Source organism: Apium graveolens, chromosome 8 (genome assembly GCF_009905375.1).
Source record: "Apium graveolens cultivar Ventura chromosome 8, ASM990537v1, whole genome shotgun sequence".
In the NCBI taxonomy this organism is placed as follows: domain Eukaryota; kingdom Viridiplantae; phylum Streptophyta; class Magnoliopsida; order Apiales; family Apiaceae; genus Apium; species Apium graveolens.
Window position 1 is genome coordinate 45526577 of NC_133654.1, and position 72089 is coordinate 45598665.

The following is a 72089-nucleotide window of genomic DNA, read 5'->3' on the forward strand; positions in this document are numbered from 1 at the left end:
AAGAGGAGAGAGCCACGCAACGCTGCTTCTGGGAGACCCAAGCAATCAGTCCTTCATTAAGATAAAAAGCCATCCCTCTTGTGCTTTTTCTATCCTCAACATTACCACCTAAGTCGCTATCTGAATAGCCTGATAGGATATTGTTCTTACTGTCTTTAGTGTACGTCAGACCAAAATCAATAGTGCCCTTTACATATCTCAGCACACGTTTTGCTGCATTCTGATGTAGAGTAGTTGGTTTTTTCATGAAACGACTAATGATCCCAACTGAGTAATCCAAATCAGGTCGTGTATGCACAAGATACCGCAAACTACCTATCAGACTTTTGTATTCAGTTGCATCAACTGGAATACCCCCTTCATCTTTATGTATTATTTCTTTTGGATCCATAGGATATTTAGTACACTCAAGCATACCAAATTTTTCGAGTAGCTTTCTGGCGTATCCTGCTTGCTTTAACTTAAAACCATCACCTTGCATCACTTCAATTCCCAAATAATAAGTCAATTTTCCCAAATCACTCATGTCAAATATTTTCCCCATTTGCTCCTTGAATTCCTTAATAATTTTCTAGACTCGAGCGAGTAACCAATAAGTCATCCACGTATACAGCCACAATAAGCACATCATCACCGATCACCCTTGTGTAAACAACCTGTTCGTACGGGCATCTGCTGAAACCAATATCTTCCAGTACTTTATTCAACTTCGAATACCACGCTCGTGGTGCCTGCCTAAGTCCGTATAATGCCTTCAAAACTTTGTAAATCTCATGTTGTATAAAAGTTGTAATTCTATCAAGCTTTATGTATTTTTTCACTTTCCATATTTTTTTTAACTTGGGGTTAGTCTTATTAACAGGCATGAATTTGTGTTTAGCAATCTTCTCACAAATTGGGGGAGATTGTTGTGCAAGACATGCCTGTATTTTAACAAGACTAAGTCAAATTGACAACCTTAAGTAAGTTGTATTATAATCTTAGTTTGCATTTATACTTGTAACATTTAAAGTCTGTAAAAATATAAAAGTGCAGACTGAAGCACGGTTCTTGTAAACTAGCTCAAAAACAGTTGCAAAATCTAACAGCTCTGTGTTAAGCTCTTTCTGGAAAATGTATTAAAAGCTTTTCTTCATGTGGGACCAAGAGATCATTGTTCCTTGTAATATAGATTCCTCGGATGGCAGGATCTTGATGGCACACTTCCACCATCCTTAGCCAAGCTGCGTTACATTAAAAATATTTTTAATGTAAAAGTTTTTGTGCTTGTATGTTTTAATTAGCCATTTTCGTGCTGTTATCTCAAAGTTAATACTATCTTCACAGTGATTTTACTCGCAACTACCTTTCTGGAACAATACCTCATGAATGGGCTTCAACGAAGTTGGAGTACATGTGAGTATTTCATCGACCGTCGTACTATTTTTTTAACAAGATGAATAATAATCATATCACTAAATATGCTAACTGAAATTAATATTGTGAAGATATATTTTATTTCAGATCTCTCGCAGTGAATCGTTTATCAGGAACAATTCCAGATTATTTGGGAAACATTTCTGCTCTCAGATTTCTGTATGCTTTCTTCTATCTCAAATATACATGCATACACACATTCATGTTCATCTGAATTATAATTTGAAAAGAACGCTTTCAGGAGCCTTGAACACAACATGTTTAATGGGATTGTGCCAGCTGCGCTTGGAAAACTAGTAAATTTGCAAAACCTGTCGGGCCATCTCCATACCTCTTTCAATTATTGATAATTGTTATTTTAACATTCACAATCATTAATAATTGATTGTTAATTCGTTAACATACCAACACTCAGACTTTCTTCTAATTGTGGTTCGTTGAAGCTTTGTTCGTTGAGACATTGTAAGTTTTTTTTCTGTTGACAATATAAACTTTTGTAATTTCTTAATCAAAGTTTTGTGATGATCAATTATGTGGCTCATGGGGTGAAAATCTATACCTATGTAACAGAGAGATTCAAGCTAGTGGTTTTGAGGGACCTATACCTCCTAGCATTTGTAGCTTGATCAATTTAACCAAATTGTAAGTAACTACTTCTAGAGTATTCTTTAGGTCTGTCTGAGACATCCTTGGGATTTCCAGTCAATCTATAGTACTCTTGCGTCTATGCAGATACATCAGCAATTTAAATGGTGGGGCATCAGAATTTCCACGGCTAGGAAACGTGACAAAGTTAAAGAGTTTGTGAGTCTGTTATTCAAAGATGTGATACATTTATATAACATTCGCATTTCCATACTTCATAAAAATTATTATTACTTTTTGACGTCTTACAAAATGTTGAGGAGTTGCAACATATCCGGAGAAATACCTATATTTCTTTCACAACTGTCAAAACTGCAGAAATTGTAATATTACAAACTCCCATGCAGTATTTCCATTATTTAAGTCATAAATTTCATTTATAAGCATGTTTAAGCCCTTTAATCATCAGTACTGTTTTATTTACTGCAGAGACCTATGCTTCAACAATTTGGCAGGAGATATACAAAGCGATCTTAGTGGCCTAAAATCTCTCAGACACTGTAAGCAATCAAATTTCACGAAAAAGTTTATTTTTTTTGATCAATAACATGCAGTGGCAATCAATATGTATCAAGCTATGAATATCCGACGAACACTCATATGTATACTTAGTAGAGTCCGAGTTGAACATAGTGAATGTTTTTATTACACGAGTGCATGGATTTATCTCTGTACAGTATTTTTTTGACATAACGTTACATATCCATGTTTGTGTTCTAACCATTAAGTTTGCTATCATGCCTCTCAGGTTATTTACTAACAACTATCTCACTAGAAAGATTCCAGAGTGGATTATAGACAGGGATGCCAAAGAGTACGCTTTCATACACTTTCAACCATTCTTTGATTTCTTTCCTATTTTCAGTTTAGTGGTTTGTGTCATGTTCATCAATACTTATGTTCTAGTATTAGTATATATGTTACATATCTAAATGACAATTCTTTTTAAGATTTAGCTGAAGAGGGTTTCGAAAGAAAATATATGATAATTGACCCCTGTAACGATAAGTTTTTATGTGTTGATCTGTTTACAAAGTGACCACAAGAAAAATAGTGTAAGCTTACATAAAGTGTAAGCACACATCTGAAATTTCTAAATGACTGCTGTAAGGTTTAAAGCAGATCAGGATAAATGATAATTTTCTGACGGAACTCTTTTCTTTTAAGTAATTTTTTCTAATTCTATGTTAAAGTAGCACAGTAATTTTTAGGATGAATAATGAGAAAAGTGCACATTGCGTTTTCTTAGCAAATTTTACTTGGAGAATAATAAATTTGCAGACTCAGAATCAGGCGATGTACGTCAAAATGGATGTCTCATAGGAGGTTTACTTAAGTATGCTTTAAGGTTTAAGCTGGAGTGTTGATTAACATCATTGAAATTGCTAGAAAATTCTTGTGAACTGTAATAAAACATCTAATGGAATCCATGCTTCTGTGCAGTCAGATAGATCTATCGTACAATAATTTTTCTCTCGAGCCGCAAACTTGTAGGGATTCATTGTAAGCTTCAAAGTCCACATGTTATCTTTTCTTCATTACATTCACGATTGGATCAAATACTAAGACTTCATCTCTTTCCTCTAACAGAAACTTGTTTAGAAGCTATGGGAATAACTTGTAAGCTCGATTTGTTTTTGCTACACGTGAGATGACTAGATCTTGGTTTAAGTTTTCATTTGAAATGTTTAGTTACCTACTCCAAAAATTTAAATCAAGACGCACGGAAACTGTCTCAATCCTTGTTCAGAGGGTATGCCACTTATAATTTTGTGCTTTCAGCCATCTTTACATCAACTAAAGGCACATTTGACCTTGCACATTTGATTATCATATTTGAATTTATGCTGGTTTTTTATAGATCGGTACTTGCTGCACATTAATTGCTGGGGGGGAAAAGTTACAGGCGGAAACATAATTTATGAAGAGGACGAAGCTTCAGTAGGTCCAGCAAAATACAATTTTCAAAATGGACACTGGGGAACAAGTAATACAGGATTCTTCTATGGGCCGGGATTAATACAACGGCCAATGAGGCTACAGCAAAAAATGTATCTTTTCTTAAAATCAATAATTCTGAATCGTACACGAGAGCTCGCCTATCTCCCCTGTCACTCACTTATTATGGCCGCTGTTTAGTAATGGAAACTATATGGTTATTATAGTGATGTGGATCGCACCACAAAGAAACAAAAACAAGAATAAAAAGATATTTCAATGAACACGATCAATCCAGAAACGTGAACTTTGAATCTCAAATTCCTTAGATCAATCCAGAAACTAAGTAATTTGAATCTAACCTTCAAAACAATCCAGTAATTGAAGTTTAGAAGAAAGAAAACTAATCATAGTTTATCTCAAAACATAATCATCACATATATCTTAAAAGATTACATGAGAGGGGTATTTATAGGCTTAACCAATAACCTAAACCCAACAGAATTCCAAGAGAAATTCAATATCAACTTGAATTAGCCAATATCTGAATCCTTTCAGGAAACAAATTTAAAATCCAAATCCAAATAGAAAACATATAAAAACAGAATCCAAATAGGAAAATAAAATCCTAAGTGCTTAAAGCAAGAAAAACCCTTTCAACTGAAAGGTAAAAACTTGCAAGCCAAAAGTCGAATTATTAATTATATAAGCCAAAATAGGTCAGCCCATGCTGGTTGTTGAGCTGAGTGGCAAAGCTTCATCCGTTCCTTCATCATGCTTTGTTGTCCAAGTAAGCTTTGTGACCCATATTTGTCTCTTGTCATTGTCAAACCCCATTGTAGTGAGCAACAGATTAATAGGTTGATCCTCAACCAACTTATATGGTTTCTCATGAACACGAGTTGGAAGATTTAGCTTATTGACCATGTCAATGGATGCAACGTTCGTGCATGATCCACTATCAATAATCATATTGCAAGTCCGATCCTTAACTTTACACCTTGTGTGAAATAAGTTTTCTCGTTGATCAGTATTTGGTGTAGTCTCTGTGTGTAAAATCCTACGAACAACAAGCAAATTAGCATCATTCTCTGCATATGCAAGTTCATCTCCGTCATTATTGACTAATTTCTCTTGAGTCACTTCTGGGAGAAATTGTAAGAACTGTTCCTCTGCATCCCACTCCATGTATTGCTTCATAGTAAGAGTTCTTCTAGAAGGACACTCACTTGCAATATGTCCTTTACCTTGACACTTAAAACACTTTCGTCGACTATCGAACTCTTCTTTAGACACATACACTTTCTGCCTTTCAGCCTTCTTCTCGGCCGATGAAGAAGTCTCTGGTTGTGCAGTAAAGCCAGTCGATTGACTTTTCAGCGAAGCTTGTGTAGAGTCATCGGAAAATTTAGATTTAAACTGTCCAGTCCCTTTGGAAGTACCAGACCCAAACCCTTTAAAAGTAGATTTCAGTTTCTCCTCTTCTTGATGAGATTCTATTTTCATAGCTAGCTTGCAAACATCATTAAACGAGCTATATGAATGTAATTCTACCTTTTTAGCAATAGGTCGTTTTAATCCACGAATAAACCTTGCAATTTTCATTGTTTCTTTTTCCGCCAAGTCACAAATTAAGCATAATCTATCAAATTCAGCAACATACTCTGAAACACTCATTGTATCTTGGGAAAGGGAGGTGAGCTTCAAGTATTGTACCTGTTCGTAATCATCCGGAAGATACCTTGCACAAAGTTTTTTCTTTAAAGTTGTCCAAGTCATGATCTTTTCTTTTCCAGATCTAGCTCTTCTTGCCTTCAGCTTCTCAAACCATAATCCTGCATTCTTTGTAAGTCTGATCGTAGCAATTTGAAATCGTGTCTTATCATCAAACCGCTTATAATCAGAAATCTTCTCAACTTGTCGAACCCATTCAAGAAAATCGTCTGGGCTGCCTAATCCTGTAAAATCATCAAGTTTAATCCCACGGTCATCAATTTTAAAGCTTTTCTCTTTAGGTGAAACAGAATCACCCGAATCAACAAGTTCATCATTTGTCTTGTCGTTTTGCACCTTAAGTAAAAGTTTACCAACCGCTTCCAATCTAGACTCTGTTGAATCAGCAAGCTTTTCCGTTCGTACATCTATATCCTCCAATTTTTTAATTAATTTCATGAGTAATTCATCGGTAGCCATATGAAAAATACGAAGGGGAAAAAAAATTTCTGATGAACAGTGCACGTGAACAGTAACCCCGTGAACAGTAACCCGTGAACAGTAACCTGTGAACAGTACCCCCGTGAACAGTACCCGTGAATAGTAATTTTTTTTTTTTCAGAACCTAGATCTCCCAACTATTAGGAAATTGGAGAAAAAAAAACCTTGGCTCTTGATATCAAATTGATGTGGATCGCACCACAAAGAAACAAAAACAAGAAGAAAAGGATATTTCAATGAACACGATTAATCCAGAAACGTGAACTTTGAATCTCAAATTCCTTAGATCAATCCAGAAACTAAGTAATTTGAATCTAACCTTCAAAACAATCCAGTAATTGAAGTTTAGAAGAAAGAAAACTAATCATAGTTTATCTCAAAACATAATCATCACATATATCTTAAAAGATTACATGAGAGGGGTATTTATAGGCTTAACCAATAACCTAAACCCAACAGAATTCCAAGAGAAATTCAATATCAGCTTGAATTAGCCAATATCTGAATCCTTTCAGGAAACAAATTTAAAATCCAAATCCAAATAGAAAACATATAAAAACAGAATCCAAATAGGAAAATAAAATCCTAAGTGCTTAAAGCAAGAAAAACCCTTTCAACTGAAAGGTAAAAACTTGCAAGCCAAAAGTCGAATTATTAATTATATAAGCCAAAATAGGTCAGCCCATGCTGGTTGTTGAGCTGAGTGGCAAAGCTTCATCCGTTCCTTCATCATGCTTTGTTGTCCAAGTAAGCTTTGTGACCCATATTTGTCTCTTGTCATTGTCAAACCCCATTGTAGTGAGCAACAGATTAATAAGCTGATCCTCAACCAAATTTCCTTTCATATTCACATCATATAGAATTCAATTTGAGTAGATATTATGTGAAATGCAAAGGACTCAAGACTAGTAGATTACTAACAAACAAAAGCAGGACTTACCATGTTCTATTTATGCAAGGGGCAAATACAAGTAACAAAATATGAGTTGAAATTGAACATGTCTAAGTGAAGATTAATGTTGAAATACACATGGGAATATCAATATAAAGTCAAATTGTTCCTTTGTGGTGTAATAGTATGCAGGGGTGATATTTGACATGAAATTATCAAATGGGTAATACTATATTTCATAAAAATCGAAAGTAATTAATTTACACCTCAAAACCACTAAGAAAACAATAACACTAACTACATAGTTGCCTTAAACACAAAAAATCAATACCAATTTTTATTTAATAAACACGCACACACAACCTAATATCCACAGATTTGCACCGATACTGATATAACAGAAGAGCAGGACATGGATCAAATGACGGTCTTCCGACTGAAGGCTCCGAATGATCGGATGATATTGGAATAAAAAATATAAACATATTTGCAAGAGTGAGCTAACTAGCTCAGCAAGTCATAATGACAACACTGAGATTAAATAATGATCATTTGAAATGATATAAGGGATCAAATTTTCCTATAAGCGATGATTAGAATTGGATATTCACTTTTATTTTAAAACCAAGGTTAGGTTGCTGATCAGTCACGCACTAACCCCGAGCAAGGCTTCCGGTTTTGCTATATATACTCGATCCAAGGCACACATGGGCCTATCATGACCACGAATCTGGTCCGACCACGAATCTGATCCATATTAAAAAAACAATCCAATTCTATGATAACGATATGATAAGCAATGTAAATTAATAAGCTGAATTATAAACAACATTTATCTCGAAGTATAAGGTGATTCATAATATCATGAAGGTATAACAAGAAAATCATAAAGATTGGCTTTTAATCAAAGAAAGAATCAGAAAATAGAAGACCAAGAATTGAAGGGTTACAAGAATTGGTTTTCTGTTATTAGCCACCCAATTTATGTACCTCTATTTGAACTGTACTGCATGATATTAATAAGAATAGAGCTTCCACGCATGAGCTGTTTTTTCTCAGTTTTCATATGTAATCAGTTATTACTTATTTATTCTTACACAGAGCAGTTGGTGTGATTTAATCTCTAAATTGACTTACACTGGTCGTTGGCATAAAGTTGTGAATAATCTTAACGTTATGCATGGAAATTTTGCATGTTCTGCTGGGGCATTATGTCTCGACTAAAAAGAGACCAGTTGGAAAAACTTCTGCAATTCTGAACCACTCCTTGGTGCTATCAAATCAGATGAGGACTCAATAATTGCAGGAAATTTCCCACTTGCTCCTGTATATTAGATGAAATCGTGGTATATGCCTTAGGCTTAAGAATTTTTACTTCAAAGAAAAGAGATGACGAAAGCTTTTAATACTTTCCAGTCTACGTTTGTTATTACACTTGTTTTTGCTATGTTAGCAGGGTTGAAATACGGTTTTGTTGAAGGGCAGAGTGGGGGTCTTCCCCCGGAGGAAGGTAAACAAAGTCTATAATAATAGCGTCTTTGATACATCGATGTTCATCGTTTCTTATTCACTTTTTTTGTTGGAAGTGTGATTACTCCTGCTTTATTGTATTAGCTTGTGTAAAGTTCAATTTTTTTGGCATGTTCTATTTCCAAAACTGTTTCATCTGTTGATACATAGAAGTTCTATTTTTGCAGTGGATGCACTGCGTGAAATAGCTAGTCAAATGGGGATAAAGGACTGGAATTTTAACGAGAATCCTTGTGTTCTAGGCATCTCAAGCTGAAACACTCCAAAAAAAGCGGAAAGGCCACAATATAACAATTCGGTCATCTGCAATTGCTCCAACCTGGGTGAATGTCATGTCGAGAGCATGTAAGTACCCGACTCGTTAAATTTTATATATTTTTTCAACTTCAAATCCCCTGTGAAAACTTGACTGACTCCAACAAACAGTTGCAATATATGATCTATTGATTGTAAAAAGTAACAGCTCGGTGTTAAACTCTTAATGGAGAATGTAATAATGGACAAAGAGATACTCATTTTTTTGTAATATAGATTCCTCAAAGGGCAGGATCTTGATGGTAAACCTCCACCATCCTTAGCCAAGCTGCCTTACATTAAAAAGATGTAAGAGTTCTTGTGCTCGTAAATTTAATTAGTCAATTTTCTTGGTATCATTACAAAGTCAATACTAGCTTTACAGTGATTTCACTCGCAACTACCTTTCTGGAACAATACCCCGTGAGTGGGCTTCAACGAAGTTGGAGTACATGTGAGTATATCCTCGACACTAGTACCTTCTTCTTGCATGATGAATAATAATCATATCAGTAAATATGCTTACTAAAATTAACAGTGTGAAGATATAATTTGTTCCAGATCTTTCACGGTGAATCGTTTATCAGGATCAATTCCAGATTATTTGGGGAACATTTCCACTCTTACATATCTGTATGCTTTCTCCTCCCTCAAACATAATTCAATATTCATCTTAAATATATTATTGAAAAAGAATGCTATCAGGAGCCTTGAACACAACATGTTTAGTGGGAATGTGCCAGCTGAGCTGGGGAAACTAATAAACTTGAAACACCTGTAAGGCCATCAACATATCTCTTTCAGTTTTCAATATGTGTTATTTTACAGTCAAAATGTTTAATACTTGATTGTTAATTCGTACAAATACTAACACTCGGACTTTCTTCTTATTCTGGTTCGTTGAAGCGTTATTCTTGCTAACCATCTTACCGGCCAATTGCCACTCGAGCTTAATAATCTAATTAACTTGGAAGATATGTAAGTATACAGGCTGTTTGTTAAGCCGTATTCTGATATGTAGATACGTTTTGTGTCCTTCCTTTTATACAGTTAAGCTACTATCTGTATGGCTAATGTAGGAGACTAAGCAACAACAACTTCACCGGAAAATTACCTAATTTTCAAAGTTGGAAAAGACTTCAGATATTGTAAATTACTTAATCAGAGATATTTGGTTATGGATTATGTGGCACATTGAGTTAAATCTAAATCCATTTGATCTGTGTGATAACAGAGAGATTCAAGCTAGTGGTTTTGAGGGGCCTATACCTCCTAGCATTTCTACCTTGACCAATTTAACCGATTTGTAAGTAACTACTTCTAGAGTATTCTATAGTAGCTGTTTGGGACTTACTCGGGCTTTTCAATCAATCTACAACTACTTTCACCTCTATGCAGATTAATCAGCAATTTGAATGGAGGGGCATCAGAATTTCCACGTCTAGAAAACATGACAAATTTAAAGATATTGTAAGTCTGTTTTCTTTTACTATATGAGTTTGTGAATCTTATAGGAGTACAAATTTGTGATAACATTTGCATTTGCATACTTCAAAATTATTGTTAGTGGTCTCTGATGTCTTACAGAGTGTTGAGGAGCTGTAATATATCCGGGAAAATACCAAAATCTCTGTCTCAACTGTCAAAGCTGCAGAAATTGTAATACTACACACTTCCATACAGTTCTCCTCAATTTTTAAATTATGATTTACATTTATAAGAATGTCTTTTAAAGCATTGGTACTGTTTTTCTTTATGCAGAGACCTGAGCTTCAATAATCTGGCTGGAGATTTAGACAGTGTCGGTGATCTTACTCCCCTAGGACATCTCGAGATAGTGTAAGCAATCACATTTTAGTAAAAAGAGTATCACGCATTCTGATTCTGTAAAATTAGAAAAAAAAAGGAAAGATCATACAGTAGAGTCTGAGTAAACAGAGTGAATAATTTTATTACATGATGGCATGAATGTGTTTATATTTGTTAAGTATTTTGTCAACATCACATTAGATATGCATGTTTGTGTTTAAACCATTAGTTTGAATTCATTCTACTCAGGTTTCTCACTAACAACTCTCTTACTGGAAATATTCCAAAGTGGATCAAAGACAGGTCTCCTACAGAGTATGCACTTTCTTACACTCTATTTTGCTTCTTTGTGTTTAGTAAGTTGTGTCATGTAACCATGTGTCATGTTCATACTTAAAGATGACATTGCATAGCATGTAACATGAAGTGAATAACAATTTACATTATACTATAATAATTGATAACCAAAATTCATATTTACTACGCGTGAACAGTGCTGCACATGGTTATAAGCTAATGAAGATTATAGTGAAACAACACCTTAAAGAAGCAGGTGTATGTTTTCAGTAATTTTATGTTCTAACGACTTAATTGCTCTCCAACCAAAACCACAAGGTGTTTTTCCACCTTAACTCTTTGAAAAATGACACTGGGGCTACCACATGAAAACCACAGTGTCTTTGCACCTTAATTTTGAAAATTCATTATTAGCGGTTGTGTATAGGCATGATAGAGCACCGAGAACTAGTGTTCTGTTTTAGTATATGTAAACATAAAGATAAGATAGTCCTGTAACGATAAAATAATTAACACAAATAATGTTAAAATCCAACATCTAAATTCTCAGAGACCTTCAAGTGTCGTTTTATGCAAGCTCGAAAATTATTCAATGTACTACTAACTTTCCAGAAGCAACATTACTTATAAAGTTATATTATTTTGGTTGTTTTATCTTTAAATATGTCTCTCCAAAATAATATAGCATCTAATGGAATGCATGCTTCTATTCTATGCAGTTGGATAGATCTATCTTACAATAATTTTTCTTTTGAGCGAAAACCTTGCGGGGATTCATTGTAAGCTCCAAAGTCCACATGTGCTTTTTTCTTTCTTGAAATTCACAATAAAATCAAGTACTCAGACTTTATTGTTTTCTTCTAAACAGAAACTTGTTCAGAAGCAATGGGAATAACTTGTAAGCTCTAAATTGATTCTTATTGAATATTAGATGATGATATCTTAGTTTAAATTTTCATGTCCTGCTGAGGCTTTGTCTACTTACCAGGACGCATGACAGTTGCCTTGACCGCAATCCTCCTTGTTCAGCAGGTAAGTATGTCACTTTGGTTTCGTGCTTTAGTTTTCTCTTTATTTTTCATTTTATCTGTTCTGATATTTTTTTTCTAATCTATTACTTATCCGATCTTTACATTTGTTTCTGTTAATTAACCACTTTCTGTTAAGTGACCTACTCTCAAACTGTTAGGAGGGGATCTTAACAGGACTGTATATAATATTAAACACAACATATCCAAGCATCCAGCAGACAAACAAATAAATTTAAACAGTTAGGAGACATAGGCCTCGATCTCTCTATACCATATTAAGTAAGAAATTCTCCCAAAATCTTAAGGTCTTAGGTTGAGGTCTTAATTAGATCATTATTATATTTTCTAGTTCTTTTTTTTTCTGAAACACCAATATTTCATTGATAAAGCTCCCAGTTGTAGTAGGAGAGCACCATTATATTGAAACTGAACAAGAACTAGAACAGCGTAGGAGACGAAGCTAAATTCCCTGTTACACCAAGGAACTAACTAATACTACTACATAAAGAAAGACAAAATAGCTAAACAAAGGAACTGATCAGAGACATAGACCTAAAACAACATCAAGTCATCAACTGATAAGCCAATTTCAAGAAACTTCCAGGCACTTTCAAAAGAGGTAAAAATATCATCCTCATCTTCATCACTACTCCCCAGAAACTCATCTTCAAACACATCATGAACCTGTGGTTCAGCCTGCTGGACTCCTGGAGCTCGGAGAACCAAATTTTCCATGAATGCTTCAGCCAACACACTTGCTCCGTCTTCCATTATGTCCTCAAACATCTCCCACTCTTCATCCACCATTGGAGCTTCCAAGAATTGTGGACCTTGAGGACCAAGTCCCATGTCCATGTTGGATTATCTATTTAATCTAAACACAGTTTATTTATTAGCTTTTATTTGTTGAATAAGTCTGTTGCACAGACGTGGGTGTTTGCAGTAGAATAGGTCTTTAGTTGTTTTCGATATTATAGGGAGAGTGGGAGTAGTTCCTGTTTTGTAGGGACTCTCAGTAGTTTATATTCGTTATCCTGTTTCATTATCTCTTCAATTTAAGTAAGCTAGTGTACGTTATGATTCTTGTCAAATCCCATCATTTGGTATCAGAGCTTAACCATACACACATCTAGATATTCGCACAGTCAAACACACTGAACTATCACAGAAAATGGAGACCACGAAGGGTAAAGAAGGTTCATTTGGCTTGAGCTACCCACTACTTGCAAAAACCAACTACACTGCATGTGCTATGAAGATGAAAGTCTTCATGCAAGCCGATGGTGTGTGGGAAGCCATTGATCCCAAGGACCCAAAAGCTCCAGCTGACGACAAGGTGGATAAGCGGGCGTTAGCCATCATTTATCAAGGAATTACTGAAGATTTACTACTGTCCATTGCAGATAAGAAAACCTCCAAGGACGCTTGGGAGGCCATTAAGACAGTACACCTGGGTGTAGAAAAGGTAAAAAAGGCCAAAGTACAGACGCTTAAATCTAAATTTGAAGCCTTAATTATGAGAGACAGTGAGTAGCTTGGTGAGTTTTGTATGAGATTGAATGGCTTGGTAACGAACATCCGAGCCTTGGGAGAGCAAATTGAGGAAGCGTATGTGGTAAAGAAAATCCTTCAAGTTGTTCCTACAAAGTTTCTGCAGATAGTGTCAGCTATTGAATAATTTGGTAACCTCGAGACAATGTCTGTGGAAGAGACGGTTGGATCCCTAAAGGCTCACGAGGAACGGATGCGTGGGCAAAAGGAGAGTAGCGAACAACAACTTCTTTTGACAGAAGAAGAGTGGATGAAGAGGGAAAGAAATGATGGAGAGTTGCTTCTCACTAGAGAAGAGTGGTTAAAACGGGCAAATAAAGGAGGCTCAGGCAGCAGTTCTAAACAAAGGGGCAGAGAATTTGGTCGAGGTTACAGGGACAGAAGCAAGGTTCGATGTTAAAATTGCGGTATTTATGGATACTTCCAAGCTGAATGTCGTAAGGCATGACGAGATAAGGAACATAAGATGGAAGCAAACCCGACCCAGGCTGAATGTGATGAACCCACACTTCTTCTTGCAAAGTGTGATGACAATAAGGGAGAGATGATTTTGCTGAACGAAGAGGGAACGATTCCAAGTCTGAGCGCAACCGGCAAGGGAAATTGGAGTGAATCAATTATATGGTATCTTGATAATGGGGCCGGTAACCACATGACTGGTCTCCGTAGTATGTTCAATGATTTGGATGAAACAGTGACTGGAAAGGTAAGGTTTGGCGATGGGTCAACAGTGCAAATACAAGGGAAAGGCTTCGTGATGTTCAGAACTAAAGACGGAAAGAAATGCAAGCTCAGAGAGGTATACTTCATCCCAAATCTCTGTAATAATATAATTAGCTTAGGCCAGTTGTTAGAAAGTGGTAGTAAGGTTCTAATCAAAGATGATTATTTGTGGATTTATGATAAGAGTGACTGCTTGATTGTGAAAGTAAAGAAATCCGTGAACAGACTGTACAAACTAGTTATTAAAGATGACAGAGATGTATGTTTGCTAACAGAGTCGGACGAAATAACCTGGCTGTGGCACACACGGCTGGGTCATGTCAACTTTCACTCTATGCTTCATATGTCTAAAAGCAAGATGGTACGAGGATTGCCTGATTTCACTCAACCCAAGGAGATTTGCGAGGGCTGCTTAATGGCTAAGCAGACTAGACATCCATTCCCAACTCAAACGGAGTTCAGTGCTAAACAGCGATTGGAATTAGTACACGGTGATATCTGTGGTCCTATCACTTCATCAACCCTTCCTGGAAATAGATATTTTCTACTCTTGGTGGACGACTTCATCAGGGCTATGTGGGTATATATGCTCAAGACTAAGGATGAGGCTCTTGGGTGCTTCAAGAAGTTCAAGGAATTGGTTAAAAAAGAGTCAGGCGAAGAAATAAAGGTTCTCCAAATAGAGAGGGGTGGCGAGTTTTTCTCAATGAAATTTAAAACTTTATGTGAAGATAATGGTATTCTCAGACACTACACAGCCCCATATTCCCCACAACAGAATGGGGTTGTGGAACGTCGAAATCGAACTGTAATAGCCATGGCAAGGAGCTTATTGGGTGAACGAGATATGCCATCATACATGTGGGGTGAGGCCATTGGACATGTTGTGTATTTGTTAAACTGAGTACCTACGAAGGAAGTACAAGGAACAACTCTGTATGAAGCCTGGACAGAAGAAAAGCCTCAGGTTAACTATCTTCGAGTCTTTGGCTGCATATGTTACTTGAAAATTCCTAATTTTCACGTGAAGAAACTAGACAACAGGAGCAAGTGTGTTGTACACCTGGGAAGGGAAGCCGGAACCAAAGCTTATCGTGTATATGATCCTGAGACGAACAACATACTTGTCAGTAGGGACGTGATCTTTGACGAAATAAAGGGTTTGAAGTGGAATGAAGCAGATGAAGCTGAAAACTTGTCCTCTACACCATTTGTTATACCAGACCACCAGGAGGAAGAACTTCAAGGTGAAGAAGGAGAGCAACAGGACGGTGGTATATCTACACCACAACCTGTGACACCTATCTCAAGTCCCATCTCCGCTCAGTCACAGAATCATGATGGAAGTGAACCCCCCACACAATTTCAGACTTATCAGTGATATATAAAATGAAACCGAGGAAGTGGAACTGGAAAATGAATTGGCTGATGAGTTACTATTGATTGGCATTGATGAACCTACTTGCTATGCACAGGTAGTAAAGGAATAACACTTGAAAAATGCCATGGATTGTGAAATTGAGGCTATAGAGAGAAACAAAATATGGAGTTTGACAGACTTGCCTAAAGATCATCGAGCCATAGATTTGAAGTGGGTATATAAAGTAAAAAGAGACACGAATGGTGAGGTGCTGAAGCACAAGGCGCGATTGGTGGCAAAGGGGTATGTATAGAAACTCGGGATCGATTTTGAAGAGGCTTTCGCTCCTGTAACAAGGATGGAGACAGTTTGCTTATTGCTAGCACTTGCAGCCAGGAATGAGTGGGAGGTGCACCATTTAGACGTGAAATCAGCTTTCCTTGATGGCAGACTATATGAGGAGGTTTATGTCAATCAACCTGAGGGATACATAAAAGAAGGACATGAGACAAAGGTTTACATGTTATATAAGGCATTGTATGGACTTCTCCAAGCTCCACGAGCTTGGTACACACAACTAAACAAATGTCTGGAAAAGCTTAGTTTTCTTAAGTGCCCTTTGGAGCATGCTGTCTACACTAAGAAGGAGGGCAATGAATCACTAATCATTGGTGATTACATTGATGATCTGATTGTTACAGGCACTAGTGTGGGAAATATTGTTCAATTCAAGAAGCAGATGAGCCAAGAGTTCGAAATGTCTGACTTGGGTAAATTAAGCTATTAGTTCATTATAAAGGTTAAGCAAGGAAAGGGTGTTATCGAACTCAAACAGGTTGCATATGCCAAAAAAGTTCTGGAAAGGTCTGGCATGGCTGGCTGTAATGTGGTCATTTTTCCTATAAAATCGAAGCTGGTGATGCACAAAGACGAGAATGGTAAGCCTGTTAGTGCTACTGAATATAAGAGCACAGTAGGAGGATTGCGATATTTGGTTCACACACGTCCAGATATCGCATATGTGGTTGGAGTGGTGAGTCGTTTTATGGATAGGCCAACTATACTTCATCAAGGAGCTGTAAAAAGAATTTTAAGGTACGTACAGGGTACTCTAAACTACGGATTGATGTACACAAAGGGTCGAGGGGATTACATGTTGTCTGGATTTTCGGACAGCGATTTGGCAGGTGATATGATGGACAGGAAAAGCACGGGAGGCATGGCTTTCTATCTGGACGAGTCATTGATCACCTGGGTTTCTCAGAAGCAGAGGTGTGTAGCATTTCTAGTTGTGAGGCTGAATTTATGGTCGCTACAGCCACTGCGTGTCAAGGAATATGGCTGCATCGTCTTCTGAGCCAAATTGCAGATGTTTGGGCTGGACCAGTTGTGATATGTATCGATAATAAATATGCCATCTATTTAGCTAGAAATCTGGTATTTCATGGTCGCAGTAAGTGTTAGGGCGGAAAACACGCGCTAATAATACACGCAAGTATACGTGTTCGCAAGTAATATAGAATACTTTCTAGGTCGTTCCCACAGAGACTCAGACTAATTATGTTCAATTAACACTTACTCACCAATGTATAATTACTTCTCAATGTCAAGACAATAACACTTAGATTTTGATTAACTAATTATTAACTACGAGAATTAAGCACTTAATTGACACTTGAATTAACAATATTAAACACACATGAGATCACAACTTCATTACTACTTCCTTCAATAGTTATTGTTATTACCCTTAGCATGTAACAGTGATGATACTAATCGAACAACACGAAACTGATAAAAGCCAACTTTCATTGTACTAATACCATTCTACCAAGCATCCACAATTAAGACATAAGTTGAATACACATCAATTATGTTAAGACCCTATATGTCTACAGAATTTGACAACATAACGATTTAAGCACAAGTTATTCCTTATGATTACACAGGACAAGTAAAATGGTTAGAGTTACCCACTAATCATGCATACACATACATGAACCTATGCTAGCATGTCAAGTTCTAAACCTCAAGATCCACTGTCGCTTCACAAGAGATTAATACCCTATCTTATATGTTCGCGACGCACATAAGACAAATAAGCACAACCAATACTAGATATCATACAATCATCACACACTAAGGTATTAAACAACTAACTAAAGAATTCTATAGCAAATCCGTTACGACCCCATGATCACGATTAGCCCATGATAGAACTCATCGTCACCATGGGTTCATATGAAAACATGATAATAACACACGAGAATAACTAAATAAACTACTTATATTAAACCAGAGTACGTCACAAAAGTAAATAGGTTCAAAGTAAAGAAAACTAGCATCCACTGTTACAACGAAATAAAGAATCACAAGAAACTATGCTTCCTCTTCATTGCGATGTGCTAAAACGGTCTTCTTCCTTATCTCCTTGCTCCTCGATTGATACTACGATTCAACACACGTGAAACGTCTCTGAAAATTACTTATATAGGAGTCCCACAAAACCCAGCTATCTCAGAAGTTGGAAGCTCAACATAATTAGGAGTCTAAAAATATTAATTTTAATTTACGTCCTTGAGTGGCCGCTCAGCAATCCTGAGCGGGCGCTCAGCTTCCTGAGCGGGCGCTCAGCTTCCTGAGCGGGCGCTCAGAACCTTTCTGGAAAAATCTCTGTTTTGCTCCCAATCTTTGCTGCATTATGCTCCTATCTTCCCACTCGCAATGCCAAACACTTGCCAAGGCTTATTCTTGATGAAATCTCTCCAAAAATGCAAGTAATACCCTGAAATGCACAAACACTAGAAAAACGCATCAAATACACAAAATACTTGATTTCAAGACATCAATTTAAGCTATTATAAGACATTCTAAGTGGTATAAAATGCCACTTATCAGTAAGCATATAGATATGCGCTACCACTTTATTAGAGAATACATAGCAAAAGGGCTGATCATCATTAAACTTGTTAGCACATAACAACAATGAGCAGATGTCTTGACCAAACCCATGTATGTGGTAAAGTTTGAAAAGATGCGTGAATTGCTGGGTGTTAAGAATTATGATCATGTTTAGATTAAGGGGGAATATGTTGGATTATTTATTTAACCTAAACATAGTTTATTTATCAGCTTTTATCTGTTGAATAAGTATATTGCACAGACGTGGGTGTTTGCAGTAGAATAGGTCCTTAGTAGTTTTCGATATTATAGGGAGAGGGAGTAGTTCCTGTTTTTTAGGGACTTTCAGTAGTTTATATTCTTTACATGTATCCTATTTCATTATCTCTTCAATTTAATTAAGTTTTCCATTCAATAACTCTGGAAGAAAGCTAGTGTACGTTGTGATTCTTGTCAAATCCCATCAGTCTATGTCAATTAACTCTGCCATACGACCAATTAGTTTGTAGAAGAGGGATAACCTATATAAAATCTCACCACCAAGGACGGATACATAGGTTGTCATAGTGTTTCTTACCAAGTACACAAAATGAAATGAGCAGTTCCAGTTTGGGTCTCTGATCCTAGTCAGAATTTGATGGATTAGGTCATCCAGCTCAGGATGCTGATGCCAATGAGCAAATGGGATAGCAACAATGCCTGCATGTTATCCGTTTCAAGAATAACATTACAAGAACCTTTAATAAAATCATGTCAAATCCCTATCTGGACGGCCCATAGTTGTGCCCCCAGAGGTGTAAGGTTTGAGATGACACCTGCAATACAGTTCACTAAGATACCATTCAGGGTTCTGAGGACAACACTATTGCCTGTTCTGTTTCCATTAGGCGTTGGGTGAGCAAAAGCAGCCCCATGAACATTTAATTTCAAAGTACCAAAGGAAGGGGGGATCCAGTTAAGGGCCATTGGTAGAGAAGAAGGAAAAACAAAGAAATGAATGAATGGTGTTTGGACTGGGAGCAATGTGAATTGATATTGATCAATACCACCTCTTGTTAGATACTCAAACCAACCGAGTACCCATGCTTTTTCTTCTCGTTTCTTTCTAGAAATTTGCATATTTTCCATGTAAAATCTGTTAGTATCTCAGCAAGAGATTACAACTGATAAAAAACAATCCAACATCACTTTTAAATTACCCATCCAGGAGTATTGGGAATTGTAACAGAAAATAGACTAATACTTGTATGTATCATATGTGTAATAAACTTTCTCCAAATACTAAATGACAAGATTAAAACAATTTTTGAAATAAAACAACTCTCTCTCCCTTGTTCGGCCAACAAATCTACCTCTCTATTCCATGTTTTATTAATGTAAACCAGAAAAATATTAGGAAATTTTTGCACAAAAATTTAATGACCTCATGACCTGTTATGTGAGGAAAGGGTTTTACTTGTAGAACATAAAAGAAAGAGAAATGAAAAGAAAATAAAATTGTTCGTTTCATTGCTTACCCATCAAGTATGATACAATCATCTTTATATGCTCAGAGTCACTACTCATTGTGCACTTATAATATATTAAAATGAAGGAAATAAAGAGTACTTAAAATACTACAACCTTCCTTTAATTACTTTTAAATAGAAAAAATCAGGGACCCATCTTCATCAAAATGACACCGTAACATTAAAGCATAAATCAGAAGTGATTAGTGTCTTCCCTCGTCTCATGATAATTACCCCCTTCTTGAAGAGCGGCGACCTCGCCGAGAAAATCAGGAAACTTTTGCCCTTATTTCATCCAAATCCTCCCAAGTAGCATCATCTGGCAAACAAACTTTCCATTTAATCAGCTCTGATACTCCAGCTATGTTTTTTTTTGAGAAGCCGCCGATCGAGAATTGATTTTGGTAGTAAAGAGGCAGTATCAACAGCAATAATGGGCGGTAAATCTAGGGAAGTGAGGGTATTCTGGCCAAATTGTTAATTTAGGAGAAAGACATGAAAGGTGCTATGGATCTTTGAAGTTGGGGAAGTAACAGTCGGTAAGCAACAATTCCTATTTTTTTAAGAATCTTGAAGGGACCAAAGTAACGTGTAGAAAATTTGTTGTCTTTGTTGTGTTTAAGGGAAATTTGACCAAAGGCATGTCCTTTAATAAAGACTACATCTCCTTCAGCAAAATTCCTCTCAGAACGGTGTTTATTGGCATAAAGGCGCATCATTTCTTGTGCTTTCTGTAAGTTTTTCTTGAGCATTGGTTGAAGTTCGGCCCTCTGGCGGAGGAATTGTTTAACTGTTGCATTCTTAGTATTTTGGGCATGGTGATACTTGATGCTAGGGGGTACATTTTCGTAGAGATCTTGGTACAACGTCATATTCATGGAAGAGTAATGTGAAGTGTTGTACCACCAAGCATCCATGGTTAACCAATTGGACCAGTCTTTTGGTTTCTAGTGAGAAAGATAGAGAAGATATATTTCGACGCATTGATTCAGGAGTTCACTTTGGCCATCCGACTAGGGATGGTATTCCGTAGTGAGATGAGAAGCGGTGCCAAGGGCAGAAAATAGTTCAGACCAGAAATAACTGGTAAAGATTTTATCTCGATTGGAAATCTAAAATTTTAGGGTCCATAAAGCTTCATAATTTGATCCAAGAATTGTTGGACTACTTGTTAGCTGTGAAGGGGTGCTGAAGAGGTATCAAGTGGCAGAATTGGTGTACTAGTCAATTACCACCATAATAGTGTCGTAACCATGAGATTTGGGTAAGCTTTCTATAAAATCAATGCTTACTGTTTCCCATGACTGCTCTGGAATGGGAATGGGATGTAAAAGTCCAGGATATTGGATATGCTTTATTTTAAAGCATTGACATGTATCGCATGCATGTACGAAAGACATAACATCTTTGATAAGTGTCGGCACCAAAATAAGGTGCCAACTCATTTGATGGTAGCATTTATCCCCGAGGGGCCTCCTTCTTTACCGCCGTGTAGGTTTTCTATAATAGATGCTCTCAAATCGCCTACTTGGCCCACATGCAATTTGTCTTGTCATCGAAGTTCACCCTGTTGGAGAGAATAATCAGGGACTGTAGTTGGGTCTACAGCGAATTGAGCGAGAATAGTCTGTATTTATGGGTCCTATTCCCATTAGTTTTGGAGATCAATTTTCCACTTAGGAAGTACCACCGTTATGGCTTGCAATCCAATAGATTCTTCAGGTGTCATAGCTTCATGGAGGCACGATAGAGGATCAGCAACTATATTATCGCGACCTCTTTTGTACTCGATTATATAGTCAAAGCCGAGAAGTTTCGTTAACCATTTCTGTTGAATGAGTGTGGTAATTTTCTAGGATAGTAAATGCTTCAGTGCCTCCTGTTCTGTGCGGATATTGAACCGTTTATCCAACAGATAACCACGCCGCCTCTGTACAGCAAGTATTACGGCTAAAAGTTCCTTTTTGTACTTGGAGAGCCCCATGTCATGTTGTTATATAGCTTTACTAAAGAATGCGAGTGGTTTCCCCTCATGCATTAAGACGTCCTTAACGCCTGTTTTGCATGTATCAGACTCACAACAAAGTTCTTTGAGAAATCGGGTAAGCCAAGCACTGGAGTCGTGCACATAGCCTTTTTAAGTTGTGTAAAAGCTTGCTCTGCTTGAGTTGACAAGGAGAATGCTCCTTTTTTGAGCATGTTTGTGAGTGGGCGGCTGAGAGCGCCATAGTTATGAATAAATCAACGGTAGTAGCCTGTAAGGCCCAAAAATCCTCGTAGTGACTTAAGGTTTTTTAGACTAGGCCAATTCTGAATTGCCTCAATCTTGGACTAATCTGTCCCTACTCCTTTGCTACATATAATGGTCCCAAGTACTCAATGTGTTTTTGAGAAAATACACATTTACTAAGCTTGACATACGGTTTATCGTCACGGAGCCGTTGAAAGACTAGCCGTAGGTGTTGACTATGATTCACCAGGGTTGAGCTATATATTAGTATATCATCGAAAAATACCAGGGTATATTTTCCAATTTAGTCTTTGAAAATTTCATTCATAACCCCTTGAAATATGGCTGGGGCGTCTGTAAGCCCGAAAGGCATCACTACAAACTCGTAGTGGCCTAGTTGTGTTTTAAACGCCATTTTCTGTATGTCTTGTTCATCGAATCTTATTTGATGGTAACCGCTGCGTAAATACAGCTTACTAAAAATGGTGCTACCATACAGCTCGTCGAGCATCTCTTCAATTAATGGGATGGGGAAGCAATTTTTAACTGTTATAACATTCAAAGCACGATAATCTACGCAGAAGCGCCAAATTTTGTCCCGTTTCTTAACCAACAAAACCGGGGAATCATATGGAGATTGGCTATTATTCCACTGTCGAGCATTTCCTTGACCATATGTCAATCTCAATCCGCTGAAGATAAGGGCTTTTGTAAGGGTTAAGATTAATTGGCTTGCTTCCCTCCAGAATTGGATTTAAATGGTCTTCTTTTCGAGATGGTGGGAGGGATGTTGGATTCTGAAAAATATTAGAGTAACAATCAATGACTGATTGTGTATGGTGGGGGTATTTTCACCTCATTGTCTTTATGACTGGGATGGGATTCAACCGTAATAAGCTGCACTAAAAACCAAGCATGATCCTCATATTTTAATAACTTTTTCTGGTTGGATGACACTTTGTATTCAACATTCACCGCACTTGCTTCTTGAAATGTCAATTTAACTCTCTGTCAACGTATTGAAATTTCATGCTTAGAGAAATCAAAACTAACCGGGCTTAATTGAGTTAGCCACTGAACACCGAGAATAACATTATAACTGCCCAGAGGAATGTAGTAGAAATCAGAGTTAAATTCCTTTGCACCCATAAGCCATTGCAGGTTCTCAACCTTTTTATGACAGTGAGTTGTGGTGCCATCAGCTAACTGCACTTTCATTATTGAACATGTTGAGGATTTTAAGACGAGCTAACTTTAATGTGTGGAGTCCTTGTGTTCCTGTAATGGCGTGAATTGAAACACCACAATCCAGCTCTATGGTGGTTTCAAGCTCAGGCTCGAGTAACTATGGTGTGTATTCCTCTTGTTAATCTGATTCCTCCTCTCCTACCATCAAATAAAGCTGGGGACATGCACATTTATGCCCCAGAATAAAAATCTCATCCCAATTATATATGGTCCTTTCCCACGCCTTTTTTCCATCCCTGCAGGTGATATCTTGAGGATAAATGGAGCACGGTTGGTAGCGGGTCCTGATGTTTTACTAGGTTCCAGCTCTAGACCCTGAGAAGAGAATGAGAGGCTATGATTAGGATTTTTCCAAAGCTTATTGGCATTGTTCTCCAGTGCAGGTTTAAACCCAGCTGAATAAGATTTTGCAGCACCCTTCATATGTTTTTCAATCATATTGATGAATTTTTTTTTGCTCCTTAGATTTGTCAATTGCTTCCTGCAGAGTGGACGGTTTATAGATATAGAGGGCTTGCTCGATATCAGGTCTAAGCCCACTGAGAAAACTAGAGAGATAAAACTCATCTGTTTGTAGAGTGTAAGTGCTCATCATATACCCTCGTAACTCTTCGAACTGGGCAATATAGTTGTCAACAAACCCTGTTTGAGTAAGCTAATTAAATTTTTCGATGAGATTGCCTTGGATACCTGTGGAAAACTGACGTAAGAAAAGGGGGACAAAGTTTTCCCAATTAAGATTGAGGTATTCAGCTTGTATGGTTTGGTACCAGTAGTCGGCTTCATTATCAAGATATAAGGCTACATAGATAACCTTGGTGGGAGAATCTAACACCGGATTGAGCATGAAGAATTTTTCTGCTTTGCTGATCCATCCCCGCACATTTTTTCCATCAAAACGTGGAAAATCAATCCTTGGGAAATTTGTAGTGTGGTTGGGTAGATCGAAAATACGGTGGTTCTCTAGTATTCTGCCAAGTGGTATGGCTGTTTATATAAGGGTTAGGTTGAGGAGTAATTACCGGAGTTATGAGAGGGTTAATTAGTGGTGTGGTGGGTATAAGCGAAACAAATGTATAGGTTTTTAGTGATAGTTTAGTTGCAGAATTAGAGGTATTGTTCTTAGCTTGTGAGTTTGGTGTTGGTAAAGGCGGAGGAACATTATGACCAAATTTAAGAGCAGAATTGGAATTAATTTGAGTAGTAGTTGTAAAGTTATGAGAGGTAAATGCTTACTGGTGTTGTATTGTGGAAGAAGAGGGTGGATACAGGATGCTTGAGTTTGATACTGATCAGACAACCCTTGAATTTTCTTGGACATAAGATCCCTGTCCACCTGCATCTAGGTAGCAACCCCCTAGACCCGAGCCCCCATTTCCGCAAGCTGCTGCATCATTTCTTCATATTTCTGGGAGCTTTTTGTTTGAGTTTCTTCGAGCTGTGCTTCTATGGCTTTAATAGTGTTTTAATGTTTTTGGAGCGATGGCCCAGCCATGGCCCTGATACCAATTTGTTACGTGTGGAAAGGGTTTCATTTGTAGAACAAAGAAGAAAGAGAAATTAAAAGAAAATAAAATTATTTATTTCATTGCTTACCCATCAAGTTTGATAAAATCCTCTTTATATGCTCAGAGTCACCACTCATTATCCACTTACAATATATTAAAATGAAGGAAATAAAGAGTACTTAAACTACGTCGTCTCGGATAATACTACAACCTTCCTTTAATTACTCTTAAATAGCAAAAACCAGGGACCCATCTTCATCAAAATGACACTGTAATGTCAAAGCATAAATCAGAACCGATTAATGTCTTCCCCCATCTTATCTTAACATAACCTAAACTCGAATCTAAAATCCCCGCAGAAAGATTGTTGGACCTGAACATGCAAACTTTAGAAGTAATCTAAAATCTCGTATAAAGATTTATTGACCTCATAACCCATCACTGAATGCAACCCATGTGAAAAAAATCTACGATTAATGCATATTCAATAACAGAAACCAACAAAAATGATACGAAGGAGAAGCTCTCGAGTCCAGTCGTATAACTGTCTCCTTAAAGCTATTATGTTCTTCACTGTATGTGCGATTAATTAGCCTCCCAAAATAAAACGAGAAGACGACGATGTTACATGAACAACACCTTTGGCGAACTAGAACGGAGAAAGAAACTATCACCAAAATAGAGAGAGTAGGGTATGTGTTTAGGAGGAGGCTGTGTGGTGTATTTTGAATGAGTGAATAACCCTAAGCCTAATACATTATTTTATAGACTCGAGGAAACGTGTGCGCTACTCCACGCATAATTAATTAAAATGAATTAATCAATCAGTTGGTTAATAAATCAAATCAGTAATTAAATCTGATTATTAACACATCAAATTAATTATAATAATCTGTAATCAAAATGAATAGATTTAAAAGCCCAAGCCCAGTGAAAATTATATTTAGAAAAACTAGTCTGTGATTATTCAGACCAATTTTTTGCTACATTCGTGTCCGCACATTGCACACACGGGCAAACTCGAGGGCTTTGCAAGCCTTAGATTGTCCCTCGAAATCCCAAGATTTGCACCCCTTGTACGCGCACGTAGATGTTGGAGCAATACATAAGTAACACATTTGAACACTAAATAAATGTTTTTCTATATAAAGCTATGTATGCTCGTTTCCAAAATTAATGTGATACCTTCTTCTCTTCCACAAATTTCCATTATTAAGAGAGTAACTTGAGATGATCATATCTCATCCATCTTTAAGTCATTTTGAGTGATTCAAAGTGCCTCGGAAAGCTCTTTCGGAGGAGAATGCATTCCAAGTGTCAATCGTTATGTGCATGCAATATTCATCTACTCAAATTATGGCTCAAATTACTTGACAATGTGGGACTACTACCCACATTTTCCAAAAAACCATTCAAAATCTTTGAGTAGATTTGACATAAAGTTAGCTCTTTTGGTTAAAAAGAACGAAGCTATTATTGCACAATTGTTGGGTAATGAATAGAACACGGGGGGGGGGGGTTGAATGTTTTTTAAATAATTTTTATGTATTTTTGAACCTTTTAATAATGGTGAACAAAGTGATCTATATTGTAGAGATAATGTGTTTTAACAGAATAATTAAAATATGCATATAAACATAATATCTTTCAAAACTCACTTAATTTTAAATAAAAAAAAGTTAGTGTTTGCTATAAATTTCTGGGTTCTTAGTATGTTGAGAACTCAGCTTTTCTCTTGAGAGTTACAAAAAATTTTAGATCTATTTATTACAACTAGAACAAAGCATCCAGTGTTCACTTTATAGAACAGTATACACTGGTTTTTACACAGCATGCAACATGTACTAAACCCTACTTTTGGATAACCAAATCTTTCTATTGTTGGCTTAGTGTATCTTTGCTAATTTTGCACACCTGTGACTTTACTTTGTGACTTTACTTTGCCGGTTAATCATGACTTTACTTATCGATATCTCTAATAATCATATAGTTGTTTGACTTATCGAGGTCTCTAAATTCTCTATAAGGGAATTTGGCTTATCGAGATCTTTCGTCTTCATGTCTTCACTTTTGCTTATCGGTGTCTCAGAGTTCTCTAGTGACAAATAGACTTATCGATATCTCAGACATCTCTAGTGATATTTTGACTTATCGATATCTTAGAGATCTATAATGATATTTTAACTTGTCGATATCTCAGAGTTCTCTAGTGATATTTTGACTTGTCGATTTCTCAGAGTTCTCTAGTGAAGAAATGACTTGTCGATATCTCAAATTTTTATGTCTTCAATTTGGCTTGTCGACTAAGTTCTCTAGTAGTTTTTCTTGACTTCTCGATAAGTCATTCTGGAGTTCTCGAATGACTTCTCTATAACACATAATATGTGACTTGTAGATTTCTTGACTTAGAATATTTTCCCAAAACACATCTATTCAACTCTAAGTTTCTTCACACTTTCTCCGAGGCATGATCTTCATGATCTTCTTCCAGAGTTCATTCTTGGGCTTGAACTATTTACAGAAAAATACTCCAATCTAATATATTTACATATTTATAGACTTAATTGTTCCAATACACAATGCAAACATAGATTATCATACAACTTACTTAGAGTTGTCAATTTGACTTAGCTTTTTATAGTACATGCATGTCTTGCACAACAATCTCCCCCAATTTGTGAGAAGATTGCTTATCATAATTTCATTCCTGTTAACAAGACTAACCCCAAGCTATAATGGAAATATAGATTTATACATACAAATTGACACAAATACAACATTTATACATTAGGTGATTTTTGAGTTAAACGGATATACGCATAAGAGAAATACTGTATCTCCTATTTCTTCACTAGGTCCTTTAAATATACAAGAATTTCCAGTTCCTCTATGATTGGTGTCCCTCTTAGAGCTTCCATAAGTTTGATTCTGTCAGGTTTTTGATAACCACTTAGCAAATCAATCCTGAATTTTGAGAATGTGTTAGCTTTGACATTTAGAAATCTTCCATCCTTGGAAATTCTGCTCATCCCTTTTGCCTTGAGATCTTCAGATCTTTGAATGTATATTTTTATTTTCTCTTCATACTTCTTCTTCCTCTCCTCATATTCAGCATTATTTCTTTCTCTTCTTTCCTCCCTTACTATCAACCATTCAGCTAAAACAGATCTTCATGCCCTCATTGCAGTATCCTTATCCTTCAGTAAGCTTATCACTCTCTTGATTTCTGTGGGTGAAAAGGTATCCATTAAGTTACAGCCAAGAAATGTGAAGGACCCATCCTCCTAGGAGATTCTTGCTTCCCTTAGTGTTACAACCCACACTCTGACTATTTCCTCAGCTAGTTGTTGAAAGTAGTCTTCATCCGAGTTGCACCAGTTTAGAGGTTGAAAATCACTTTGCTAGTAAAAATTCCAAATGGCCCTCTCAGTAACTTGCTCTTTCTTAGGTTTCCTCCCAACAGACTTGTAGTGAATTTTAAGTGACGGATTGACAGAAGGTAAATTTGTGATTTTCTTGAGAAATATTTGGCTTGAGGTGATTGGTATTTTCAGAAAGGTGTTAGTAGTCTATTTGTACAAGTATTTAGGCTTTGAGGTTTGAGATGGTCTGGTATTTGAGTTTGTTGGCATATAGGGTTGAGCTTGGTTAATTTGGATTTTTAGGGTTTGTTGGTGTGGTTTTGAATTGGCTCCTTCTTTTTCCTTCTTCTCTCATCACCTCTCTTTTTCTCCTCCTTCTTCTTATCTTTGCTTCCAGCTGCCTTGGAGGATTGACTTGGGTTTGATCCAGAAGGTTTTTGATCATCTTTGTTCTGCTCATCATCATCCAAGTCATCCTTATTGAATTGAGTTTTAGGCAAGTTGGCTTCAGAAGTCCTCAAATATCTCTCTAACAGCTTAATCATTTCTTCATCTTCAACAGTCTTATTTTGCTTAACTTTCAAATCAGACTTTAGAATCATGATGAACTTTTTGTTGGCCATGACACATTGCTTAGGGATTTGGAAGTGTTTGCAATGTTTGTTGGTAGCACAGATGTATGCCACTCCCTTGCTTGGCTGTAAATATGCTTCTGGAAAAGCAGCCATTTGAGCCTTTTTCAATTCAGTTAGCAAAAGAGTGTCTTCATGAATCACTCTATGAACTTTGTTTTATCTGAATGTCCAACTCAGATGTCCTTCTAGAGATAAGATAGTTAAGGGACACCTGCATACATATGTCTACCCCCGAGTCATTTATATTGATCACAATCCTTTTCTCCTAAAAATTGTTCGTTGTCACTAAGATCACCCTTATAGAGTTTATTGTCCTGTCCAAGGCCTTCTTGTAAGTGAAGAAATTGTTATTTAGAGAAGCCCTAAGAGCCTTGATCAATTCATCAAATTCCCTGCTTAGACTAGGTCCCTCAGCTGCTCTGATAAGCCTCTCCATTCCAATATTAACTTCTTGAGATTTTCTCTTGTCAGTAGCTTGGACAGTTTGAGTAGATGATCTTAATAGCCTAGCCTCTATCTCCCCCTTAGTCTTGAAGTGCATGCAGAGGTATGTTAAGCTTTCCTATGATAGCTCCCAAAGCCACAACATTTTGCATTTGTAAGTGCTTGTGAGAGTCCACCAAGGTCTGAATGTCTGCCTGTTGACTCTGCACCAAAGAGATGGGAGCTTGCACTTGAGCTGTGAGTGAGTCATTGGATGTTTGCAGAGTGGAGACTTGACTTTGAAGTTCTTGAATTTGGAGATTAGTTGATGTAGACACAAGTTGTTGAGAACTTGAAGGAATAGAGAGGCCAAATGTGTCTTGCATAGCTTGTTTGATACCCTCCATGAGAAGTGCAGAAGGCTCATATCTGCTTTGGTGAAGCTGGTTTAACTTGAGCTTTGTGTCATTTGAACTTGTGATTTGTTGTTGAACCACTTCATGGAGAGCAATGAAAGATTTTATGAGATTTTTAACATCTGTTTCCATAGAAGTCAGATTTAGCCTTGACATTTGGTCAACAAAGTGTTTAAACTTTGAGGTGATCTTGACTTGAGAAGGTATGATCTCATCCATTTTCTCTTTCACTAGCTTCCTTATTTTATCTCCATGACCAGTCAACTTTAGTTTTAGAGTTTTACCAAATAGGTGAAAATCCTTGAGTTGAGCTTTGTAAACTTCAGTGGTTGCATTATAGACATCCTGTGGAGTCAAGGCCTTGGCATTACTTCCAAGAATAGTGATATATTCATCCCTAAACCTAGCCGAGACCTGATCCATCTCCAAAACAAAATCTTTCGACAGCCATGCAGCCACATTCCCATCTTGTTCTACATCATTTACAATTTTCTCCTTCTGTTTTTTAACTTCTTCATTGTATGTTAGCAGAATGGCTTGATAGTCATGATTGCTCATATCTGAAGTAAGTAGATGCTGTAAGATGTTTGCTAATCCAAAAATTTGCTCAACAAGAAGATCATCCACAGTTGTAGGTTGAGAATCAGTTGTCTGTAGCCATTGTGAGATGAAATGTGGTTGCTGAGATTGAGAAGTTGAGGGTTGATGTGTAGGATCAGAACCACCTGTGATAAGAGTCACATTTTGACTCATAGATTTCTTTGTGTTTATGACAATATGTTGTTCTCTACTAGTTGTTGAAACCTCCAATTGAATTGGAGGGGATTTGAATGTGCCACTGTCATTTGTAATAGCCTCAAACCCTTGTGTGTCTTGCACCACATTGTCACTTAAATGTGTTATACTTGCCTCTTCCATAACAGGGTAATTGACAATTGTACTCTTAGCATCAATTGTTAATGCAAATTCAGCTAGGGTTTTGAGGGGAGTTGTTCCTGAAACTGGAACCTTCAATTAAATTGGAGAGGATTTAGATAGCTCCCCCTCAGAAGTACTACCCTCAAACCTAACAGCCTGTGAAGGCTGATTTGCACATGAAGGTACATTTGTGATCATAATGGGGTCTTCAATAAAAACTACTGAATCCCCATATTTGCGATTATGTCATCAAGGTCTACCCCAGCTAGTAGCCTTGCACCATCTAAATTTGGTGTTTGGGTGGTGAGTAAAGTTTCTTGAACCAAGTCACTTGAATGGGCTTGTACTTGAGAATTAGGTTCAAGTACATGGTAAGAAGAAGAAATTTGAGAGAGTTTGATCATGAGTGAGTATTGGCGGCTCCCCCTGAGTGAATGAGGAAGCTTCAATAGATGTGCTCTCACTGTGTGTGCCATCCTTATTTCTTCTTTCATACACTAGAACTTGATCTAGTGCAGGTGCAGACTTATTACAAGATGCATTGGGGAGAATACTCTTTTCAATAGAAACACCCTGTTGAGAGGATGTCTCTAGAATTTATTTTGACCCCATTTGTACAACTGCATCCTTTTGGGATGATACAGAGGTGGCTTGAGTGGTCAACTCAGTTTGCTTAGCCTTCTTTGATTTTCTGACCAAGGGTGACATAGTTGGTATTTGTTCATCATCACTCTCATTCATTACAATACGGGTTATCTCATTTCTCTTCTTTTTACTCACTTCACCCTTTTGAGAGGATGAAGTGGTTGGTTTCCTAGCTGCTATTTGTTTTGAAGAAATAGGCTCAACATGGGTAGGTTCCTGTGGGTGTACCTGTATTTGTGCTTCCACGAGATCATGAACCATTATTGCACTAGATTGAACTACATTTGTCCTCATGTCAGGCATAAGGTAATGATAGGTCTTAAATCTTTCAATCATGAAAGGTGTTAACTTAAGACCTACCCGTACCTTATTTTTAGTAGTAAGTGATCCAAATAGAATTTTGGACACTTGCTTACAGTTACCTATTAATGACCTATCTATACCTTCAAGCATATGTATGTATTTCACTTTATGATTTAAAGCAGACATAATGAATCTTGGAAGACAAATTTCTTTATCTCTTGAAGTGAATGACATAATGAGCCTTGTGCTCAATTCCTCCAGAATGTAGTGTCCTACATTGATCAGTTTGATGTGAGCCATTGAGTAGACATTCTTATGCACAACACTAGAAATGTTGTCAAATCCTGATCATAGAATCAAACAGAAAAGACCACTCTCTTATCAGGTTTTTCTTGTTCAAGCTAGACAGGTTAATCTTCTCAGAGTATTTAGTAAAATCCAAGACTTCAATACAGCTCCTCCTGATTTAGAATCCCTACTACCTTGTCAGTTGGAATGTTCAATGCTAGGTTCATATCAACTTTAGTTATCTCAATCTGTTGTCCTTTGATTTGACAATTAAACACTATACTTGAAGACTGGTCTTCATGCACAACAGTCCTCGCTACAGATGTGTTCCAGAAATCACCGAGTATATCCAGATAGAGAACTGGATTAGCTGTGAGAGCTTCAAGAAAGTAAGTTTCAGACAAGAACTTGATAAAGCTCTTGAAAGTTTCAGGTGCTTGATTTGCATCTAAAAATGCAAGGAAGTTGGTCTCCTTTGGGATGAAGGGTATAATAATGTTTGCTGCCATTGTTGTGAATGTGTAGATCAGTGGGTAAAAGAAATTAGAGAGAAAGGACTTGAAATGAGAGAGAAATCGGTTTGGAATTAAAAAAGCTTGGTCACTTGGAGTTCTCGAAGGCGTAAGTATATGTATGTCGAGATGTCTGGGTATTTATAGTAAAAGCAGATGACTTGTCGAGAACTCAAAAATAGACGTTTGGAATTAGTTTATCGAGAAGTCATTTTGAAAGGTGAAAAACATTCGATAAGTCATTTTATTTATTATTGTAAAGAACTGAAAATAAGCTTATCGAGGTGTCAAATAAATTCCCAGTTTGTCCAAAATGGACTGAATTATTTTAATTTTTATTGAATAAATCAAAATAAAATCAGAATAATTTTATCAAAAGTATTTTACCAAAATAATTTATTGGATTAAATTATTTCAGTTCTGAGATATTTATAAGTCCAAAAATTATACTTGTAGAGAACTCTATGAGTTAACACTATTAGAGAACTCTACAATGACATATCGATAAGTCATAATAAAGCTTATCGAGAAGTCACTCGAGAAGTCAGGAAATTGACTTATCGAGAACTCACTCGAGAAGTCTTAGAATGACTTGTCGATAAGTCAATTAGACTTATCGAGAACTCAGTTCTCTATATACTTTTGATCACTTTGATTCCGCATTGTGTTAATTTTACATATTGAGAATGTAAATCAACAACCAGGCAGTTTACTTAAAATTTGAAAAATTCCAAGCTGAATTTTATCATTTTGAAAAATAAATATGCAGAGATTTCTGAAATATTTATAATTCATATTTCAGTTAATTTCTAATCAAATTAAATTAATTTTGATTTAGTAGAAATTAATCTGCTGCAAAATATTAGCTGAGTTCTTACCTTAGGATGAAGAATTTAGCATTCCAATTTTACCTACAAGTTTGGTGAAAGTTGCTTCATCCAAAGGTTTAGTAAAAATGTCAGCTAATTATTTTTCTGTTGGAACAAAAATGAGCTCAATAGTACCATTTCCAGCATGTTCTCTAATAAAATGGTACCTTACATTAATGTGCTTTGTTCTAGAGTGATTAACTGGATTAGCCACAATAGATATATCACTAGTATTGTCACACATGATTGGAATCTTGTGTAACACTAGGCCATAATCCATTAGCTGATTTCTAATCCAAAGCACTTGGGCACATCAACTCCCTACAGCTATGTATTCAGCCTCTGCTGTAGAAGTTGACACAAATTGTTGTTTCTTGATATACCAGAATACAAGTCTTTGTCCAAGAAACTGACAGCTTCCACTAGTACTCTTTCTGTGAGTCCTGCATCCAGCAAAATCTGCATCTGTGTATCCAAGAGCTTCAAAACCAGTTCCCTTAGGATACCATAATCCCAAGTTTGGAGTTCCATTTAAGTATCTGAAAATCCTCTTCACAGCCATCAAATGTGATTCTCTTGGGTTGGCTTGAAATCTTGCACACAGACATGTTGAAATATGATGTCTGGTCTACTTGCAGTTAAGTAAAGCAATCATCCAATCATTCCTCTATAGCTTGAAATATCTACACTCTTTCCCTTTTTATCTTCATCCAACTTTGTTGCTGTAGACATAGGTGTAGATGCAGGTGAACAGTAGTCATGCCAAACTTTTTCAATAAATCTTTAACATACTTAGTTTGGATGATGAAGATTCCATTCACTCTGCATAAGCTTAGAAAATCTTTGGCACGGCTTTTCATTAGTAGAACCAAAAATAATATCATTCACATAGATCTGTACTAGAATCATATCATCACCATGCTTCTTGTAGAAGAGAGTTTTGTCAATAGTACCTCCAGTGAATCCATGTTTAATAAAAAATTATGACAGTGTGTCATACCAAGCTCTAGGTGCTTGTTTAAGTCCATAGAGAGCCTTGAGTAGTTTGTATACAAAATTTGGAAATTTTGGATCTTCAAAGCCAGGTGGCTGTTGTACATAAACCTCTTCTTCCAACTCACCATTAAGGAATGCACTCTTCACATCCATTTGATATACCTTGAAATTCGAATGTGCAGCAAATGCCAGGAAAATCCATATTGCTTCAAGTCTTGCAACTGGAGTAAAAGTTTCATCATAATCAATTCCTTTCTCCTGTGAGTAGTCTTTTGCAACCAGCCTTGCTTTGTTTCTGGTAACAATTCCATTTTCATCCATCTTGTTCCTGAACACCCACTTTGTTCCAATAACGCTTCTGTTCTTTGGTGCATAAACCAATTTCCAAACTTTGTTTCTTTTAAACTGATTTAGCTCTTCTTGCATTTCAGATATCCAAGCAGGATCAAGAAGGGCTTTTTCAGTTTTTTTTGGCTCAACTTGTGACAAAAAACATGCATGAAGACATTCATTTACAGTTGCACTTCTAGTCCTCACTCCAGCAGTTGGATCACCAATAATTGCTTCTCTAGTGTGACTTCTATCCCATTTTCTTGTGTGAGTTTGTTGACTAGAATTTTATGTGTTTTCTTCATCATTGGCATGACCAGAACCTTCCTCTCTTCCCCCCCTGAGTTTGTGCTATCAAATTCAGGTTCATGAGATGAACATCCATTCTCATGGTTCACTTGTTCAGTTGACTCTTTATTTATTCTGTGAGTTGCATTGACTTCACCTTCATCATCAGAATCACTATCAAAGTTGAGGTTTTCAAACTTTAGGGCTTCAACTTCATTTTTATCAAAGCATTCCAAGCCTGGGCACTTGTCATCATCAAAAGTAACATCTGTGCTTTCCATAATTTTCTTTTGTTCAATCACATAGACTTTATGTGCAGTTCTCTCCAATAAATATCCCATAAAAATTGCCTCAAAAACTTTAGAGTCAAATTTTCCCACATATTCAGAGTTGTCATTTAACACATAGCACTTGCTTCCAAACACATGAAGATGCTTCAAAGTAGGATTTCTCTTGAATAAGATTGATTAGGGTGATTTGCCAGGATTTTTGTTAATGAGATATCTGTTTTGAGTATAACATGCAGTGTTCACAGCTTCTTCCCAAAAACTAGTTGGAAACTTTGCATCTTGGAGCATTGTTCTAGCAGCCTCCACCAATATTCTGTTCTTTCTCTCAACTACACCATTTTGTTGAGGTGTCCTAGTTGCTGATAATTCTTGAACAATGCCTTTGTCTTTGCAGAATTCAGTTAAGGTTGCATTCTTGAATTCTGTTCCATTGTCACTCATCAATCTTTTCACACAATTTTGATCTTTAGCCTGCTTTTCAATCTTCTTGATGTGCTCAATTATGATGTGTGGAGTCTCATCTTTAGAGTACATAAATTCTACCCATGTGTACCTTGAGTAGTCATCCACCATCACAAGTGCATATCTTTTTCTTAAAATTGACTGAACATTTACTGGTCCAAATAAGTCCATGTGAATAAGTTGCAAATGTGCACTTATAGAATTTATATTTTTACTCTTGTGACTTGATCTTTTCATTTTTGCTTTTTGACAGGCATCACAGACTTCATCTTAAGCAAATTTCAGATTAGGCATGTCTCTCACCAACTCCTTCTTAACCAGAGTATTGATTGCTTTAAAATTTAAATGAGACAACTTCTTATGCCATAGTTTGCTTTTCTCTACAGATGCCTTGGTGTAGAAGCAAAAAATTCCATCCTCATTTGCTGAGTCCAAGTGTGCAACAAATAAGCTTCATTTCCTTTCTCCTTTCAGAGCAACTTTACCAGTTTTTTTGCTGATAAAAGTGCATTCTTCTTTATTGAATAAAACTTTAAAACCTTTGTCTATAAATTGGCTGACACTGAGAAGATTCACTTCAAGACTAGCTACCAATGCTACATCATCAATGAAAACATTTCTAGAAATCAATTTGTTATATCCCATTGTGAAGCCTTTGCTGTTGTCTCCAAAAGTCACCAATGGGTTGGCCTTCTCCTCAAACTGTGATAGCAGGGCCATATCACCTGTCACATGTCTTGAGCATCCACTTTCTATAATCCATATGACTTTCTTCTTTTTTCCCTGCACACAATGAGTTTAAGTGTGTTTAGTAACCCAAGCAGTGTTGGGTACTTTCTTATTGTTAACAAAGTGAGCAGAATCAGAATGAGTTATTTTAGATAAAATAGAGTTCATTGACTGTTGTGTATTTTCCCTTTTTGATGTAGGCCCAACTTTTACTTCTTTGAGGTCTACTCTCAGCTTGTGACAACTTTTCATCACTTTCAAGTTGCAAGGGATGCAATCAAACTTGTCACATAATGAGTAGGGATCCTTTGCATTTGCTTCATTGTACTTGCATGCTAACAACCTTTTTACAAAGGTGAGTTAGATGATTCACAGAACCACATTTTTGACATTGCTTTCTTGGAAAATATGCAACATAAGCAAAATTGTTGCTATTGTTTATCCCAATCTTGCCATTTCTATTTTTCTTTTTCTTTCTTGCATCTTCAGTTTTCATTTCCTTGACAGGTGTCTTAGAATCTTGGTTGACCATGGGCTTCTTTTCAGCTTTGGAAGTTGGAGTTGTTTCTGCATTTTTCTTCTCATTGTCTTCATCAACAATTTCTTGCTTAATGATCAACTCTTCTTCACTGAAATCTACCTCACATGCTTTGAATATTGGTGAATCAACCTTTTTTCGCATAGCTGGAACATCTTCATTTTCTGTTGCTTTTCCTTTTCCACTAGTATCTTTCTTCTTAATGTTCAAGGCACCATAGTCAAGACCAATAGCTATGTTAGCACATGGGTTGTTCTTCTCATGGTATTGTCCAACCAACTCAGATGCATTCCTGAAAGATTTCAACTTAACTTCATTCTTTTTAATCTTCTCTCTTAATACAACTTCAATCTCATTGGCACATTTTAGCTTATTTTTCAAATATTCATTTTCTTGCTTGACTGACTTAAGCTCCACAAGCAGTAGATCCATCTTTTTCTTTTCACTCTCAAGCTTCTCATCTGCATTTGTTAGCCTACTGACTTCCTCAGTAGCTGCCACTAAGCTAGTGTGTATGTGAAACATCTCCATATTCATCTTTTCCACAGTCTCCTTATATTGACTAGAATTTAAATCAATAGCGGTTAGAGTTGGTACCTTTGATTTTGAAGTAGATGCTTCTCCTTGCTCAAAAGTCATGAGTGCATAATTTCCAACTTCTTCATCTTCATCATCAACATCAGTGTTATCCCAACTCTTTCCTTCTCCAATATAATCTTTTCCAAACTGCTTCTTCAAGAGAGCTTCATACTTTGCTTTTTTTTCAAGATATGCCTTAGCTTTTTTCACCTTCTTAGGCTTTCTGCATTCAGTAGTAAAGTGACCCAACTCATCATAGTTGAAGCACCTTATCTTTGATCTGTCCACATATCATGTTTTGTAGCCACTTTTGCTAACTGAATTGAACTGAGTTTTTGGTTTCCAATTCTTACTGTTGGAAGATTGTCCATTGCCTTTGTAAAACCTTGACTTCTTGACTCTAATATTTGAAAATTTTCTAGCCAAGTAAGTCATGGACGGATCCATTTCATCTAATTCATCCAAGGTGTAATATTCATCTTCCTCCAGTTCCAACACAACTTGCTTCTGAGGTCCTTTGTTCTTATGTTCCATAGCTTGACTAACTGAAACTTGATCATCTTACTCATCTTCACTTTCTTCTCTGTCATTTACAATTAAAGCACTTGAAACCATCAACAATATGACCACGATGTGTTTTCAATGACTTTCTTTGCATAATTTTAAGTTCATAGGTTTTCGAGATTCCATATAGAACTCCCAAAGTTATTCTGCTCAAATCTATTCCTTCTCTAATGGCTGATATTTTCTGTTCAAGATGGTCAGGAAGAGCGAGCAGAAACTTTAGGTTAACCTCCTCAGCCACATAATATTTATCATGAAGGTGCAAGTCATTTATCAATTTATTGAACCTTTCAAGAACTTCAGTGATTCCTTTCATACTGAGAAACCAAAATCCTCCTTTGGTTTGACCTAACTTCCTCTGTTCCTTCACATAATATCTCTATTTTCTCCCAGATTTGTTTGGCTGTGTCACAGTTGACAATGTTATTGTACATTACATTGTCAAGTGACTCTATCAAGATCAGCTGCAAGCCACTATCTAGGGAGACTTTTTCTTTCTCAGGATCAGTGTATTCTGAAGGATCCTTAGGAGCAGAATGAGCCGTAATGACCATGTCTCCATCTGTAGATTCCTCAACTCTTACCATAGGAGTGAAAGACCCATTCTTGAGGATCTGAATGTATAATGAATTGGCCATTCTAATAAACAGCAACATTTTCTTTTTCCATGTGTAGAGTTAGATGTGTCAAAGGTGGGGATTTTAATACTACTCAGTTTCTGTGTATTCATTCTTCCAAGATCTTTAATCTGTTTACTTTCAGATTTTGCTCTGATACCACTTGTTGGGTAATGAATACAACACAGGGGGTGAATGTGTTTTAAACAGTTTTCGTGTCTTTTTGAACCTTTTAATAATGGTGAATAAGGTGATCTATATTGTAGAGATAATGTATTTTAACAAAATAATTAAAATATGTATATGAACACAATATCTTTCAAAACTCACTTAATTTTATATTAAAATCAAGTTAGTGTGCTACAAATTTATGGGTTCTTAGTATGTTAAGAACTCAGCTTCTCTCTTGAGAGTTACAAGAAATTTTAGATCTATTTGTTACAACTAGAACAAAGCATCCAGTGTTCACTTTATAGAACATTAAATACTGGTTTTTACACAACATGCAACAACATGTACTAAACCCTACTTTTGGATAACCAAATCTTTCTATTTCTGGCTTAGTGTATCTTTGCTAACCTTGCACGCCTGTGACTTTACTTTGCCAGTTAATCTTTGCCTTTGATCTTGTACTCTTCAAGCTGCTTTTGTAGACTTTTCAAATCAGTGATTGATTTATTTGTTGATTGATAATCTTGAATATTAAACTGAACTGCATTCTGTACTTGAACTTTTACATCGAGATCTCCAGTTAGTCATGTAGAGAACTCGACATCTCGATAAATATAATGACTTATCGAGTTCTTTAATAACCCTATAGTTGTTTGACTTATCGAGGTCTCTGAGTTCTCTATAAGAGAATTTGGCTTGTCGAGATCTCTCATCTTCATGTCTTCACTTTTGCTTATCGATGTCTCTGAGTTATCTAGTGACAAATAGACTTGTCGATGATATTTTGACTTATCGATATCTCAGAGATCTCTAATGATATTTTGACTTATCGATATCTTATAGTTCTCTAGTGATATTTTGACTTGTCAATCTCAGAGTTCTCTAGTAAAGAAATGACTTGTCGATATCTCAAATATTCATGTCTTTAATTTGACTTGTCGATATCTCTGAGTTCTCTAGTAGCTTTTCTTGACTTCTCGATAAGTGATTCTGGAGTTCTCGAATGACTTCTCTATAACACATAATCTGTGACTTGTAGATTTCTTGACTTAGAATATTTTTCCCAAAACAAATCTATTCAACTCCAAGCTTCTTCACACTTTCTCCGAGGCATGATCTTCATAATCTTCTTCCAGAGTTTATTAATACTCCACTCTAATTTATTTACATTTTTACAGATTTAAGTATTACAATACACAATACAAACATAAATTACCATATAATTTACTTAAAATTGTCAATTTGACTTAGTATTGTTTATAGTACAGGTATTTCTTGCACACCAACGAGGATCTACATTCCAAATACTAGCTTCTTTGCACGAAAAAAGTTCTTGAGTTGAGCATGAGAGAAGAGCAGTCCTCTTGACTGATAAGAAAATTGATAAGATATTAAAGCTAACTCGCTGAAAGATGTTCTCATTTCTTGCTTTCAAAATATGCCACCACAGCATAATTATGGCTTATCTCCACAATTCTCTGTTTTTATTAATAAATTTCATGATTGATTAAATAGAGAAAACAAAGTTGAATAAGTGTGAGACTCTAACAACTTGACTCCCCACCACAAACGAATCTTAATACATATTTCCTGCACTTGATCAAATTCCCAAAACAAGTGGCCTATTGATTCTTCACGCAGATTGCACAAAGGACAGTTAAAATGGATACCTTTCATTCTCTTGCTTGAAATTTTTCTGGTAGAATTTGATTGACAAGTTTCCACAAAATCATTACACGTCCTAGAATTTTTAATTTCCATAGAAGTGACTACCTCACAATTTGGTCCCTAATCTTGTATAATCTCTTATATATTTCACTAAAATTATACTTGCCATTATTACCTGACCAGGATAAGGAATTCAATTTACTCTGAAGAATAACTTGAATCGGTTGTTTCCGTTATCATAATCTGTGATTAATGTAAATAATATAAGTGCGTGTGTGCGAATAACAGAGTAATATAGTGCGAAAAAATAAACAAAAAGATATGAAGAAGACGTTTCCGAGTCCAATCGTATAACTGTCTCTTAAAGTAATTACGGCCCTCACTGTATGTGCGAGTCGTCAGCCTCCCAGAATAAAACGAGAAGACGGAGGTATTGCACGAACAGCGCCTTCGGCGAAGTAGAACAGAGTAAGAAACTATCACCGGAATAGAGATAGTGTAATGTTTGTATTTAGGAGGCGGCTGTGTTTTGTATATCGAATGAATAACTAACCCTAAACCTAATACGATATTATATAGGCTCGAGGAAATGTGTGTGCTACTCCACGCATAATTAATTAAATCGCGTTAATTAATCAATCGGTTAATAAATCAAATACGTAATTGAATCTGATTATTATTACGTCAAATCAATTATAATAATCCGTAGTCAAAACGAATTAAAAATTATTAAAGCCCAAACCTAGTGGAAATTAATTTAGCAAAATTAGTTTCTGATTATTCGGGCCAAGTTTCCGTGTGTCCACACGTCGCACACGCGGGAAAACTCGAAGGCTTCGCAAGCCTCGAATTGTCTCTCGAGAAGCCCATGATTTGCCAACTCCAGCCCGCGCACGTAGATGTTGGAGCAATACATAAGTAACACATTTGAACAATATATAAGTGTTTTGCTATATAAAGCTATGTATGCTCCTTTGCAAAATCAATGCGGGACTTTCTTTTCTTCGACAAATTTTTACTGGTAAGAGACCAACTTTGGATGATCATATCACATCCATCTCTTAGTCATTTTGAGTGTTTCAAATTGTCTCAGAAAGCTCTATCGGAGGAGAACGCATTTCAAATGTTACTCGTTATGCACATGCAACATTTGTCCATTTAAAATATGACTCAAATTGACTTGAAAATGTGGGACCACAACCCACATTTTCCAACAGTTTCCACCTCTCCCCCTCAATTCCTTCTCCACAGATCTCTGAAATTGTCACCCATCTATCTTTCATTTATGCTAAGCTAATAATTTTATCTTAGAGCCATCTCAACATATGCATCTTTTTCTTCTCTTCTCCTCCTAGTACCTGCATCTTCAAAATCCAAACAATATAATTTCTTTACTTGGCAGAAAAAAAAATTATTTTTTGTAAGGCATAGAGCATCAAATATAGTTGCATTGTCCGTCATTATCTCCTCCTTTGAAGAAACTTAGTTAAGCTGTATAAAATTGGTTGTTCATCCTCTACTCCTTTCAAGAAACTTATCTAAGCAGAATATAATTACTAATTAATCTGCATCTTCATGTTTATAGATCAATATTAGTTGCATATCAATTGTGGGGGAAAAAGGTTACAATCGGCAACATAATTTATGAAGAGGACGAAGCCTCAGTAGGTCCGACAAAATATAATTTTCCAAATGAAAATTGGGGAACTAGTAATACAGGATTCTTCTACGGGGTTAATATAACGTCCAGTCAGTATACAGCAAACTACGTATCAGTTCTTAGAATGAATGACTCTGAATGTGAAACTTCACTTTGCTGAGATAATTTTCAGAGGTAATCGTTCTTATCAAAGCCTTGGAAGACGGATGTTTGACGTTTATGTCCAGGTTATCTATACCGCTCTAGGTAGCCATTTACATTTATTTATAGTGAAGTAGCGTGCTGCATTTTACTAATCACCTTTTTACAGGATGAACTGAAGCTAAAGGATTACGATATCCAACATGAAGCCCAAGGAGTTGATAAGGCAGTAATATCCACAATTAGGGCAATTGTTGTGAAGGATAAAACTTTACAAATTCGTTTTGTTTACACTGGGAAGGGGACAACAGCTGTACCTACTAGAGGAACATACGGCCCTCTAATATCAGCCATTTCTATAGAATCTGGTAAAATACAAGTACACACATTTTATGCATGATAGATCTTCCTTCATTATTTGGAAAAACATCAATAGGTCTAATATACTAAACTTTGCATCATAAAACTTATATCTCTATTTTTTATCTTGTCGTGCAGATAATCCTCCCAAACACTCAAGTCTTAACCGGAAACAAAAGATTATTATTGCGGTTGTAGTTGTTGCTTTAGGATTACTTCTTCTCACATTTTCTGTTGCGCGGTGGAAGGGTTATCTGGGAAGTCGAATATCAAGGGAAGAAGGTGATGTTGTTTAATACAGTTCATTTAAAAATAGACAAAGAATCAAAGTTTTTCGATGAAATATGTATATTTTGTATTGGATATATTTGCTTGGTCAGTAAAAGAATTTTTAGATATAAAAGAAAACTAAATTGTATGGATGTAAATAATAAGAACAGAGAAGATTGAAGAGACCTCTAGAATATGCAAAATCACAAGTAGGATTGGAAGATATAATTAACATAATAAAAATGTATTCTACAGCATTGCGAGGGTTGGATTTGCAGACTGGAATATTTACCTTTCAACAAATTAAAGCAGCCACTGATGATTTTGCTGCTGCAAACAAGATTGGAGAGGGTGGTTTTGGATCTGTTTACAAGGTGTATAGCAATATATTTTTTCACACATTGTACCTTTGAACATTAATATTAATTCGCCTTCTCTTTAGATATCAATATAAATCAAAAGCTATCTATTGTTTTAATCCTCTATGTTGTAGGGTGTATTGTTGGATGGTACGGTAATTGCTGTCAAGCAACTTTCGTCAAAATCAAATCAAGGATCTCGTGAATTTGTGAATGAAATAGGCATGATTTCTAGTTTAAGGCATTCAAATCTAGTAAGGCTGCATGGCTGTTGTACTGAGCGTAAACAATTGCTGCTGGTGTACGAGTTCATGGAGAATAACAGTCTTGCGCGGGCTCTGTTTGGTGAGTTTAATTCTTAACATGGTCTACATTATTTGTTAGTAGATCGCATAATACTGTTCCACTGTACCTTTATTTTGATATTTGGTTCCTCTCTGATTGGGTGGTCTGGAAATGTCATCTGCAGGTCCAGAAAAATCACGGTTGGATCTGGACTGGGCTACTAGACAAAAGATCTGCACTGGTATAGCCAGAGGCCTGGTTTATCTGCATGAAGAATCAATCCTTAAAATTGTCCATAGAGACATCAAAGCAAACAACATACTCCTAGATAAAGATCTCAACCCAAAAATCTCGGACTTTGGTTTGGCCAAGCTCGATGAAGAGGAAAACACTCATATTTCAACTAGAGTTGCTGGAACCATGTGAGAGCTCTTCTTTACTTTAAATATAACATAAAAGTAAAATGCAGAGTAATTTATTCTAAACTTTGTTATGCTGTTTTCCCAAATTAACTGTCCTGTAAAGTCTAGCTTTTTTTAACATTGTGCTCATTTTATCTAGCAGTTGTACTTAATCTTCTGATATGTGATTTTATGACCCCAGTGGGTACATGGCACCGGAATATGCACTGTGGGGTTATTTGACAGATAAAGCAGATGTGTACAGTTTTGGAGTGGTTGCACTAGAAATTGTTGCTGGAAAGAACAACATGAAACACCGTCCAAATGTAAAATACGTCTGTCTTCTTGATTGGGTAAGACCAAGTATATTTGTACATTATCTTGAATGACATCTTATTCATGATGATGTTCATTTGATTACAAACTTATGGATATATTTTTTCTTTCTGCAACCTCATAATTCTGTTATCAGGCTCTTAATGTACAAGAAAATGGGAACTTGCTGGATTTAGTTGATCCGAGGTTAGGTTCGAATTACAACAAGGAAGAGGCAACGAGAATGATAAAAGTATGCTTAAAGGTGATATGCAAATTCAGAAGCTGAACCTTAATAATCCGGATATGTATGGGGACGATTATTTAAAGTTTCAAGGGCTCAGAGATAAATATGGTCAGGGAAAAAACAAGAGCTCAAATTCTTATTCAGAAATCTTTGGTGATGCATCTGATGATATAAAGTATGGCTCTTCGTCAACATCTGCTACTGACCTTTATGCAGTTAATCTTCTATCTCAGTAGCAAGCAAATGTCCTAAAATTGACCTGTGTTTTTAAACTTGGTCAATCTTTTTAATTCCCTTGTTAATGAAGTAAGTGTTATTGTTCTACTGTCATATGTGATATGTCCCTCCCTATAGATGAATATGCTTTGTCACCCTTCGTATTTAATGAATTTGAACTCTATGAGCTTGCTTTTGTTCTCACATGTAATATACTTGAGGGAGAAACCTCAGCTTTAAAAGTTGAGAGATGTCTTCCTTAAAGTTGCAAAGTGAATTTGAACTCCTTTTTCTCTGTTAAGTTTATGTTCTGATCCCCGTTCGGCATGCTAAATTTACTGTTTACAGTTAAATTTCCTAAACCAGCACAGTCCATGGTTGATGATGGTTCCCATGTAGCACATGACGACGCAAATTATAAGCTACTGTATATAATTTTCGTCAAATTGTGATAATTCAACAGACCTCATGTTGGGATGCTCGTGAGGAGTTAGTACTTGAACTCGAACTTGTTTAACCGAGCTCGACTTACCTCAAACTCGTATACAAGCCTAGCGTGTTCGATCTTGATTAGTTAATTTTGAAAAGTTACACTGATATGCTACCTCAATTTTTTATGATCATGAAGAATTATAAAGAGAATAAGAGATGAAATAAGTTTGCTCCTCTTAACATTTTCTTTTTATTTATTATCTTGATAAAGTCTTGCAATCGTTAATTTTCATGGGTACCTTGTGCTTGTATTGGAAGCTGTATACAATTTTGTGAATTAGTATTAAATTATTTAAGTATTTTAGCTAACACACAATTTACAAGTAATTTTCTTTAATTATGTAGTTTAAATTATTTTAAAAATCATCAAAAAACACAAAAAATGCGGTGGTCTAAGAAACACTAATTTTAGTAGTGGGGAGAGCCATTTTCTTATGCTATGTTGACCATTTGAATCCAAATTGTGCCAATAACTGCCAACATTAAAAGGAGGTTTGGGTTATATAGATACATATCTTCTTGGAAGAAAAAAATCAATTTCTTCAAATATTTAAGGCACACTTGTTAGCTTGATTTTCAAGCAATCTTTTAATGTGCTCAATTCCTCTGAAAATCCCCTTATTACTCGTATATATAGGTTTTGATAAAGTAAACTGTAATACTTTTTCTGGTGAAGATGGTTGGATTGGCCTACGGACTGTTGCAAGGGATGATAAGGGGACGGTTTTATTTGCAGAGACAAGAAGGGTTGGAGGGGGCTGCTCAATAGAAACCGCAGAATGTAAAGTATTTCACCACTCATAAGTATGGTTTTAGAAAAGTTCTTTTGGAGTCAGACAGTCAGCTATTGTCACCACTCGCTTAGCCAAGGCAGCCACCTACTCATCGTATCTGGATTCGATACTGAATGATGTTGTTTCTATTAGTTTGCATTTTGAGGTTATTGTTTGATGATATGTAAAAAGAAGTGGCAGTCATGTTGCACATCATTTGGCTAGATTGTTTCATTTTTGGTGTTCAACAAGTCTGGGTAGACATTTGTCCCAGTGAAGTTCCTGCAATCAATGAATCTTCTTTGCTTTGCCCTCAAAAACAAATATGACCAACACCTTCTAAATTTTGTTGGTTTTTTATGACATGAATTCCCTTAAAAGTTTCAAGTATTCTAATAATGTTTATTCTAATTTCTAAAAGGTTCGCGGGACCATCATTTTTTATTATCATTGGGAAAGTTATTGTCATATAGAGTATTGTTAGAGGTTTTTCTTTATTATGATTTTTGTTTTTTATAAGTTCTTCGCTATAAATTTATCTTAAGATCGGATTGATACTCCCAATTATTTTTAGCCTATTAAAAAGAAGAAGAAAAGATTGATATAACTTCCAACTTTTTTTTTATATCCTTTTAAAAAAGATTCAAGATCCACCGATACTGGTCGCTCACATGAAGTTGTGAATAATCTTAACGTTCAATTTATGAAAATTTTGCATGTTCTTCCGGGGGGGCTTCATGTCTGATGTCTCAACTATTCACATTCTAAAAAGGACACCATGGATCCACACCAGTTAAAAACTTCTGCATTTCTGAAATGACTACTGTTTACCACTTGATGCTTCTATCTATCAGATGGGGGACTCAGTAAATGGAGGAAATTTCCCACTTGCCGACAGACTCCTACTGTATATTCGATGACTATATATTAAGGTTGCACATGGGTTGAGCTGGTTTATAACATTTTCCGACCCAAGTCAATTAGTTCGGCCTGTAGAATTTTCAACCCAATAAACCCTGCTAAATTATATAACCCAACCCTATTAATATTATATTGGGTTGTTTCGGTTCGGGTTTGATTTGGATTCATATTAACATTTAGAGGACATTAGCTATTAAATAAGGCACCAAGTAAAAAAAAAGACACTTTTGTAAACTGAAAATTGTAAATAAAAAAAATACTGTAAATTGGAGCTAAGATTTAGTTACACAAACTGTGATATGCCTGTACCAGATTCAGGTTCATCTACTTAATCACCTCTATTAATTTCTATTAATTACCCCTGCAAATCTTGAAAATGATAGAAACATGCAAAAGATAAAAAATTAACCAAAACAAACGAGTGGTGGATCTTCAAATTGCCCAATCAAAGGAAACTTTGTAGGAATTTTTTTTTCATTTCTACAACACAAGCAGGATATGCATAATGAAGAAATAGTTAGTCTATGTAATAGTTTAAACACGGGACATCAATAAGAAATGTTCTAAACAATTTGAAATCAAATATTATCAAGGAAAGATATGCAAAATAAGTAAAATATGAAAGATAAAGATGAATCTCAGTCGAACTTATAGAATAGATAGCCAAGTGGAAGAAAGAAAGAACTGAGAAGCGGCTGTAATAAAATTACTGTATTGTAAATGGGCTGGGCCTAGAATATATTTCTGGGTTGGGTTGGTTTAGGGTTTTAAATAATAAAACTCTAACCCAACCCATGTTATTCGGCCCAATTAAAATTCAACCCATCAAGATTTTGGTTTAGGATGGTTCGGTTTATTCGGCCCAACTCAGGGTTGGGTTGGGTTGGTTCATTCGGTTTTGACAAACCATGTGTAGCCCTACTATATATAGTGTTACTCCCCTATTGAAGCTTGGTATGCATTAGCTTAAGATTTTTTACCGCATAGAAAAGATATGGCCAAAGCTTTTCATACTTTACATTATAAATTTAATCTTGGCTCCGTCCCTTTTTTGACACACCTGAAAGAAAAATTCATTTTTTTGGATTGACAAATATGGCATAGAACGCTTTTTCTAAGGTTCTGCCACCGTTTTTTCCAGTTTTTCTTCTCTCCTCCCCTTTGTTTGCCTTGTGTTTGTGCATATTTGGGTGGTTAAAAATCATGTGAGGGTTTTTTTTGTAAAGCTCATATTTAATTACCAAAAAATTATTTTAGTTTAATTTTTTTGTGAGTTAGTGATGTAAACTTATTTTTAGTATGTATTTTTTATTTTAATTTTAAATTTGTATATATAAGACTTTTGTAGCTCCAGAAAGGGTGTTATGAGAGTCGATTGCACATTTTTTTGACGAAGACACATTTTCACGGATTTTTCAAATGTAGTTGTAAATTTTATTTTTTTAAAATCTTGTATCCATGTAATAGCACTTTTGTATTACTTTGCTTACTATTTATTTTAAAAAATAAATAAATTGAAAATTTATGAGTTTTGACAGTAGTAGAATGGTAATAGAAATGTGTAAAATAGTACATAAAAATTAGAAAAAGTAAACATTGGAATGAAATTTATGAAGGTGGCCAAAGTAGGTTCATAGTACAACATAAATGCCTAATTGAAAATAGCTTGATATTACAGAAAGACACAACTAATACGGAGCTGGAATGAAAAACACGAAAATGAAAAGAAACGATGCAGTTATGAAAAACACGGAAATGGAATGAAAAACACGAAAATGAATAACACGGAAATGAGCAACAATAAATTCATGTTGTTAAATGTGGGCGCCCTGCCCTGGGCATTTCTTGCTACGCTTGGTGTGACCTTCTTGGTTGCATACACTACATTTCTTTCCTGACCGTGGGCCATCAATCTCCATTCGGATCCGCACTGATTGACCCTTATCTCCGCGTTTTTCTTAAGATTTTTCAAGGACCCATCCAGCACTAACTTTCCATAGCCCTGCCAAGGTATGGGTAATTCGTAATTCCAGTATTCAGTTGGTTATAATGGATAAATCTTTGGTCTGTACAAGTTCTCCATTGTTTAGTTCTTATGGCAATTTTCAATGAAGTGCTCCCAACTCATATGTCTTATATAACCTGCCATTGCATGATAGCCCGTCATGTGATGGGTTGTCCATTTTCCATACGTGCACGTACGGTCGTTCAGGTTGACAACCTGGGTTTTACCTCCCTTTACCTTTCCCTTAGCAGTTGTGTACTGATGTGTAGCTATTTTTAATATCTCGCGCAGACGGTGAAAAGTAATAACCGTATGTCCTGTTGCCTTCCTTTGAATTTTTGCTAACATAGCGGCTGAACATGCACATAACTGTTGCCCCTGTTACAGACCGTCATCCACTATATTTCGATATATGTCAACAATTGTGACCGCCTTGTAGAAGAGGTACTCCATCATCGCTGTTATTGGAAAGAAACGAGCCCTTCTTATGTTGCCATTGAAACCCTCAAGCATATTTGCAGTTGTTTGACCGTAGCGAACACCATTGTCGTGGGAAAGTGTCCACCTCTCCACGGGTATTTTTGCAAGACAGTCTAGGGCTGAGGGGAAATTTCACCAATCATTGCCATATATGCGTCGTGCTTTGAGACTTGCGTGGTTATTCCAGCTTTCCACATCAATTTTTTTAGTTCACCACCAGGGTGATGATGGCAAAAGTTGCTTCTGACATTGAGTAGACAGAACCTATGGATTCCTAATGGCTCAGCAAATCCATTTTGTGGGTATTGTAGTGATGAGATAATACTAGCTGCACGGTCAAAAATGATGCACACGCCGACCTTTTGCCGACAAACATGTCTCCGAATATGTTGCAAAAACTAAGACCATTTTTCGTATGTCTCCTCATCAACCAAGCCATAGCAAAGAGGAAAAAGGGTGGTTGTTTGAATCTACACCCATAACAATAAGCAGCTTGTCCCTATATCTTCCCTTCAAGAAAGTTCCGTCTATTGAAATCACATGACGTGCATTTTGCCACCCGTCCATCATTGCCTTCAAATACCAAAATATTCGCTTGCATACGGACGTGCCCCATTCCTCGACATGAGATACAATATCGATCTGAGCAATGGTTCCGGGATTTTTCTTGATAATGGCTGCTAGAAACATGGACAGAGCTTGGCATGTTATAGCCCAAGTGCTATAGACTTCCTCAATGGCTATTTGCTTGCCTCTCCACGATTTTTTGTACCCCACTATATGGTTGTGCTCGTTGTTGATAAGCGGGATAATGGTTTTAATGGGAATTTATGGTGTATTTATTACCTGTTTCACATATCATGGTAAATGTCAAAATATTTCCGTACCGAATATGTAAAGAAGTTCAATATTTATGTATGTGAAATTACTTACAAGTGGTTTCACAATCCACGAAATTATCCTTGTAAATAACTTCTTGTGGTCTTACAACGGCTGATCGACCATGCATTTGTATTCTTTCTTATTCACATTTATCCGCCAGTACCCAGAATTATGCATGAAAGCAGCTCTCACCCTCCAGTTACAGCTCTCCGCCCGACACTGTATAATGAGTTATTCTTTGTTACTCTTTGTCATTTTATATATACGGTCAGTTGAAATATGTGCACGCCTCACTGCCAGCAAAAGGCTGGCTTTGTCACTGTAACATATTCCTTCACTCAGTTCCCCCTGATCGAGATCTTCATCAGCATATATTTCATTAGGTTATCTATTATTGGGGGAGTGTATTTCTCTGTGCAAAACCATGAAACCCCTGGAACATGATGCTCTTCCCCAATTACAGGAATTATGCTAAAAATTTCTTCATTCCTCTCCGAATGCCCTTCACCCTCATCGCTGTCTGAAGATTCTTCTTCATCATCATCATGAAGGTAAAAATTCTCCTCACTTGATGAATTGGCTACAACTTTTTCTACCACGAGGGCTAACCGCTTACCTTAACCTCTTCCCACCACATTCTTTGGTTGTGAAAATGCCCTTTCTACATTATCTCCACCACCTTCATCATTTTCATAACTAGTCCCCCCATACCCTCCACCATATCAACTACTCTCCCCTCCATACCCTCCACCATGTTGAGTAGTCCCCCCTCCACACCTTCCACCATGTTGACTAGTCCGACCTTCATACCCTCCACCATATTGACTACTCTCCCCTGCATACCCTCCACCATGTTGACTAGTCCCCCCTCCATACCTTCCACCATGTTGACTAGTCCGACCTTCATACACTCCACCATATTGACTACTCTCCCCTCCATACCCTCTACCATATTGACTACCCCCCTTCATACCTTTCACCGTGTTGACTAGTTCCCCCTCCATACCCTCCACCATGTTGACTACTCTCCCTTCCATACCCTCCACCGTGTTCATTAGTTCCACCTCTGTACTCTCCACCTTGAAAAATTAGATCTGACCACCTTGGGTTTACATTACCCCCGTATGTTGTTTGTGTCGGTTGTGACCCTAAATTAAGTTGGAATGAGGATGGGTCATCAACAACAATTTCCTCTATTTCGATGAACAATGAAACATCTCCTTGAATGTTCAGCAACATGGCAGGGACATTTAACATGCGCGTAACATCATCATCACATAATATATCCATTTGATAAAAACTTTCAACTAGGTTGTATTGACCATGGTATGGATACTTCAAACTCAGTTTCAAATTCCAATGATACGAATTAATATCCATTAAATTGTACACAACACGTTTAAGCTCATCATAAGTGGTACCAAACCTAATAAACATTATTTTTTTGGGATCGATAGAATAATTGATATTAGTTACATCTCGAATAACCAGTCCACCCCAAAAAAATTTGACATTCACGTACCCTTCCATTTCCCTGCTTTACAGAAAACATTAACAATTAAGCATCACATATATAACAATGCGTAAAGACTATATACACACATACACACATACATATAAGGATAACATACATTTTTCTATGTTAGAGGTCTCTACAAGTATAATCTATTTATTTCTCTAAAGTTTTAGAAAATTAGAACAAAGGTGTGTGTTAAAATTAGAATGTTGTTTGCAAGATAATCAAGACTAACAGCAAAAATGAAGCAGCTAATTATCTGTAATCTTTTGAAAAAAAGTTAAGTAGAAAAAGTACATGAGGACATATATAAATAGTAACACAGGATATAGAAAAGAAGACATATATTATTGTGAATTATTAATTTTGTCAGATTTCCTGCAAAGAGAAATATGATACTATCCATTTGAGATAGGAATGAATTATTGATACTATCAATTTGAGATTTCCGATAAGATTACTTTGAAAGAGAAATCTACCTTTTCGTCAGATTTTCAAGATATGAAAGAGAAGATAAGGTTCTAAAAAATAATTGATTTTATTTATGAAATTTTTTTTATGAAATAATGCAACATATTATTTAAAGAAAGGAGAAGATAATCCAATCCATAAATAATGCTACATATGATTTTAGAAATAATTTAATTTTATTTATAAAATTTTAAAGTTTTATGAGATATAAACACAAATTTATGAAATATACAATTTAAATGATACATTTTCTGAAATTTATTTTAAGTTCTGGTAATTTAAAATAGTAGATACAATTTATATTTATTTCAAATTTTTGTAATATAATATATTATTCTCAAGTAATATATTATTACTGAGGAAAATATTATTACTAGGTAGTTTTCGTAATATAATATATTATTATATTTCAAATTTTGGTAATATAAAATATTATTATTATTAAGTAATATATTATTACTAAGTAAAATATTAAAATTAAAAAGTAATATAATATATTATTATTAAGGAAAACAAAAAAGAAAAGAGAAATAAAGAAAGAAAGAAAAGGAAGAAAGAAAAAAAGAAGAAAAGAAAAGAGAAGATAAGAGAAGTAAGAAAGAAAGAAAAGAGAAATAAGAAAGAAAGAAAGAGAAAAGAGAGAGAAGGAAGGAGAGCGTGGAGAGAGAATAAAAACTGGAAAACAAAATTCCTCCAAACGCCACTTCTTGTGGGTGTCTGTGACAAAACCCCCAAAACCCCAAAAAAGTGGCGTTCTGTGCCATTTTTATCAAATTTTGAATGGATTTACCATAAAAATGATTTATTTGTTCTGATGTATCAAAAAAGGGACGGAGCCTTTAATTTTACACTTGTTTTTGGTTGAAAGTGTTGGATCTATCGAATCTTGGCCCTGCGTTTTATGATTTTATGATATTAATTATAAGAGTACGAATAGAACATTAACCTTAATCGCTACGGTGCAAGCGATTCAAATCCACGTCTTCTACTGTATTCTCTGATTCTCCTTGGACGAAGTGTGGGTTTCGATCTCCCAAGGTGTACCTCTCCCAAAGCTCCGAAATTCCAAAACCCTAGCTAGCTCCTTGAGAAAAACGGTTGCCTCTCTCAAACCCAAGGATGTGATTTCATTTTTTGTGTGTTCACCCTAGCTTTAGGAGAATGAGAATATTTATAGGCTATAGTAGGGATCATGGACCATTAGGTCAGGCCTTCTAATGACATTCCGGGCCAAGCCCAATGTCATTAAATATTAATTCAATCCACTAAGAATTAATATTTGCACTACCTTTCCTAATTCCGTAAATTAATTATTTAATTCAGCTCCCATATTAATTGCTTATAAATTCCCCATGTTTAAGATATCGCATGTCCATTAATTAAATTAATTTCTGACAATTAATTTAATCAATATCTTTTATCCTTGATCATCCAATCAACCTTATAATTATGCAAGAACAAATGTGCCTGCAGAACTAAAGCATAATTATCTTTATGAGCTTTCAAAAGGACATCATAACCGGAATATATTTTTCGGACACGGTTTCCTTTTATAGTTAATATCCCACTCTGTATATAATGTCATTGCCCAATACATAAATTCATAATTTAAAATAGATTACTTAATGTATGAATCAAGGCATGTGCATTAAATACAAGTGTCAATTACTACATCCGGATTAAGAACCTAAGCAATAATAATATCATAGAATCTTAGTTCTTCTTTATTGTTAGAATAAAAGAAACAATTATTCTACTATTTTGATCCCATTCAATATACACAAAGTATACAAGTATTATTCAATAGTCAAGATAAACTATTTCTAGATAATACTTCAGCCATTCCAGTGGTTTGTCTAATACCACTTAGACTGTGAACCTTTATTATATTATATAAGGAGTTTGACAATCTAATCTTCTGCTAACCCATTTGATACTAGATTGTCTACAATATATAATATACAGACTATGTGAAAACATGCATTCAAGATTCTCAAATAATTTATTATTAAAGTATATACTTCAAACGAATATTTCAGTATAAACCCTAACAATCTCCCACTTATACTCAAGATATTCTTTGAATATATCAGTGTTTATTACAAGCAATCCACTACCAACTATATAACTATGTGACCAAGTATTTGACTCCTATCGCTTCCACGTGCTCCTGAAAAGCCTTAGCTGGTAAGCTCTTCGTGAAAGGATCTGCCCAGTTATCCTTTGATGCTATATCAGCCACAATGATATCTCCTCGCTTAACGAACTACCGTATGAGGTGATACTTACGCTCTATGTGTTTTGCTGCCTTATGGGCCTGTGGTTCCTTGGTATTTGCCACAGCACCAGTAGTATCACAATAAATCATGATTTTCCGTGGCAAATTAGGAACCACATCCAAATCCAACAGGAAGTTTCGGAACCATATAGCCTCTTTGGTTGCCTCAGAGGCTGCCACATATTCAGCTTCCATGGTTGAGTCTGCAATGCATTTCTGCTTCACACTCCTCCATATTATGGCTCCACCTCCCAAAGTAAAAGCACATCCCAAGGTGGATTTTCTCTTATCCTTATCTGTCTGGAAATCTGAATCAGTATATCCCAGAGGCAATAAATCAGTGGACTTGTAAAGTAACATATACTCTCTAGTCCTTCGCAGGTACTTGAGTATTATTTTTACCATGCCCACGGCAAAGCAGATATCAGGCCTCGTACATAACATAGCGTATATTAGGCTTCCACATGTCGAAGCATAAGGAACTGCCTTCATGTTCTCTATCTCCTTAGGTGTCGAAGGGCACTGACTCTTTGATAGAGAAATTCCATGTTTGAAAGGTAAATTACCCTTCTTGGAGTTTTGCATGTTAAAACGAGCTAATACGTCATCTATATAGGGCTCCTGAGATAAAGCCAACACCCTTTTCTTGCGATCCCTTATAAGTTTGATCCCAAGGATGTATACTGCTTCACCTAAGTCCTTCATTTCAAATTATTTGAACAACCATGCCTTTATTGAAGACAACATCTTAACATTGTTTCCAATGAGTAAAATGTCATCAACATATAGTACTAGAAAAACCACTGCATTTCCCTCACATCTCTTATATACGCATGCTTCTCTTGGACTTTAATCAAATCCATACGACTGGACTGCCTGATCAAAATGAATGTTCCAATACCTAGAAGCTTGTTTAAGTCCATAAATAGACCTCTTAAGCTTACATACAAGATGCTTTTGGCCTTCTTTAATGAATCCATCTGGTTGCTGCATATAGATGGTTTCTTCAAGACTTCCATTAAGGAAATCTGTCTTGACATCCATTTGCCAAATCTCATAATCGAGATGAGCTGCAATAGATAAAAGAATACGGATTGACTTAAGCATGACTACCGGTGAAAAGGTTTCCTCATAATCGATACCTTCTTTCTGAGTATACCCTTTCACAACAAGTCTTGCTTTCCAGGCTTTCACCTTTTTATCTAATCCCCTCTTTTTCTTGTAGATCCACTTACATCCAATACGTTTTATACCTTTGGGTGGTTCCACGAGCTCCTAGACCTGATTAGAATACATTGATTCCATCTCAGATTCCATCGCCTTTTGCCAAAGATCTGAATCTTTGTCTTTACTGCCTCTTCATATGTACGGGGATCATCATCATGTTCACCAGAGACCAAGTCTGAAGACTCTCCCAAAAACATGAATCTATCAGGCTGTTGAACAACCCTCCCACTATGACGAGGCACTGGTGCGGTATTAATGATAGGTTGTACATTTTGTTATGGTTGTTCTACTTATACTACAACTTCATGGGTATTATTTGTCCCTCCCACTAGTTCTTCTAAAATAATACTACTCATGGGTTTGTGATTCATTATATAGTCCTCCTCTAAGAATCTTGCATTGGTGCTAACAATGACATCCCGATTCTTCGGACTATAAAATAAATAACCTTTCATTCCCATGGGGCAACCTACAAACAACTTTACTTCTGTACAAGATTCTAACTTAGTCGCGTTCTTGTTCAGCACATGTGCTGGACAACCCCATATCCGAATGTGTCTTAGACTCGATTTATCCCCGGTCCACAATTTTTAAGGGGGTTTTAGGAACCGACTTAGAAGGTACTAAGTTCAGAAGATAAGCTGCTATCTCTAAGGCATGCCCCCAAAACGACTTGGGTAAATCCGAATAACTCATCATCGATCTAACACTCTCTAAAAGAGTCTGGTTCCTTCTCTCTGCTACACCGTTCTGCTGGGGTGTGCCTGGTGCAGTTAACTGGGATTTTATCCCATTTTCTGATAAATATTCCCTAAATTCTCCAAGCAAGTATTCGCCACCACGATCTGATCGTAGTGATTTGATACTTTTATTAAGTCGCTTCTCCGTTTTAGCTTTGTACTCTTTGAACTTATCAAAGCACTCAGACTTACGGTGCAACAAATAAACGTACCCATATATAGAATAATCATCATTGAAAGTGACGAAATACTCATAACCACCTCTTGCTTGGATATTCATGGGTCCACATAAATCAGAGTGAACCAATTCTAACACTTGTTTGGCTCTATTTCCCTTTGCCTTGAAAGGCCTATTAGTCATTTTACCTTCCAAGCATGATACACAAACTGGCAATAGCTCCACTGCCAATGAGCTTAAAGGCCCGTCTATACCAGTCTTTGAATCCTCCTCAAGTTAATATGACCTAATCTCAAGTGCCAAAGATATATTTGGTTCAAACCAGAAGGTTCCTTTCTTTTAGTAGAGTTAGAAGATGTGTTGTTCAATTCCCTATATTGCAGTTGCAGTGCAGGTTGACTAGGATTAATTATAAACAAATTGTCTTGCAATGTACCAGAACATATAATTCATTTATTCATCATAATAGAAACATTACGATGCAAACAAATATTATAACCATCCAAAGCAAGTTTAGAAACCGAAATTAAATTCCTTCTAAAAGAAGGTATATAAAGACAATTGTTTAAAACCAAAATCCTATCAGAACCAAAAGATAAATGAATAACTCCTACTGCAACTACTGCTACTTTCGTAGCATCTCCCATGAACACGTATATCTCACCATCTCTAAGCATTCTGGATAGCTGGAACCCCTGCATAGAATTACAAACATGATCAGTGGCTCCTGTATCTACTCACCAAGTGCTCGTAGATATAGTCGTTATAAATGTTTCTGTAACTAGAGAAAGAGACATACCAGTATTGTTTATCTTCTTAGGAAGAGGACAATCCTGTTTTCAGTGACCTGACTGTTTGCACCTGAAGCACTTTCCCTTAGGCTTTTTCACACAACCTTGAACTCCCATTGCCTTCACAGCTTTCTGTGTCTGAGCCTTTGTTAGGTCACACACACACTGTAGAGGGGGTGAATACAGTGTATAGTACACTCAAATCGAACTTTAAGAACTTAAGTAACAGAAAACAAACTTTATTGAAACAATAAACTCTGTTACAGTATGGAACTGTTACCTCTCAGTGATGAACAAATATCACGAGAGCTGTTAGGGTTACAATGAATAATCTTTTCTAATAATGATAACACTTATAGTGTAAACCCTATGTCTGTGTTTATATACTACACAGTTACAAGATAATCGCTAATTGATATGGAATATAATTCTGCTTCCTAAAATATATCAATCAGATATCTTTTCTTCCAAGTATTCCATTCTTCACGGAATTCCTTCTTCAAGCATATCTCTTCTTATGTTTATCTCAATCTTCTTTCCTTTAATCAGCTACTGTCCTTATCTGATTGTCCTTCAGCACTTAAGTTCTGATATCTTTCTTCTGATGATTATCTCTTGATAACATAAGTACTGATATCCTTAAGTCCTGACTTCCAGTATAAGTACTGATCAACAGTTAAGTACTGATTTATCCTGTTCAGTAAGATCTGAAAGCTAAACATAAAACATATTAGCCATGACATTATCAAATATATCTAACAATCTCCCCCAACTTGTAAATTAACATAATATACAAGTTTAACAGATATTTGATGATGTCAAAAACATTAAGTACAAATGCATGAGAATTAGACTAGATAACTACAACTTACAGTCCTTAAAGTTTTTACCAATTTCAACTTCTGATAACAACTTCAGTCTGTATAAATATCAGTATTTAAGCAGTTGTAGATCTTCGACTTGGCTTCATCATTTTCTGATCTCTCTGATGTCAGGAGTTGTTCTGAGATAGTTCTTCAACAAACATTTCTCAGCATATCTTAGTTCATCAATCATTCTCCTTTTAACATCTTTAAGCTCTGCAGTATCTTCACCAGTTTGAAAGATTGCAGCTCTGAGATCATTAATCTTTGCTTTTCTCAACTCCTGATCTAGTCTTATAACATAAGCTTTGTCAGACTCTAGATTGAATTCAAGTCCCTTAATACCAAGATACGTCCTGATCTGTGCAGTATTAGGCTTCATATCAACAATATCACCATTGTGATCTCTATACTTTGGAACATATATGCTGTCAGACTTAACTGAATAAAGCCTTTTCTGTCTCTGAATCTGTTCTTTTCAGTAGTTTGCAGCAGTCTCTGTTATTCTGTCATCCACTTGAAGTAAGAAAAGTACATGCTCCAATTCTTCAAAATACTTCAATGGAATGGCATTTTGTCTTATATGATAAACCCTACCATCTGTCATGAAATACAACATGATGTATTCTTTCAAGTAGGTATGGTAAACCATCTGTACAGATTCCAGTTGATTCAATCTCTCAGGAGTTGCTCCAATACCTGGTTCACTCAAGGAAGTTAGATCATTGGTAGTGTTGTGTACTCTTCTTTCATCAGCACTTCCCAATCCAGTTTTATCTCTAGCTTCCTTTCTAGTAACTACTCTTGCTTCAAAACCACTTGCAGTAGTCTTCAAAGATTGAGTCTGTTTTGCTTTAGTGAATCCTGGTAGGAGTGTCTTTGATCTATTTTCTGATTTCAAGTTAACTTGAGCTCTGTCAGAGGTTACTTGCTTCTTCTGAATATCAGAACTTACAATTTCTTGACTCTGAACAACTTGAGCCATGTCAGAGGTTGTTTTAAGAACTTTTCTTGAAGTCAGAGCAAGATCATCTTTTTCATCAACAATTTCTTCTTCCTCAGGAGGTACATAAACCTTGATATGTTCACCAACCTTTTCTTTACCCTTGGATCTTGGATCTATCTGTGGTTGTGATCTAGCCAATGTTGCTTCAGTATGTGTCTTTTCTTTGATCACAATGCCTTTAAGTTTTGGAAGTGACTTTTTACCAGAAGCTTCAGATTTAGATGTGACTTTCTCTTATTTAAGTCTGGCTTCTTCTTCCTTTAAACTTTCCAAGTCCATTCCTGGATTTTCTTGAAGAAATAACTGTCTTGACATTTCTTCATCAAGATCTAGAAGTTCATCAGAACTTATCCTTTTACCAGCAGCAGAACTTATTCTTTTCCCAGTATCAGAACTTGTCCTGTGACTAGCTCGTCTTGATGTGAATCTTCTACCTTGACTATGACCACTACCCATTCCAGAGTTTCCTTGGTCATCTTTTCCATCATCCTTTCCTTGCAGTGTCTTGTTGGTTTTGCATTTGGACTTAATTACCTTCTCCCCCTTTTTGGCATCAGCAGGTAGTAAAAGAGAGATAAGTAATTCCACTGAGGTCTGGATTTCAGTAAGTTGCGATTGCTGAGAAACTTGATTTGTCAGAATTTGATCAATCCGAGCCTGTTGTTTCTCTTGAGTTTTCTCAATATAAGCAATCCTGTCAATGGTAGGTTGAAAGAACTTTTTCTTATCAATTTTCCAAACTTGTTCTTGTTTGATAAAGTTCTCCTGAATCTTGTGTAGCTCTGCATGAGTAGTTGAATGAAGACCTTGTAGATGTTTAGTACTCAATGCAGTGACTCTAAGCTGGGTTTTAAAATCATCAGAATTTAACATTTCATCAGCTTTAGTCAAGTGCTCAGCAAGATGTAATGCATTTGGAACACATGAAACTGAGTTCCATTCCTAAGTCCACTCCTGTCCTGCAGGAGTTTCACTCCAAGGCACTGGTGCATCCCTGATAACAAACTCCTTTACCAGTTCAGACTTAGGAAGAGTCGGTTGAAGAGTATGTCCTGAAGGACCTGCTTCATCAGCATCTACAGTTGGAGCAGCATCACCAGTATCTCCAGCATTTGCAGCATCAGAACTTAAAGAATCAGTATCTTCTGATAAGACAACAGTGTGAGTAGCAATGGAGGCTTCAGCATCCTCTAATTGCTGATCTGATACTAAGTTCTGATCAACAACCAAATCCTGATGCTCACCTAAAGTCTGATCATCAGCATCTTGATGCAAAGAAGGTGTTGTTGATAATTCTGGAGTTTGAACAGCATCGGTAACAGGTGTTGTGAAAGGATTATTTGCTGTTGGAGCTTCTAAGAAAAGTATTTCAGGCACAACCAGGTTCTGAATATCAATTTCAGCACTTGTGCCTGGATCAACAAGAGACACAGATGGTGAGTTAGCCTTGTTAGATACAGCTTCCAGAGATGGAGTTGATGGAGAAGAAGTGACTGGAGCAAATTCCTTGTCTTGTGAGATCAGAGATTCCTGATCCCCTTCCTTAGCTGCTTCCTCCTCATCATCTGAAACTGGCCTTTGTGCCCTCTGTTTCTTGTACTTCTTGGTTGATTTGGATTCTTTGGGAGTTTCAGGAACAGTCATTCGTCTAAGCCTTTTGAGAAGCTTAGAACCCCCAATATCAGAATCCTTCTGAGAAGTTGCTTTCTCAGCTTCATTTACCACAGGTTCTGAAGAAGGAATCTGTTCCTCAGAATCTGATTCATCTCTCAAAGTAATCCTCCTCCTCTTTTGAGGTGTTTGAGGAACAGTCTTTGTTCTCTTTGGCTTAGAGGATGTAGGCTTTACAGTAGGTGCTGAAGAAGAAGGTTGAGCAGTCTGTGAAGTGGAGAGATAGGATTTGAGATAAGTTCTGAGGGTAGGATGAGATATACCCTGAGTGGTAGGGAGTTGGAATTCCATTCAAAAAGACATGCACAGTCTCATCACCGTAATTGTAGAACCAGCCAAATTCAGCCATTTGTGATAGTAAATGAAAAACAAGATTGAATTTGTGATAAAAGTGTGATGAGAAGACTAATGTGAAGTGGCTGCTTATATAGGCAAGAGAATGCCAGGAGATGTAAAGATATTTAATGCTGACAGGTAGAGTTAAGTCTACCTCGTCTCCCCAGACTTGAAAAAGAAGAACAGTCATTGGAAAGAGGAATCATGGTCTAGACCGCACAAGACACAAGAAACAATGGACTGTTCAAGTACGAATACCATTAATCCTAATCATAGTGACTATTAATCTTCCACTTCAACATATTCTAGATTAAACTGAGACTGTTACCAAGTTTTATTCACAGATAAGCCAAGTAAAGGATTAGACTGAAAAATCAGAACTTAGACCTATACCAGAACTTAACAGTCATCAGAACATAATTTCTTAACTCGAAAAAGGAATGCCCATCTTAGTAAATCCTCATACAAGTTCTGAGTTATAGACTTCATAACTTAATCATCAGAACGTGTAACTAGAACTTATCCTCAGAATTTGTGCAATAATGACACAATGACTGTTTATCTAAAATAACATAGACCACCACAGAAATTTTCATCATTCAGATGGAGTGATTAGTGTGTGCATTAAGCTAAATAACAGACAAAGAGTAAAGTCTGATTCACTTCAGTACATCTTAGAAATAAGGCATAACTAAAATTTTGCTAAAGATCTGTCATTGTCCTGAAACCTACTGATGAATGAGTTCATGCTTGAGTCCACCTCAACTGTTTTGTGCTAATTTTATGCATCTTTTGCAATTCTATTTTACAGTGGCTTCTCAGTGTAAGTGAGTCACGACTGTTTATCAGAATTTATGCTATTATCAGAGTATTTCTCCAGTAATCATAGAGTGTGAAAAGTCACCAAGAAAATATTTTGCTTTTCTAATGCATATTTACTTAATATCAGCAATGCACTTGGGTCGTCCCTTCCACATTTTTACTCTAGATCTCAAAGGAGTACCTGATTTTATTCTTTGATCTTTTTGCTTTTTCTTTTGATAAGTGAGGTTTATCAGCACTTAGTACATTCAGCAGTTTTACTAGTATCAGAACTTAACAGATGAGTAGCATTATTCTAATTTGTGACTTAGTAATAAAATATACAAAGTAAACTTAACTAAGCTCAATTATCAGAATTTGCTAGTGTCATAAGATTTCCACTGAAATAATTACTTCTTACATGGAATCATTTGTTTATTGAAGACTACTAGGTCAGTATCTAACACAGTTATCCTCATAGGATTGAATAGGTACTAGAACAAACATATCACTTATCAGAGTTTAGAAACATATATCAGACAACAGTCAGTACTTAAAGATATTTATCAATTAAGCACAGAATATACAATGAGATTAATTCTGTAAATACTGAGCATAAAGTCTGATAACACAGAACAAGTCTAAGCAGATTTAGAGAAAGAACCTGAAACCATTCCAAGTTCATTTACCAATCTTATAAAAGTAGCTTCACATAATGGTTTTGTGAAGATATCTGCCAATTGTTGATCTGTGGGAATAAAATGCAATTCCACTGTACCTTCATCCACATGTTCCCTGATGAAGTGGTACCTGATGCTGATATGCTTTGTCATAGAGTGTTGAACTAGATTACCTGTCATAGCAATAGCACTTTGATTATCACAGTAAATAGGGATTTTGAAATATGTTAACCCATAATCCAGTAACTGATTCTTCATCCAAAGAATCTGTGCACAACAGCTTCCTGCAGCAATATACTCTGCTTCTACAGTTGATGTGGAAATTGACTTTTGTTTCTTGCTGTACCAAGAAACCAATCTGCCTCCAAGAAATTGGCAGCTTCCACTTGTGCTTTTCCTGTCAATTTTGCACCCTGCAAAATCTGCATCTGAGTAACCTATTAGTTTAAAATCTGATTCTCTAGGATACCATAATCCCAGAGCAGCTGTTCCTTTAAGATACTTAAAGATTCTTTTTACAGCTGTTAAGTGAGGTTCTCTTGGATCTGCTTAAAATCTTGCACAAAGACAGGTAGCATACATGATATCAGGTCTACTAGCAGTTAGATAGAGTAGAGAGCCAATCATACCTCTATAGTCAGTAATATCTACTGATTTACCGGTATCCTTATCCAGTTTTGTAGCAGTGGCCATTGGAGTGGATGCACTTGAATAATCTTGCATTCCAAATTTCTTTAGCAAGTTTCTGGTGTACTTGGTTTGACAAATAAAAGTGCCTTCCTCATTCTGCTTGACTTGAAGGCCCAGAAAATAGCTAAGTTCCCCCATCATACTCATCTGATATCTTGACTGCATTAGTTTGGCAAACTTTTTACAAAATTTGTCATTTGTAGATCCAAAAATGATATCATCAACATAAATCTGGACCAGAAGTAAGTCCTTTCCATGGTTGAGGTAGAACAGTGTTTTGTCTATTGCCCCTCTGTTGAATCCACTTTCCAGAAGAAACTGAGCTAAAGTCTCATACCATGCTCTAGGAGCTTGCTTAAGTCCATAAAGTGCTTTATCAAGCCTGTAGATATAATCTGGATGTTTGGTATCTACAAAACCTGGAGGTTGTTCAACATATACCTCTTCCTCCAATTTTCCATTGAGAAAAGCACTTTTCACATCCATTTGAAAGACAGTAAACTTTTTGTGAGCAACATAAGCCAAAAATATCCTTATGGCTTCTAACCTAGCAACTGGTGCAAATGTTTCATCATAATCAATTCCCTCCTGTTGAGAATATCCTTTTGCAACCAGCCTTGCCTTATTCCTTGTAATTATGCCATCACTGTCAGTTTTGTTTCCGAATACCCACTTTGTACCAACAATAGCTCTATTATTTGGTCTTGGCACTAGGGTCCAGACTTTGTTTCTTTCAAATTTATTCAACTCTTCCTGCATTGCTTGCACCCAATCAGCATCTTGAATAGCTTCTTCCACTTTCTTTGGCTCAGTCTGAGAGAGAAAAGAATTGTAAAGAAATTCATTTGAAGTACCTGTTCTAGTTCTGACACCTGCATCAGGATTTCCAATTATCAAATCAGGTGTATGTGATTTTGTCCACTTCCTTGCAGATGGAAGGTTTTCTCTAGAACTGGATGCTTCCCCATGATCCATGCTATCTTCATTTTCTGATGCTCCCCCTGAATCTATGCTCTCTGAGTTGGATTCTTCAGTATTTAGATTTTCAGCACTATCAGAACTTGGCTTATCAGAACTTGACGAATCAGAACTTGAAGAGCCAGATGCATGTTCTGATGTTTCTTGAGATGTGGTAGGATCTTGAGTATGCTCCCCCTGCATAGGTGCATCTTTCTTTGACGTAGTCACCACAGTTTCAATAACATCAGAGTTTAATCCATCAGAGTTTACAGTATCAGGACTTAGACTGTCAGGATTTTCAGTATCAGAATTTGAGTCTTCATTTTCAAATCTCAGCTGATCATGGTCAATGAAATCTTCAAGACCAGTGATCTTCTTGTCATCAAAAGAGACATTGATAGATTCCATGACCACTTTTGTTCTCAAATTATAGACTCTGAAGGCTTTTGTGGAAAGTGGATATCCAACAAAGATTCCTTCATCAGCTTTTAGATCAAACTTTGATAGCTGTTCAGGATGAGTCTTGAGAACAAAACACTTGCATCCAAATACATGAAAATATTTCAGATTTGGCTTCTTTTTCTTCACCATCTCATATGGTGTTTTTCCATGCTTGTTAATGAGTGTTGCATTTTGAGTAAAACAAGCAGTCTGCACAGCTTCAGCCCAAAAATAGGTTGGAAGCTTTGCTTCTTCAAGCATTGTACGTGCAGCTTCAATGAGAGTTCTATTCTTCCTTTCAACAACTCCATTTTGCTGTGGAGTTCCAGGAGCAGAAAATTCCTGCTTTATTCCATGGCTTTTGCAGAACTCTTCCATTATCAAATTCTTGAACTCAGTGCCATTATCACTCCTTAAAATTTTCACAGAATCTTTGACCATTTTATCCAGCTGTTTGACATGATCAATCAAGATAGATGCAGTTTCACTTTTTATGTGCAAGAAATACACCCATGTGTATCTGGTGAACTCATCCACTATGACCAACGCATACTTCTTCTTTGCAATAGACATGACATTTACTGGACCAAATAGATCAACATGTATTAGATGATAAGGCTCAAGAATTGATGATTCAGTCTTGCTCTTGAATGAAGATTTTCTTTGTTTGGCTTTCTGACATGAATCACAAAGACCATCAGGAGCAAATACTGTGTTTGGCAATCCTCTCACAAGATCTTTCTTGACCAGTTCATTTATATTGTTGAAATTTAAATGAGAGAGTTTCTTATGCCAATTCCAGCTTTCTTCAATTGTTGCTCTACTCATCAGACAGATTGCAGAACCATCAGTACTTGTTGAAAGCTTAGCTTCATAAATGTTACCACGCCTGTATCCTTTCAGAACAACTTTGCCTTTAGATTTACTCACAATTTCACAGTGTTCTTCAAAGAAATCAACATGATAACCTCTGTCACAGATTTGACTTATACTCAGTAGGTTGTGTTTAAGTCCTGAGACCAGAGCTACTTGTTTAATTATGACATTTCCAAGATTGATATTGCCATATCCCAATGTTTTTCCAATGTTGCCATCTCCATAAGAAACACTTGGGCCAGCTTTCTCCACAAAGTCTGATAGCAGGGCCTTATTTCCAGTCATATGTCCTGAACATCCACTGTCCAGAACTAGAATATTTTTCCTGTTGCCCTGCAATCACAAAGACCACTAATTATTAGTTTTAAGGACCCAGACTTGCTTGGATCCTTTGGCCTTATTAAGTTTGTTAACATTTGCAGCGGATTTAGCATCAGAGTTTATGTTAACATTTTTCTTATCAGAACTTACATTATCAGACTTTGAATCAGAATTTACACTAGAAGGAACAATGGAAACTTTCTTCAAAGAAGGTTTTAATTGATAATAATCACAGTACAAACTATGATATTCCTTACAAGTATAAATGGAATGCCATAAACTACCACAATGAAAACAAGGATTTTGTGGTTTGTATCTAACAGACTGACTCTTAACTCCTGATTTTGAAGGTAAGGAGTTAATATTCTTATTCTTCCTGCAAAAAGAAGCCAGATGGTTAGAACTTCCACAGTTATGACATGTTTTCCTAGGAGCATCAGGAACAGGTTTATAATAATTGCTTTTATTCACACCTTCCTTTCCATTCCTATTTTTCCTAGGTGATTTTACCTTGTTTGCATTCTTGACATCTTTCAGCTTATGCTTAAGCTGCTTCTTTGTCATTAAGCCTATGTTCACTTCAGCTGTCTTTTCTTGTTTTAGTTTGTTAGAAGTTAATTCCTCTTTAACTTCTGATTTCTCATTTTCAGACTTTACAGTTACAAACTTAACAGGTTTAAACTTTGGCTTTTGCTTAACAACAGGCTTAATTTCTTCAGTTCCTTTATCATTCTTATCTTCTCCATAACCTAAGCCCTCTTTCCAGTTTCCACTACTTAGCAAATTTTGAGTTATTTTGCCAGAGTTAGTCCAAGTCCTGATAATCTCTCTTTCCTTTTCTAACTCAGTTTTTAGAGATTCATTTAATTTTAGCACTTCATTCCTAACATAAAAAGCATCATCTCTATCCTTCTGAGTTTGATGGAACATGACTAACTCTTTTTCTAAGAAATCATTTCTTTTCTTATATGCAAGATTTTCAGAAGTTAATCTTTCACATGTTAAAGTTTGATCTCTATAGCTAACAAACATGGTTTTAAGATATCTTCTCAACTCATTAATATCATCAGTATGAAAAGCATAAGTAGTCTGAGGTACCTTTGTTTCAGCAGCTTCAGAACTGCTCTCAACACTTTCTTTATCAGCATTTGCCATTAATGCATAGTTCTCCTCACTTTCAGAGTCTGAGGTGTCTGTCCAGCTTTTCTACTTTGTGACAAGAGCCTTGCCTTTGTCACCCTTTACCTTCTTGCTGTCAGGAGATATGTGGCCTTTCTCACCACAGTTATAGCATTTAACATTTGTGTAATCTCCTCTGTCAGAATTTCCTCCTCTGCCTTCAGATCTTCTGAAATTCTTCTTATCAGAACTTATGCCTTTCCTGGAAAACTTCTTTCCCTTCCTGAACTTCCTGTATGCAATCTTTGTGATTCCTTTCACCATAAGAGCACACAGCTTCATCATCTCCTCATCAGCATCAGTATCAGGCAAGCTTTCAGAATCTGAGTCATCATCACTCTCAGAACTTGATGACTCAGTATCAGACTTTATGAAAAGAGCTTTACCCTTGTCTTTCTTTGAGGAAGCTGCTTTGGGGAATTTTTCTTCAGCCTTAAGAGCAACTGTCCTTGACTTTCCTCCTTTCCTCTTGCTTCTTTGTTCCATCTCCAGCTCATGAGTCTTGAGCATTCCATAGATTTCGTCAAGAGTTGTTTCATCAAGATTGTAGTTGTCTCTTATTGTCGTTGCCTTCAAATCCCAGCATTCAGGAAGAGCTAACAGGAACTTAAGGTTTGAATCTTCAAGATCATACTCTTTATCAACCAATGACAAATCATTCAAAAGTTTGACAAATCTATCATATAAATCATTCAATGACTCATTAGTCTTTGAGTCAAAGTGTTCATACTCTTGAGTGAGTATTATCTTCCTGTTCTTCTTAATTGTGTCAGTTCCCTGACACCTTGTTTCCAGAGCATCCCATATCTCCTTAGCAGTCTTGCAGTTGATTACCCTGTTTGACATTACATTATCAATGGCACTATGCAGTAAGTGTCGTACCTTAGCATCCTTAGCAATTGATGCTATGTCCTCAGCAGTATAATCACTCTTCTCCTTTGGTACGGTCTTTGCTGCTTCACCTGCAACTGCAACAGCGAGTTTGGTTGGTTTGTGAGGACCTTCCTTGATTTTATCAAGGTATTCTGGATCTGTTGCTTCTAGGAACATGGTCATCCTTACCTTCCATATGGGATATTCAGATGGTGTCAGTATGGGGACTCTGATGGTCTCATACCGACTCCGAATTTGTGTCTTTGGTGGTTCCTCAGTTGTGGTCGGCTTAGTTAGAGTTTCTGTGTCCGACATGATTATGTTTGGATCTTTAACTGTATGTATGTTAACAGATAGGCTCTGATACCAATTGTTAGGTCACACACACACTGTAGAGGGGGTGAATACAGTGTATAGTACACTCAAATCGAACTTTAAGAACTTAAGTAACAGAAAACAAACTTTATTGAAACAATAAACTCTGTTACAGTATGGAACTGTTACCTCTCAGTGATGAACAAATATCACGAGAGCTGCTAGGGTTACAATGAATAATCTTTTCTAATAATGATAACACTTATAGTGTAAACCCTATGTCTGTGTTTATATACTACACAGTTACAAGATAATCGCTAATTGATATGGAATATAATTCTGCTTCCTAAAATATATCAATCAAATATCTTTTCTTCCAAGTATTCCATTCTTCACGGAATTCCTTCTTCATGCATATCTCTTCTTATGTTTATCTCAATCTTCTTTCCTTTAATCAGCTACTGTCCTTATCTGATTGTCCTTCAGCACTTAAGTTCTGATATCTTTCTTCTGATGATTATCTCCTGATAACATAAGTACTGATATCCTTAAGTCCTGACTTCCAGTATAAGTACTGATCAACAGTTAAGTACTGATTTATCCTGTTCAGTAAGATCTGAAAGCTAAACATAAAACATATTAGCCATGACATTATCAAATATATCTAACAACCTTTTTCTTCTTCTTAATACCTTTCGGCTTAGAGGAAGAACCTTTCTCAGCCACATTCACTTAAACACTATGCCGAAATAATCCTTCAGCTGCCTGAAGTTCTGTCAGCAGTTCCGTGAGACTATACTGCCTCTTGTTCATGTTGTAATTCAAGTGGAACTGCTCAAAACTCTTGGACAAGCTCATAAGGATAATGTCAATTTGGATTTCCCCGTCAAGTTTAGCACCAAGGATCTCTCTCTCATTCAGATGTGATATCATCTTGAGAACATGATCCCTTACATGTGTTCCTTCATCCATCTGAGTGTTCATTAAAGCCTTCATGGCTACTTGCCTAGCAGCCCTATTCTGATCTCTAAAAAGTTCCTTGAGATTAAAGAGAATATCCGAAGCAGTGGCCATAGATTGATGCTGATGCTACAAAACACCCGACATTGCTGCCAGAATGTAACATCGCGACATCTCATCAGCCTTAATCCACCGCTTATAATACTCTTTCTTATCTTCAGGAGCATCAGCAGCAGGCCGATCAGGCTTGGGTTCATAAGTGCAAAACTTGTATTCCTCAGCAGTCAACACAATGTCCAAATTTTGTTTCCATTCAATATAGTTAGGTCTGGTAAGTTTGTTATCCTTAAGTATGGTGAATAGTGGATTAAAGCCCATTTTATCCTGAGAATCATGCATAAAAAAATATCACATTACACATAAATAAGGGTGCATTAAATATTAAGACCTATTGATTCCTCTAACAATTATTAAAATTAAATGCACAAACATCTAAACACCATAAGTTTTTAGTACGCCACGATGTGTGACATGTATACCACCTAAATATGTTTAAATATTACTTCGGTCCTATTACTAAACAATATGCCACATTGGGGTGGTCTATATTATTTTTCATAGCTAACTGTATACCATCATCAAATCTTAAATTATTCAAAATCTATGGAACTTGGTACGCCACGATGGGTGGCATGTATACCTTCCAATATTCATAATTTTTCCTTGAATAGAATACTTCAATTCAATATTCATCAATGGTTTAATTTCCAGGTAGTGAAGGAGTCACATCGGTCTCACTTAATACCCACAGCCTTACAAGTTCGATGAACCCGTTTTTGACAAAATCGCCCCATATCAGAAATAAAGAAAATTCGTATTTATTCCTTGTTTTTAAAACTTATTAATTTAAGAAGTTTGTTCTAGTAATTTCTATAATATTCTAGACACCATAAATTACATGCCACGATGGGTGACGTATATATAATTTATATTCGTGTTTATGTTAAATTACATACAAACAATAATGGAGACCATGGGATTTAATTTCATATTGATTCCCTCTCCCACTTAGTATTTACTTTGAGGATTTTAATCTAGATGCTGTTGGATTTTAATCGCAGCAGGGACATGGCAAAACACTTTTACACATATAAAATCCAAATAAAAGCATATAAATCGTGAATAAAAATTCGAGGGATCGAATCTAACCTTTTAAATTAATTCGGAGACAACGATCAGAGATCCATAGCAGTTGCTCCTCAAGTGTGAAGCACTCCACCGGTATCCACCAAGAAAACGATGTTAAGAAGGAGGAAGGAGGTGGAGAGAATTGGGTTTTCCAAACTTTTTGGGTTTTCGGGTTTGATGTGGGTTCGAATAAAATAGGGTCTATAATAGTGTATTTATAGGCAAAATTTTCAGCTGAAATTTTTCCATAAATAATATTATTATTATCCCATTTATTATTCTCATTAATAATTAAAACACCTTTTAATTATTAATCCTTTTTCTAAACACTTTAGAAATAATTCTCTCTCTAGATTTAATTTCCAAAAATTAAATCCTTAATTAATAATATTAAGAACTTTTCTTAATTAATTTATAATCAATTAAATCTCATTTAATCAATTATTAAATTTTCCAATTAATTATTTATTTCATAAATAAATAATTATTAGCCATTATTAATTAATTCCTCCACCATTAAATCATTCTCTTTTTATGGTGTGACCCTGTAGGTTCAATATTAAGCCGATAGTAGAAATAAATAATAATAAAACTATTTTATCATTATTTATATAAATTCTCTAATTTATTAAATATGATTAATTAATTAATCACATTTATTCTACATTGTGAGGGATACTTCTCAGCATATCGCGACTATCCGGATAATATGAATTAACTGCTTAGAATACCAAGAACCTATTCAGTGAATAGTTACCGTACAATAAACTCCTTCTACCCTACAATGTCCCGATTAAATACAAGGCACGGATCTCGTGTCAAGCCTATCTAATTCAATCACTTTTCTTACCATTTACTATGCGTAGTTCTATGCAAATTAGAAACTCCTTTTTAATTTCATTTACTCTGGCCAAAGATTCCTGAACTAGCATAAATGGATCAGCCTTGAACATTCGCTTCCTTCACTGGAAGGGGTAGATCCTTTATTGATCATACACTATCTTCGTATACAAATTCCTATACCCAGAAGAGCCCTAATAATTGTCCCTGGAGACTAAGAACTAAACCAAAGCATAGTTCAGTGTACACAAGATGACTATGATGACCTCAAGTCTAAGGATACTTGTACAACTATCACTATGTGAACAACTGCTGACACGTGAGTGAACTCCATCAGTTGTTCAGCTCTGCGAGTCATGTTCAGTGAACTTATTCCATAATAA

General features: G+C 36.2%; 2 protein-coding genes and 1 pseudogene across 15 annotated transcripts in view; all 3 read left to right on the forward strand.

Moving 5' to 3' along the window:
- Nucleotides 1-4703, forward strand: part of LOC141678194 (putative leucine-rich repeat receptor-like serine/threonine-protein kinase At3g14840) — a 6878-nt gene extending 2175 nt beyond the window's left edge. The window contains exons 3-12 of the mRNA XM_074484453.1: nucleotides 1327-1395; nucleotides 1504-1575; nucleotides 1658-1878; nucleotides 1987-2058; nucleotides 2149-2220; nucleotides 2491-2561; nucleotides 2810-2875; nucleotides 3505-3564; nucleotides 3652-3814; nucleotides 3923-4703. Coding sequence (XP_074340554.1) covers nucleotides 1327-1395; nucleotides 1504-1575; nucleotides 1658-1763 — 247 coding nt within the window. The 3' untranslated portion in view covers nucleotides 1764-1878; nucleotides 1987-2058; nucleotides 2149-2220; ... (3 more) ...; nucleotides 3652-3814; nucleotides 3923-4703. The remainder of the gene's footprint in view (nucleotides 1-1326; nucleotides 1396-1503; nucleotides 1576-1657; nucleotides 1879-1986; nucleotides 2059-2148; nucleotides 2221-2490; nucleotides 2562-2809; nucleotides 2876-3504; nucleotides 3565-3651; nucleotides 3815-3922) is intronic.
- Nucleotides 4704-8839: 4136 nt separating this feature from the next.
- On the forward strand, nucleotides 8840-38880 carry LOC141678192 (uncharacterized). Of its 14 annotated transcripts, XR_012557638.1 has the most exons (19): nucleotides 8840-8980; nucleotides 9167-9238; nucleotides 9315-9383; nucleotides 9491-9562; nucleotides 9635-9706; nucleotides 9836-9907; nucleotides 10009-10077; nucleotides 10164-10235; nucleotides 10328-10399; nucleotides 10517-10588; nucleotides 10691-10768; nucleotides 10988-11053; nucleotides 11755-11814; nucleotides 11904-11933; nucleotides 12024-12067; nucleotides 23830-23970; nucleotides 24053-24167; nucleotides 36086-36122; nucleotides 36219-36549. XR_012557638.1 is itself a non-coding variant. In XM_074484446.1 (17 exons), the coding sequence occupies exons 5-17, from the start codon at nucleotides 9651-9653 to the stop codon at nucleotides 36259-36261; spliced, it is 771 nt and encodes a 256-aa protein (XP_074340547.1). In that variant the 5' UTR covers nucleotides 8840-8980; nucleotides 9167-9238; nucleotides 9315-9383; nucleotides 9491-9562; nucleotides 9635-9650; the 3' UTR covers nucleotides 36262-36549. The 14 variants fall into 14 exon arrangements, 9 of the variants coding, with proteins under 9 accessions (XP_074340547.1, XP_074340549.1, XP_074340546.1 ...); XR_012557639.1 differs by lacking the exons at nucleotides 23830-23970; nucleotides 24053-24167 and adding an exon at nucleotides 34645-35059; XR_012557641.1 differs by lacking the exons at nucleotides 23830-23970; nucleotides 24053-24167; nucleotides 36086-36122; nucleotides 36219-36549 and adding exons at nucleotides 36762-36916; nucleotides 37069-38880.
- LOC141678191 (putative LRR receptor-like serine/threonine-protein kinase At1g53430) lies at nucleotides 36818-45253 on the forward strand (annotated as a pseudogene).
- The last annotated feature ends 26836 nt before the right edge of the window (nucleotides 45254-72089 follow it).

What these genes read in the sequence shown, in the direction of transcription:
- LOC141678192 (XM_074484445.1), top strand. Translation starts at nt 9,651, where the DNA reads ATGTTTAGTGGGAATGTGCCAGCTGAGCTGGGGAAACTAATAAACTTG. An exon ending in ATGACAAATTTAAAGATATT is followed by an intron (nt 10,400 to 10,516) that starts GTAAGTCTGTTT and finishes GATGTCTTACAG; the next exon opens with AGTGTTGAGGAGCTGTAATA. An exon ending in CTAGGACATCTCGAGATAGT is followed by an intron (nt 10,769 to 10,987) that starts GTAAGCAATCAC and finishes CATTCTACTCAG; the next exon opens with GTTTCTCACTAACAACTCTC.